Genomic DNA, 72,089 nt, shown 5'->3' on the forward strand with positions numbered 1-72,089 from the left:
ACAAGGTGACCCTATTTCCCCTATTCTCTTTATTATTCTTGCTGAATGTTTGGGAAGATTTTTTGACAAGTTGGTTCTTAAAGGGGACTTTGTGGGTCTTAACCCTTCCTCCTCGTCTCTTGTGTGTTCCCACCAAAAATTTGTTAATGATTCAATTTTTATGGGTGAAGCGTCAGTGAAGAATGCTAGGAGTTTAAAGAAGGCTTTGGTGGATTATGGTGCTTCTACTGGTCAAATTATCAACTGGAATAAAAGTCAAATTTTCTTTATGAATGTTAGTATGGACAAGAAATTGAAGATTAAAAAGATCATTGGTTGTGAGACATGTGTCCTGCCTGGTTCTTATCTGGGTCTTCCTATGGGTTTATCTCCTCCTAATAGCTTTTAGGACTCCTTGATAAACATAATTCATTCAAAACTTGCAAGTTGGAAAGGTTCCTTTCTCAGCCAAGCAAGTAAGGTTGTAGTTCTAAAATCTATTTTGCAAAGTGTCCCGCTTTATGCTATGAGCCTTTTTAAAATTCCTAGAAAATATGCTCTTGCTATTGAAAAGATCTAGAAAACCTTTTTATGGATGGGTATGGAGAGTAAAAAAAGACTCCCTCTCATTGCTTGGGAAAATGTTTGCATGCCTTATAAGAAGGGTGGTCTTGGTTTACGAAGGGTTACCTCTATGAATGATTACTTAATGGAAAAATTGTTATGGAGGTGGCTAAAAGAGGATAGGGAATGGAAGAATATATGAAATGATAAATACAATTTGGATAACTTTGATTTCTACCATCTCCTAAATAGTAATGTGGAGCAAGGAGGTTCTATGATTTGGAGAAATTCTTAGAAGCTTAAAGATATTATTAGTAAAGGGATCAAATGGAAGGTTGGTAATGGTAGGAGAGTTCTTTTTTGGGATGATGCTCGGATATCAAGGATCACCTCCTATGTGATGATCCAAGATGGAACAGGTTTATGGATCTCTGTAAGACCCAATTTGGTTCTCTTCTGGCAACTTACTGGATAGACAATGATTGGGTGGACCTCTTTGGACTGGACCCCACTTTGGTTGAACTAAGAAAGTGCTTGAATGTGTTTTTCCTAATCCAAAAGGAGGAAGAGCTGATATGGAGAAATGAACCTAGTGGTTTATTTTCTATCACTTCAGTCTATGCTGAATCTTTTGATAACCATGAAGAACCTTGTTGGGCCAAGGCATGGATGAAGGGATTGACTCCCAAAGTCAACATTTTCTTTTGGATCCTTTTGCAGAATATAGTGCTTACCCTAGATAATCTTAAAAAGAGAGGGATGATTATTATGAATAGATGTGTTCTCTACTAGAATGATGGGGAATCAGTTGATCATATCATTTTGCATTGCCTGTATTCTAGGAAGGTTTGGGATGATTTATTCAAACTTTTTAGTGTTGATTGGGTCTTCCCTCCCACTATTCAGCTATTCTTTTCTAGTTGGAAGGCACCTTCTAAGAATAACTTGATTGGTAAATTATGGAACTTCATTCTGCCATATGTTGGATGGAGCATCTAGAAGGAGCATAATGATAGAATCTTTAGAGATGTTGAATCCAATTCGACTCAAGTCTTCCACAAAATTAAGACTCTATTGATTGATAATATTAATAATTTGGCTTTAGAACAACAATTTTGTAATGAATGGGAAACTAGTGTTCTTTAAAACTGGAATTTGAAGAATGTGGCAAAGGGGGTTCAGGGACCTAATCCAAGAGATCTTGCTAGATGGGATTGCCCTCCTGACAATTGGTATAAGATTAACTTTGATGGGGCCTCGAAAGGTAACCTGGGCAAAGCAGGGTGTGGTATTGTGATTAGAAATTCCAATGGTGATAATATGGGAAGTTTGGCTATCCCCATTGGATTTCAAACTAATCATGTTGCTGAAGCCTCAACAGCTCTCCATGGTCTTCTTTATGCGAAAAAATAAACATGAAGAAAATCTAGTTAGAAGGGGACTCTTTGAATATTATTAATTGCCTGAATAAAAAAACCACACCTTCATGGTCAATTAGTAATATAATTTATGAGGCTATCCAAATTATTAATTCCTTTGATATGTGTGTGATTTCCCATAATTTCAGAGAGGCTAATGGGTTGGCTGACTGGGCAGCCAATGTAGCTTGTAGAAATGATCATTCCTTCATTTGGGAAACTCATGATCCTTTACCTTTGAAGGCTCAACTTCTCTTTAATCATGATAAATGGAGGTCATCACAGAAGACTTTTTAATTATTGCTATGTTAGTACAGGGTTATGATGTGGAGTTATGTGGCCGCAAATTTCATGCTTTAATTCCCAATGATTTTAATAAAGTCTCCCACGGATTCTAGGTCTTTTTTGCCTTTATGTTTGTGACTATTCCTGAGTTTTCCTTCACTTGGGAGTTGTAGAATAAGAAAATTGAGAGTTCAAGTGCTTGGATAATGGGAGGAAAGAGGAAGCATGTTGAACTCGTGAGTTGCAGAGAATGAAAGAAAAAGGAAGAGGTGTGGGAAATTTTGAGAAGGGGTAACTTCACTGGGTTTATGGAGAGGTTGAATGGCAGCAATCCTACCATCATGCAACAGTTTATAAAAACCTAGAAAGAGGGCTTAGTCATGGTGGGCAATAAATGTATGGAGGTATCTGTGGAGGTGATTGCTGAGGCTACGGGTTTGGATATGGAGGGCCTCAATTTCTATAGGGAGAGGAAATTGTTTGACCGAGACGTTGTAGAGTTTGTGGATTCTGAGACTAAGAAGAGCCATTTGGTTAAAATTGGTAAGTCTTACATTAATCTGGCCTCTATCTCTCGTCCTTGGCGGTTCATTATGTATGTTATTATGGAGTATTTAACTTTGGATGGGAGATTTACAAAATGTTATGGTTATCACTTCATGTTGGCCAACCATTTTAGGCACAACATCAAAATAGATTTCCCTTACTATCTGAATCTGTCCCTTAGCATTTTTGTTGAAGCTTTGCAAAAAGACCCTAATGGAAATCATGTCTATCATGAGGGTCTAATGGTGCTTATAATGAATGTTTTAAAGTCTAAAAGAATTGTGAGAAACATAGGTTGTATTAAGGATGCAGATTATGATATGGAAGGGAGCATGCAAGAGAAGGGTTACAATTCTGAAACCCAAGATGAAGCTGAAGGGGGTGATGTTAATATAAACAAGGGAACTAGGAATAGGTCTAAGAAGAAAATAAGAGTGGTGGGTCATTCTGACTTTGACAAGGAGAGCAATTTTGTGGAGGACTTGGTGGGGGACTATAAGAAGAAATTTGAGCTTAAAGGTAAGAGGGTTAAGGTGAGTTCAGGGGTGAGGGCTTCTTCCCCTTTGGATGATGAGACCCTAGCCCATCGACTGGAGAAGAAAAAATACCCTTCAAGGCACCTCGAGAAAGATTTAGGTGATAAAGGGGAGTCAAGTGACGAGTACACTCAGGAGCAAGGGACATAGGAAGATTTTGATGACAAATTTGATGTTTCTTCTAGACCTCTGAAAGGGATGTATGGTAATCTGGGGGCTATTCTAAAAGAAATTGGGATAATGAAAGGCCAATGCAGACTCTTGGAAGGGAGATGCAAGAACTAAGGATGGAAGTTGTGCATGCTAGTAAGATTGCTCATGGTGAGCGCACTCTTGGCCAACATATTGACAGACTCATGGAGGTGGTTGGAAGTGTTGAAGATGTTAAAAACTTAATGATAAAGATCCCACAGTTGGAGGCCAAGAATAGGGCTATGGAGAGAGACTTCAATGTGAGCCATGGCAAGGTCACCAAGATGGAAGCCAAGATAAGTAACCTTGAGAAACTGATAAAACATTTGGCTGACAATGTGGGTACTTTGGTTAAAAAACTAGAAATGGATAAAGGCCAGATCTCCCCTCAGGTGGCCGATTGCCAAGGTCCCAGTAAGTGCACCCAGGCTCACTCTAAGAAGATTGATGACATGGGAATGAAGGATGAGGTGAAGGCAGTGGCGAACAACATACAAATTCTAGCTGATCAGGCACTAGATTTGGTCAAGGCTACCTAGTTGGGTCTTTACTATCTTTTCTATTGCCTTTTTGTTGTCTCTCTACTGTCTTTTTGCTATTTCTTTCAGCAATTCTTTCTATGACCTCTTTTGTGTTACTTCTAGAGGTTTGTTTTGTGTATGCTTCTACTTCCTTTATCTTTTCCTAGCTTAACTTGTTGTACTACAATTTTGGGTCCTTAAAACCTGCCTTTACATAATCAAAACAGTTGCTTGAACCAAACAAAATTTAAACTAACTGTTACTACCACATATTTAGCCTCTTTTGTGGACTAAGAAATACAATTTTCTTTATTTCTTGTCCAAGATACTACTCTTTTAAGAAGGAATTCTCCACCACTAGTGGTCTTTCTATCATCAAAACATCTTTCCCAATCAACATCTGTGAATTCTTTCAAATCCAATTTGCTTCCTTTTTTGTACCATAAATCATAGTCTTTAGTACCTTTTAGATATCTCATGATTCTTTTGATTGCCATCATGTGATTTTCTTTGGGATTTGCTGAGAATCTTTCCACCATACCAACTACTAATGCAATATTAGGCCTTGTATGCACTACATACTGTAATTTTCTAATCATTGATCTATATGTGGTCTAATCTACATCTTTGGAATCATCATTTTTGGAAAGCTTATGTCTAGTAGACATAGGAGTTCCAACTGGTCTTGAATCTTTCATTCCAAACTTCTTTATTATCTCCTTGATATATGTAGATTGAGTAATGTGGATACCATCTTTCTTCTATTGGATCTGTAATCCAACAAAGAATTTTATCTCTCCAAACATAGACATCTTGAATTCTTTACTCATTTCTTCCAAAAATGCTTTGCACAAGTTATCATTTCCTATAAATAAAGTGTCATCAACAAATATTTTTGCCAACACAATCTTCTTGTCTAGTCCTTCTTTGATATACATATTGCTGTTTTCATTTACTCATTGAAAACCAATCTTTATCAAATAGTTATGAAGTCTTTCATACCAAGCTCTAGGAGCTTTCTTGAGACCAAGCAATGCTTTGTGTAACTTGCATACCATATCTCTTTTGCTGGGATCTACAAAACCTTCAAGTTGTTCTATGTAGACTTTCTCATCAAGAATTCCATTCAAGAGTGCAGATTTTACATCCATTTGATAAATTTTAAATCCTTTGCGAGTTGCATATGCTAGTAAAGTTCTAACACCTTCTAATCTTGCAATAGGAGAAAAAGTTTCACCATAATTAATACCTTCTTCTTGAGAATAACCTTTACATACTAACCTTTCTTTGTTTCTAGAAACTTCTTCATCTTCATTTAGCTTATTTTTGAATACCCACTTTGTGCCAATTACATTTTTATCCTTGGGTCTAGGAACAAGAGTCCAAGTCTTATTCTTCTCTATCCATTCTATTTCCTCATTCATAACTTCAATCCAACTTTCATTATCCAAAGCATCTTAAAAATTTTTAGGTTCAAATTCAACAAGCAAATATGTACCTTTCAATTTGTTTCTTGTCATTGTTCCATCTATCTTGTCTTCAATGATTTAACCATGTTCATGATTCCTTTTGACATATCTTGCTAACACACGTACTTTAGATTTGGAGTTTTCTTTCACTGACTTTTTCATGATCTTCTTTATTAAACTTGGGCCCCACTGTCTGTAACTCAGGTTCCTCAGACTCAAATTGGTCTAGCAATAGCTTGGTAACTTTTGACTATGACTTATGTCCTTTAGACTATGACTTGGGTTGCACTAGATGTAACTCAGTAGCTTTTGGAGATTTTGGGCACTTGGGGAGTGAAGCTTTTTGACTTATAGATAGATTAAACTAGAAAAATGAGATTAAACTAGAAAAATGAATATGAAAGTAGGGAGCTCAAATGAATGCATAATCCAGCAGCAATTCGATGCAAATTCTCCAAATTCATCCTCTCAAAATGAAGAGATGAGGGTCTCTTAAATAGATTGTCTTGGAATCCATCAACGGTTGAGATCGATTTCAATCAACGGTCAGGATTAAAAGTGAAGTTTAGTCATAAAGGGAGATTCCCAAATTAAAGGGAGTTAACAGATTTAATTTGAGTAAAATAAGGAGTTAACTGATTCAATTTGAGTAGAAAAAGGAGTTAACTGATTTAACTCATTTTTGATCAATAATGAAATGGAAATTTCCCTTTTTGAACTGAAGAGAGATTTTGTTGAGATATTTAATTTAATAAAATAAGATATGCTCTCATAATTACTTTTTCTATTTAATTAAATAATCTTTAATTAATTAGAGACACTTTTCTTATTTAATTAAATAAATTCATTTAATTAATTAGGAATGGCTTCCCATTTAATTAAATAACTTTGTTTAATTAATTAGAATTACGTACTCAATTTAATTAAATAATTTCATTTAATTAATTAGAAATACCTTTCCCATTTAATTAAATAATTACATTTAATTAATCAAGATAGGTGTATTTATTAAATTAAATAAATTTAATTCCATAGTACATTAGCCTTAGGATATAATTATAATTTAATTAAAGTATAAATACTTAATAATTAAATTATAATTAAATCAAGTAGGTTTAATACGACTAATATGAGTGTGTACTATAGGAATTAAATAAGAAATATGATGAATGCAGATTAGGGTTTTCTGCATCTTACAATTAAGTCAAGTAGCGAATAACAGAATGAGAATTGCCTATTAGAATAGGACTTAGAAATTATTAGAAATAGACCAGAATTGGTATAATGGCAATGAGCCAATTTTGGGGTATTACATTTTGCCCCTCTTTGAATGAATGTGCGAGTAGCACGTTCAATTCAAAGAAAATCAGAAAGCATGATGTGAAGATGAGATTGGTTCTGAAGTTGAGCTTAATCCCAAGGAATCTAAGTAGAGCACCTAGATACCTAACATTGGTAGCATTTAAAAGACTATCTCCAGAACAGAGTGTAATCTTTAAGGATCCAAACAGAACGTCTAGATACTTGAAATTGATAAGCATTTAAAAGGTTTCTTCAGAACAAAGTTTAACCTTTAAGGATCCAGATAGAACATCTAGATACTCGAGATTGAAAGCATTTAGAAGACTATCTCCAGAACGAAGCTTAACCTTCAAGGATCCAGATAGAACACCTAGATACCTAAGATCGAAACAAGATAACAAGGTCCAATCATTAGTCATAGAATCATCCCCAGAACGAGGTTTGATTCTTAGGAGTCGGGGTCTAGATTGTCCCAATACTTGTCTATCAAACTCTGAGAAGAGTTGTTATAAGGTTCATCAATTGATGAAAAGATAAGATAGATGACAAAGATGCTAGATAGAAGGGAACAAAATGCCCCGAGTGATGAGATGCCCCAAGTGACTAGGACATAAGATGGGAACTAGATGCCCCGAGCAATAAGTATTTAATGATGTAATCATCCTGCCCCCTCGGGAGTGAAATCAAAAGATGACACACCAGAAATAGGATTTGAAGTAGTATATCATGAGATATAGAAGAAATTTGAGATTTAGTAGAAGCTAGAAGAGATTAGAACGATCTAAAGAAGATTCAGGGTTGATTTGAAATGATTGCAAAGTCACAAAGACAAAGTTTGACCAAAAGTTGACCAGATTTAACCACCGTTGACTTGAGTTGACTATTTTCAAAAAGAATTTTGAAAATATGGAGAACGTAAAGTTGAAAGGATTTTAAGAATCACAAAGAATGAGAAAGATTTAGGCTGTACAAGTGTTTGATTGTGTCGGTCCCTAAAATTTTAAAATGCATTTTTGAGGCTCTTAGGTGTGTTAGATTTTGAATTTGATCCTAAAAATGGATCCAGAACGGTCCAATTAGCCAGGGGTGTGATTTTTGCGCAAATTCGAGCATTTGAAAAATTTGGTCAACACATATATAAGGGCCCGAAGGGTCATTTTCAATTCATTTATGCTTTTGTCCTGTAGTGATTGTGAGCTCTGATAGAGACATGGCAGTGAACGTGAGATATTATCGTTTTAAGCGCTCCAGACGACATAGCTGGCTAGTAGACTATGGACCACCGGTGAGTCATCGATTTCCCATCTTTGTACTTTTATTTTCACACATTTCAAGGTCATTTATTGCACATTTTTAGCATGTTTTAGGATTGTCAATTCTTTCTTCGTGCGAGACCGATCTCTTCTCGTGCGAAGATCTTCTTTCTTTGCGCGAAGAAATAAGATGCTCTATTTCTTCGCGAGCGGCCGGAGGATCTTCGCGCACAACAATTTTGGTTTCGCGTGAAGATGGGGATTCTTCGTGTGAGGCGATTTGTATTTCACGCAAGAATATCTTTTCTCGTGTGGGCAAATCTATTTTCACGTGAGAAGATCTTTTTTCACACGATGGAGAGATTCTTCGCGTGAAAAAAGGAATTATTTTGCGCGAAATTGAATATCTTCGCGCAGAATTTCATGAATCTCGCGCGAAATTCTGTGACAGTTTTGTGATTTCGCACTTAGAAATTGCACTTTATTTCATTTTGATGCTTTGTTTCAACTTGATACTGATCATTTGTTTGCCATTTTTTGTTATGCGTGTAGGAGGTCTTTGGAGACATTTCATTTAGATCTCATTATCCGCCATATGGAGAGTTATTACAGAGTTTGGATGATGTAGATCAGGCACACATTGCCCGATTGGGTTTATCTTCTCTTTGCCAAATTCCAACCGTGATGGTGAATCATGGCTTACTCACAGCTTTGGTGGAGTGTTTCCATTCGGAGACAAACACCTTTCACTTGCCGATGGGTGAGATGACCATCACACCAGAGGACATCTAGAGGATCTTGTAGATTCCTTTCCATGGCGCTCGAGTGGTTTATGATACAGTGCCTCGATTAGGGACAGAAGCACTTTCCATTGTATTCGGGAGAGAGCTACAGAGAGGTAGGGCTATCAGCTGGGATGAGTTGATGCATACTTATGGACCCACACACAAATTGGCATCAGTGCTGGGTATATTCTTAAGCTGCTTCCTATGTCCTGATAAGGGACAACATGGGTTGGAGTGTGGATGAGGTGTCATGCTTCATAGGATACTAGAGGCACCAGAGATCTTTGGATGGGGTCAGTGCATGTTGGCCCACCTTTTCCATGAGATGCATGAGGTCGTCTTTCATGAGAAGAAGACCATGGCAACAGGAGTTTATGTTCTACAGATCTAGGCCTGGGAGCATCTCCTTGTATGTAGGCTAATTTTTTAGGATGCTCGGGAGCCTATGGAGCCGTACATATGCAGATATCGAGGGCATATTACCTAAGCTCATCTGGGTAAGACTGACCACTGGCAAACACATCTTGATGACCTAGTGTCCATTGTATGGCGACCCTGGAGAGAGACAAAAGACTAGGATGATGCCCCTAGAGAGCTGCCATGGATGTTTAGTTCTCGACCGCTGGCAGGCAGGACGACATCAGTGATCGAGAGATTTGTGATCTCACGAGTGTGGCGGCAGTATGGCCGACTACAAGACATTTCACCTGAGTACTATGCCTATGCCAGGGTATAGAAGGATATTGAGTGGGGATGGCCTCCACAGATGGATCTAGGATGATCCATGATAGATATCCACAGTTTAGTTGCTATTCAGTGGGACTACTTGCCAGAGGTAGTAGATGTAGGGATGACGCCTACATATTAGGCATTTTTGATCAGCCATCCATTCCCACACTTCATAGATCCACTAGGGATGGCAGGGTAGGTACAGGGACAGGGAAAGGTGCCCTAACAGCAGCAAGCACAACCACAGATGCCACCACAGGTCCAACATCGAGTACAACAGATGCCTATTCCCCCACGTCAGATGGGATTAGACCCAGGTGCTGGGGGCAGTGGGGTAGGACATAGTCGACAGAGGAGGCAGAGGATAGAGGAGTAGGCCCCTCAGCAGTAGGTCTCACAGCAGCAGGTGCCTCAGACACAGGTACCTCCACCGCAGCAGGCACCTGAGATGGTAGATGAGGACATGCCAAATCAACCGATAGGTGGGGTGCAGGACATGGTGTGGTGGTATCGCAAGTGGGTTCGTCAGGCCTCTTGACAGTTGGGAGAGTTGCAGATTGCAGTGGCGGTTTGGGATGCGAAGCTGGTAGAGCGACAGCGAGAGATAGATCATTAGAGAGAGTGCGCGGAGGTTGTAGAGGGGAGGCTAGAGCTAGTGCAAGATGAGATCTGCTTCTAGTCTGCTCAGGTTGCATATTACTATGCTGCATACACCAGCACCATGCCAGATGAGACATTGCAGGTGCAACGATTTTCTCAGTACGCGTGAGAGTCTGGAGGCACACGACCTCTTGTCAGGCCAAATATGCCACCACCACCTCTACCACCTGCTGCCCTTGCTCCTCCTGCTCCTCCTAGAGGTGAGGGTTCGAGACAGAGTTAGACGCTCTGTGTCTAATTTTTGATCTTGGCTATGTACCGATTGGTGTGCCAGCACCACATATATCATTTTTGATCGATTGCGCTCGAGTAGAACCCATTTTTGTACTGACCCATTCTTTGATATATATATATATATATATATATATATATATATATATATATATATATATATATATATATATATATATATATATATATATAACATTTTGAGCCGAGTATTCCTGTGTACATGTCATTGTCTGTTTTATTTTGCTTTGATGTACATGAGATGTATGCTATACTTGGATAGAACGCATATGTATGAACTGACATCTTACGTAGTGTTGCGTGTTTTTGTTTGATAGTCACAGGTATTCCGTTGAGGAGTGTGAATCGACGAACCAAATGCTTGTATAACTGTGGAGGAATCTGATGCATGTGGAGTACGAACAGAATTACCATTGAATTGCTTGCTAATGCAAATAAAGTATGTAATGCAAGACTATGTTAAATGCAACCCTAGGTCTGGTTACCAAGCCTCGATGATTTATCATCATTGGATATAAAATAAAGCTCATATGTTATACAACTCCCACTGACATTGCAATCATGAAAATATGAATATAACATACATTATTGGGATGTCGGGATTAAATGTAAGCATTTGAGGCACAAGAAGCCAGAATGACCAGAACATTTGTCCTTTTTAATGTAGCAACTTAACATAAGCATCAGAGCATAAACGCTAGGATGACCTGAATGTTGCTTGCATGACAGGCACACCAAACACACGGGAGATTCCTCTTATGCTAAGTATTCAGTATTCATTCTGTCCGCAATGACCCTTGCGTTCGTAACCTCAAACAAAAGTGTGCTAGATATACTCACAGTAACCCATACATTCACTTAATAGGACGAGTATCAGTATGTACTATAACATGAAGAGTTCACTGCAACAAACAAGGAGAAGAACCAATGTCATTGACATATCTGTATAAAAGGAGTCGAGGTACACACGACCATCCAATATGAGATGGAGGCTCTTATAGTGGACACCCCTCTTATAGGTATAGATCAACTTATTGGAACTAAATCACAAACAGAAAGCAAAGAAAAAGATCATGCCCCCAATCATTTCTTCTCTAGTCAAAGATGACATCATCGAGTTGCTCAAGGAGATATGATAAAGAAAAACAAAGCAAACAAAGAAAATGCTCAGCATATCCAAACAAGTATATCATTTTTTTGAGTTCAATGATTTCGGGATTGATGTCAAGTGCTAATGTCCAAAACATGTAAGAAAGAAATCTCTTCAGTAGGGTGACAATAATAGGTAGACACATTCAGAATGACTGGTGACTGAGGTCAAATAGTAATCTTCATGATGAAGAACTTAAGAAGGACTAAGCGACAGCAGACAAACACAGCTAGGATGACTAGTGACTGATGCAAAAGAGATCTTCCATAAAGGAATCTTGAGAAATGACCCGAGCAACGGTAGGCAGACACAGCTGAAACAACTGGTGACCATTGCGAAAGAGATTCTATGAGGAGAATCTCAAAAAGAGTGACACTAGCAATAGTAGGCAGATGCAGTCAGGACAATTGGTGACTGTCGTGATGGAGATTCTATGAGAAGAATCTCAAAAAGAGTGACACTGGCAATAGTAGGCAGACGCAGTTTGAATGACTAGTGACTATTGCATAGGAGATTCTATGAGGAGAATCTCGAAAAGAGTGACACTGGCGATAGTAGGCAGACACGATGAGGACCACTGGTGACTGTCGCGAAAGAGATTTTATGAGAATCTCAAAAATAGTGACACTAAGGGGGAATGCCCCCGAGCTATGACAAGACTCAATCCATGGATACATGAGCAGGAAGCAGGAAAGAAAAAGCATGAAAGTGACTGTATAGAATAGCCAGAAGATGTGCTGCAAGATGGAGCATTGGGAACAAGAGGCACCTGTTTACCAGGTTTTCACCTTCTTGGCAAGATTCTCTTTTTTTTTTTTTTTTGCAGGACTTTTTCTGATTTTTAGATTTTTTTCAGAACATTTAGATATGTAGAGAGAGCTTGCTAAGATTAAATCAACTGTAAAACCGCTTCAGGTGGAGAGTGTTCATAGGCAGGGTAGTGTAACGCTTCCACCAAGAACTCGTGTCGGAGATCATGTTTTGGCCTTTGTAGAAGGGAGGCTAGAGTGACCATGGCGTCAGCCACTTTATTATCTGCGCATGGAACTTGTTGGAAGGTGATGTGTGCAAAATATTTCATCAAGTCATCAACCATGCGTTTGTAAGGAATTAGTTTTTCATCCTTTGTTTGATACACATCATTTACTTGGTTGATGACAAGCTGAGAGTCACCGAAGATATCCAACTGATCTACTCTCCATTCAACTGCAATTTTTATATCATTGATCAAAGCTTCATATTTAGCAATGTTATTTGTACAAGGAAACATAATCTTGTATGCTTTGGGTAATGAGTACCTCTGTGGTGTGGTGAAAAGTAATCCAGCACCTGATCCTTGTTGTGTGAAGGACCCATCAAAGAACATAACCCATGTATGGTGAGTGAGTGTTAGAATTGACTCATCTGGAAAATCAATGTTTATTGGTAGAAGACTCTGTATGGGTGCCTTGACTAGCTGGTCTACAATTGCCTATCCCTTTATAGCTTTGCGTTCAACATATTGGATGTCAAACTCACTTAGTATCATGACCCATTTAGCCAATCTTCCTGTGAGAGCTGCCTTACTGAGCAAGTACTTTAATGGATCTATTTTAGCCACAAGCCATGTAGTGTGGGCAAGCATGCAGTGTCCCAACTTTTGGGAAGCAAAGAAAACTGCCAAGCAAGCTTTCTCAATAATGCTGTAGTTTTTCTCATAAGAGACCAATGTTCGGCTCAAGTAATAAATAGCTCTTTCTTTGTTGTCATTATCTTCCTGAGCCAACAAGATTCCCAAAGATGTTTCAGTGGCTGAAATGTATAAAAGAAAAGGCTTCCCATGCATAGGAGGCATCAGGATTGGTGGATTGACAAGATATTGTTTAATCTATGTTAAGCTTTGCTCACAATCCTGTCTCCAATTGAATTTCACACCCTTATGTAAGGTCTTTGTGAAGGGTTGTGATTTATCCACCAATTGTGAAAAAAACCTGCGAATAGATTGAAGCCTTCCCTATAGTCCTCTCATCTAACTGATGTTTTGAGGTGGTGGCATGTCCATTATTGCTTGTACTTTTTTTGGATCTACTTCAATTCCCTTTGTGGAAATAATATATCCTAACAATTTTCCTTATGTGACACCAAATGCGCATTTCTTAAGATTGAGCCGAAGACTAAATTTTTCCATATGATATAGGATGGGTCCCAAATCGTGCAAATGAGTATTGCGTTTAGTGCTTTTGACCAAGGTATCATCAACATAGTCCTCCATGGTTCTATGAATCATGTCATGGAAAATTGTAGTAACAACCCGCTGATATGTAGCTCCAGCATTCTTTAAACCAAATGGCATCACATTCCAACAAAAGGTTCCCCATGCACATGTGAAAGCTATTTTCTCTTGATCTTCTAGCATAATTTTTATCTAATTGTATCCAAAAAAACCATCCATAAGTGAGTACATCTCATAGCCATCCATCATGTCCACGATCATATCAATATTAGGGAGCGAAAAGTCGTCTTTAGGACATGCCAAGTTAAGATCACGAAAGTTTGTACAAACTCTGATAGACTTATCATGCTTGGACACATGGACAATATTGGATATCCATTTAGCATAATCAATTGCACGAATGAAACCAACCTTCAGAAGTTTCTCAATTTCGGCTTTGACTAGCAATGCAACATGAGGATGCATTTTCCGAAGCTTCTGTTTAACTGGTTTGATACCTGGTGGTATGGACAAGTGATGCATGATAAGATCAGGATCCAATCCTGGCATGTCAGAATATGTCCAAGCAAAATTTATTTTCTTCTCCTTGAAAAAGGCAATGAATTGTTCCTTTTCTTCAGTTGACAATGACTACGCTAGATGTATTACATGAGGATGTTCTTCTGTGCCCAGGTTAACTGGCTATGTCGGCTCTATTAAAACTGATGGTATCTCCTGAAAATGACTAGGAAGGACATCAAATATCTCATCCACGGGCACCTCAGAGAGGTTTTCACCCTTGGATACGTCTTTTGTTTTTACTTTTTTGGGATCCGACACTGCCACAATGTGGTTTTCACCATCGAACCTCTTGCATTTTTTCTTTTTAATTATGTGACTGAGATATTTGATGTCGGCCTCAGTCATGTTGATGCTCTGATCATTGATGGAAGACGTTACAGGTTCGATAGCATTTAGGTAACAAGCAAGAACATAGTCATTCTAGAACGTGTGGACTTTGTTAGATGCATTGGGGTTCCGGTCTATAAGCTCGGGATATACGAGTGACAGAGTAGTGACTGGTTCAATTGTGTTCATAGTATAGTCATTAAATGCATGGACCAGCAATTCAAGACCTACGACAACCTCACCCACAAGTGTATTCAAATGCCTTGGAATACTAATGTCAAGAATTGACGACTCTAGGACACTAGTTGGATCAGACCCCCATGACCTAACCTTAGACATTTCACTCACTTCGATTTGATTTTCATAGACATGCACTTGGTCAATGTCTTTATTAGTAGTCGCTTCTGAAAGATTTTCAAATTCATATTCATGAGAATCGGTGCTACATGGTGAGAGACTATAGAACTCCCCAATAGTGATAGGGACATACTCTCCTTCAGCCTTTGGATTCTTACACAAATAGTCAATATGGCAAGACTGACTAGATTCTCCCTTTTCTGGATGATATTTGAGTTGCTCAGCATTATCCTCAGAAGAATAACTAGTATCATCCATAGTGCTAACACATGGCACAAAGTCATCTGGCTCAACAAAGAATTTAGCAAGATCATAAGGAATAGGATGAGGGTAAGAATCCTCATCATCAAATTCTTCCTCTCGAGTACCTGACTTAGATTGTGACTCATTTTTAGATGAACTCTCATTTATGGGTATGAATTTATTGGATCCCAAATGGAAAGGGACCTTCTTAAACCCTAGGCCAGTTGTGTCACTGTTTCTTCGAGATGTGGCTTTGATAGGATCTATTAAACCATTGTTATTGCACCCAATAGGGCCAATTCCCTTGTAACCAAAACACTTCATAAGCTTAAGACCAGGCCCATACTTCTTAGGAGCGATTTCTCGAGCTTGTTTTGTTAGGTCTACTGGAGCCTCTTCTTTGTAAAACCATGCAGCAATGGCTCTATTTTTTCTTTCATCTTCTAAGGGAACTGTAGCTTTGACAAAAGAGCCATTAAACTTGGTCTGAGGTGTCAGTACAAACGACTTCTTTGCTTCTGAGGGTCTCCCAAAACGTTGAGGGGAGTCTGGAATAGATGTTAATGACAACATTGGTTCCATGTGGTACTCGCCCATACTAGTTTCTTTCAATTTAAATGACTCCTCAATTTGTTTCAGCTTATTGTTGTGACAATCAGTAGACTCATGGTTAGCAGGGACAAAAGAATCAACAGCTTTGAGCATATTGCAAGTGTAGCTAGTAGTGGCAGGAATAGCAACTTCGGAGCCATGAAATGGGAATTTAATGCATTGGTGGTATGTGGATGGCACAGCGTGCATCTCATGTATCCATGGCCGTCCCAATAGAATGTTGTAGGCTAAGGGAATGTCAAGCACCTGACAGGTGACATCCCTTTCGACAGGACTGATGCGAATTGGTAAAGTCACAAGACCTAGTGACTTTCGTTCTACTTCATTGTACGATTTAATAGTGATCTTTCATCGAGGATCAACAGAGTCCTCAGAATAATCCAATTGTCTAAGCAGAGCAGCATAAACAATATTTAGGCCAGCGCCATTGTCAATGAGTACCCGACGAACACGTGTCTGGTGGATCATAACCTCAATGTGTAGAGGCTGATTGTGTGGGTGATTTAGTGAGTTGTAATCCTCCTCAGAGAAGGTCATAAGATGAGGTGAGGTCAGGTGACCTACCATGGATTGAAATCACTCAAGATTAAGATCTTGAGGAACATTTTCCTCAGTGAGGGCTTTGTCCAGAATTTGCCTGTGGGCAGGCGAGATTTTAAGTAGCTCAAATATGGAAATGTGAGCATTGGTTTGTTTCAACTAATCTAGAACACTATAACTGGTTGCAGTCAAGTTCGTTGTGTGTTTTGCACCTTTATCGGATGGACTAGCAAGGGTTTTGTCCTTGTGTTATTCAAGATTTGAAATAGGAGGTGTAGGGCCTTTGAGCACCAACTTTGCATGAGAGCGAGTAACAACATTAGCACAATGTTGCGAAGACACATTATCCATGTTATTGGAAGTAGGGCCTCTTAAGACAAATGGTGTGTTGGGTTTGTCGTTATCTTGCTTCCCCTTTATGGTAATAATGTCACAGTATTCAAAATCTACAGGTTCAACCATGTGAATGACATTGTCATCATTGGAATATGTATAGTTGACCTTATTGTAGGGTTCTGGTTTCGAAGTCTCTCCTTTTTCATAAGCTGGGAAAGGCTCTTTGAATGCCTTGTGGTCCGAGTTTTTGTTATGTCCATCTACCACAAGTTCACTAGCATCAATCATGTCCTGGACTTTATGATGCAAGTTTATACAGTTGCTGGTTTTGTGTCCCTTGTTTTGGTGATACTCACAAAATGAGGTCTCATTCCACCATGGTGGACGTGGTTGTGGATCATAGGGATGAGGGTTATCCATTGGTGATATAAGCTTGTCTTGTAGCAATGTTTTGTAAACCACATCCAAAGGTTCTCCTAAAGGCGTATAATCTCACTTGGGTCGTGTTGCCCATGAGTTTCTTGGTTTTTTTCCAGACATCTTATTGTCAGGAGGAGGCTTCTCAACATTTTTGGCCACTTTGAGGAAATCTATGAGATTAAATGCTGCTTTGGCGGGTTTGGATGTGACATGATCAACAACCCCATCATGTACAATTTCTCGGTTCTTATTGACATGTTTGGTTTTATCCCTGTTGGAAGTCGAACCTTGTTTTGTGTTTCTTTGAAGAGTGAGCTCACCTTTCTTGACCATAAATTCTTCGATACAGATAGCCTATGTAATCATGTCTTCAAAGGTACGTGGACCTTGTAGTTGGACTCTATACCTGAAATCAGGTAAGAGGTTATTAGTGAAAATGTTGAGCTTCTCCATTTCTGGGATTTTACTGGAATACTTAGTGTAAAGTTGTCTCCACCATTGGAGGAAAGTGAGAAAAGGCTCACCAACCTTCTGTTTAAGGTTGCATAGGTCTCAAATATTTACAGGATGTTGAATGTTATGAGAATGTTGCTGAACAAATGAATTAGCAATTTTGTCAAACATCTTGATACCAGGAGGTAAATGTGAGAATCGCTCCAAAGCTTGACCACCTAGGCTTCTAGGGAATAAATGCATGAGGTACGTTTGATTGTGTATAAACTCCATAGAAAAAGCACCAAATTCTTGCAAGTGATCTTGGGGATCAGTAGTACCAAAGTACTTTTTATATTTGGGTAGTTCTACACCTCGTGGGAAAGGCGGCATGTTTATACTTTTGTCAAATGGGAATGAACAAAGAGCGTCCAATGTGTATGTCTTTGTGGGTTTCTCTTTCTCATGCATCATTTGAGCCAACTGGTCTTGAATAATTTTTAGTTGTTTTTGGAGTTTAGTGGTCTCAATTTCTTCTTCATGTGTGATAATGGTCTCCACATTGAAATGTGTGGGCAGTTTAGCTCCCTCTTGGGCGAGTTTGAGAAAGTACTTTTCTTTCTCTTCGTTGAGTAGGATTCCCATGACCTTCTGAAAGTTTTTTTTTCTTCAACATTTTTCTATGTGTTCAAGAAGGATTTCCACCTCTTCCTATTCCTCATCAGTGTCATATTCTTTCTCTTTCTCCTTATCATCCCTAGGTTGTTCTTGATATCGACTATGACTACCCTATTTAGGTTTACGATTAGTCATTATAGGAACGTGTTCAACTTTTGTATGTTGTGTTTCAAAAGGGTCTGTGGAGAAAGGATCATACATTGTATTTGGGAATGTAGGACCTCTACCTATTTCAGTATCCTCTTGGTAAAAAGGATTCCTAATTTTTTGCAAATTGGAAAATGTTCGTTGAACTTGAGATGACCTTGTAGGTGAGGAAGATCGTGAAGATGTGTCACTAGCCAAAGTGGATACAGATTGCGTAGCGAAAGGTAAGCTACCTCCACTGTGATTATGACCCCTAGCATGACCACGTCTAAGGTTCTCGGGGTAAAACACGTTGCCACTTCTGGTTGTGACAGTCATAGGCAAGGACAAGAAGCTAGAACTTGGACAAGGGCTACACTAAGACTGAGTCTTAAAAAAGGACAAGATAATAGGAAGAATGTTGTTCACTAAGGCACAAATGGTCTGATTTAAAGGCTAGAACAGCCAGAGATTATGACCACTATGACACAAAGTATGACAAACATTAAGATGAGGACCAAAATTACTTATGAGACGAGACTAGTTAAGGTATAAGACACAAGTCTTCAGCTAAGCGAACTGTCACTATTTCAGGACTATTTGCAGACAAAGAGTGATAAACAAACATAGAAAAGGACAGCGTGTAGGTCCCAGATAGCTAGAACAAACCCAAATTGGCAATGCTGATACAAAGTCTCGCGTGAAAAACCTTTACGGGTCACACGAAGAAGTTTACAGATCACACGAAGATGTTTCTGTCTAGCGCGAAGGTAAGTAATAGTGGTTTAATTTTGCATGAAAGTGTTCAAGGATCACACGAAGATACACAATAGGAATTAAATTTCACGAGAGGACAAGATGGTTTCGTGCGAGTTCTGGATGATTTTGCGCGAGACCCAAATGATTTCGCGCGAAAGGGTAGAACAGTTTCACAAAAGCGACTGATTTTAACAAAATTTTTGATCATTCCAATAACCAGGCAGATAAACAGGCACATAGAATAGAAAGCAAGTGATTTCAAGCATGTCTGAAAACAATGAGCAAGGGCAAAAACAACCTTGCGCATGAACAATCAAGTGACTTAGTTTGTGCTAATCCCTAAGAGAGCTATTTGTGTACATTTTCAAAGAGTTTTTCAATCATGCATACATCTCTATTATGAAGAAGCAGATTTGTTGCATGCAAAAAATATACAATGGAGAAACTTGAGATTACAAGGTTACGATCCTTTGAAGAGGATTATAAACCATGATTTGCACCATAAATAAACTCAAAAAATGAAGTTTTCTAAAAATTAGGTCACAACTTGTAAGAAATGAATGAAAAAAATTCCTTAACATACCTCCAATGTCTTCTATAATATCTATAATTATGGATCATCATGGATGGCTTCATCAAAATATTCAAACCTTAATGAAACCCTATTTCTTTTGGTGGTCATTACCAGTGAAGAAAAAGTCGTGATATGTAAATTATAGAAGAACCCTCAAACTTAGATATACAGAAAAAAGAAATAAATGAGATTATGATAGGATATGACATATGCAATGAATAGAAAGAAAATTAATGCTCCATAGTTTATAGGGAATATGTGGTGAAATTCAGCAAGATGCTTCAAGGAATTTTGTTTAAATACTCCAAGAAACCCCAAATCGGTAATTAACATTGTTGTTAAATTTTTTATTTTTAGTTTTATAAGGAATAAAAAACATAGAAATGTACAATTTTTTTTCATAGTTTTAAGTCCCATATTAAGGAATGGGAAAAATGAAGTAGAAGGGTTTTGATACCCAACCATATTTTAAATATATGTGTGAGAAATATAGATTTATGTGAACCAAGTTAAAATAAGTTTCCTATAATTCTTCATAGTTTGTTAAATGATGAAACCCTTGAATGATTTTTTTTTAAAAGCCAATTTAGATGTGAAAATCAATGCAATGTAATCTATGGATAAAGAGGTAGATTTGATGTATGCTACAAAGATACAATGGAGAAACTTGAGATTGCAAGGTTAGAATCCTTCAAAGAGGATTATAGACCATGTTTGACACCATGAATAAACTCAAAAAATGAAGTTTTCTGAAAAATGGGTTTCAAATTGTAAGAAATAAATAAATAAAATCCTTAACATGCCTGCAATGTCTTCTTCTATAATATCTACAATAGATCTTCATGGATGGCTTTATTGAAATCTTCAAACCTTAATGAAACCTTATTTCTTTTGGTGGTCATTACTAGTGAAGAAAAAGTTGTGATATGTCAATTACAAAAGAACCCTCAAATTTAGATATACCAAAGAAGGAAATAAATGAGAATATGATAGGATATTCCATATGCAATGAAGAGAAGGAAAATTAATGCTCCATAGTTTTTACAAAATATGTGGTGAAATTCAACAAGATGCTTCAAGGAATTTCATTTAAATACTCCAAGAAATCCCAAACAAAGTAGCGGGTTACAAGAGAATAAGAATAGGGGAAAAGATGCAAGACTACATTTTTAAAGCTTCAACAATATAGACATGATCAAGTGTTTCAAAGAAATACGTGACACATGACTAAAATAGGCCTCCATGATTTCATGAATCTAGAATGATCAAGGTTTTGAGTTAATAAGTTGTTAAATTTCAAGATATAGTGGGGAAAAAAGGAAAAGCAATCCAAATATCATAAATGTTAGGTTAATGAGACATAATTAACAATTACATGCATATATAACCAATATTAGAAAATAACAAATCACATAGAAGAGAGAAAAAGACAAAAACATTTAACATGGTTCACCCAATCCCTGAACTACATCCACCAAACGAAAAGTCCAATATTCTTATTATCTAGTGATCTTACAACCTTTTTACAATATTTCATGCCTTACAACTCAATACTGCCGTAAGAAGCTAGATCTCATCATACATTACGTAATCCCTAATCCTAAGCCATTTTATACAAGCTTTTTACTACTTACATAATTAGGGCTAGAGTAAGCCGATCAATAGAAAAATATAACTTTTGACACCTTTTACGATAGTAAATCTTCAAGGGTGTTTCCCCTCGATCCTACCCTGAATCACGACAGGGAGTGCACCTTGGGCCGTTGACCTCGAGACCCCACAAGGAGCATTGCCCCTTGAGGCCACCTGGGTATTGCTCTAGGAACTTGTAAGGGGCATTGCCCCTTGACCCTTAGATCATTGAGACGCTACCCCTAAACCCCCATAGTAAAATTTGGGGGGATACCACACCAAATAAAGTGGGGAAAAATTAACCTCCTAATTAGGCTCTACATCTCAACAATAAACCTTCATGATTTAGTAGTGACATTTTTTTAGAAAAAATACATCTAAAAACATAAGTACCAATAATGGAGCTTTAGAGCTCCAAAAATTAGGGTGCTACAGGTTTCTCTACCAAACTCTAACAACTTCCTCATTATCGACAACCAAAGGAGAATCCCATAGATGCTAAAAAGTAAAAGTACAAGTTTTCTTTGGTTGCAAGCACTTGATCTGCTACAAAAGTCCTTGATGGAGAACTTTAACAAAAAATTAGATGGGTGAGGCATCATTGATAGGAATAACATAAATAATTCAACCTTTTAAATAGATGGGTGTTGACACGAGTTACAGTAAAAAAAAAAAGTAGATCTTTTTAAGCTTACAAATCATGGACTATCCCTTTTATTTAAGAACAAAATAAATGATCTAGATTTTTTTAATCATCTTGCATGCCTTATTAGAGATTGTTGACCATTGATTTTCAAATGAAGTTTTGAAACTTAATGAAAGGAACACCTTTGACAGAAATATCAAAATATATTATTAAATGAAACTTTAATATATTTTTCACTGTTTTCAGTTAAATTTTTTAAATTCTTTTCACTTATAATATTTTATAAATAAATGTAGATTTAGTATAAATATTTCACTCTTTCCACTTATAACTAAAAAAATAATAAGGGAGAAGGTTCTAATCATGCTTCAATTTGATATTCTCTATTCACATTCAATCTAATTTCTCAAAGAATTAATTAAAAAAATTCCATTGGTAGTATGCCAATAACTTTTTATCTTTAAAATCTCTGTTTGTTCTTCTACAAGATAATATTTAAGAAGACTTGGAACAATTTCAGTAATTTCTTATCTAGTTGTTCCTATGAAAGATTTTAAGTCTATCATTTTATCTGGCTTAGAAAATATGGGATTAATCTTGCTTTAAAATTATAATACAATGGATCAAATTATAACAAATATTTAAATTCTAACATTTAGAGCATCATATACATTTGAGAAAATCCATTCTAATATTATTGCTTGCATGCAAATTTGTGGTTGAGTAAACGTACAAAGTTGTGTCACCTTTTAGGCTGACTTATCAGAGCGACCGAATTTTAGTATTTCTATCTAAAAAATATTTTTTTTCAAAGATATGATCTAGATAAATTCATTCTAGCTAAGTTATATATGGTGTCAAACATTTCCAATTACAAATGTCTATTACATGCATGTTTTATACTAGTTTCTATCCAATTACTAAAGAAATAAAATTATTTTAGGAAAGTAGCGTTTCAATAACTCTTACTATTTTTTATGATATTTTTTTAATAACATATAAACATGATTTTTATAGAGCTCAGAGTCAAGAATATTCTCATATAGAGTTTATATTAAGGGATGACAGTATCTACAATATTTCATCCCTTACAGTATCCACAATATAGATTTGATTTAAAAAATGTGGTGGGAGATGAAAACTATCGATTTTAGGTGAGTTGAAATTTGAATCATTATAAAAGAGAAAATCTAGGTTTAAAGCTAATTTTTATTTTTGATTGTTCTATCTATATATTTTATCTATAAAATAGTCCAAGATCAAAGTGAAATAAGTTAAGTTCCATATAATTTTGTGGTGGGAACTAGACCCCTAATTTTTAGCGTTTATCAACAGCTAACAAGTTGTCTATAAAAAGTAAGAAAAATTATCAATTCTTATTCTAAATAATTATTAAAAATTATAATACTAAGCTTCATCCATTTCTACACATTTCATTAGTTTATTTATTTTTCAAATTTGAAATAATAATACCAATTTTATGTCATTGAAGTTGAACAATTATACTTTTGTTAGCCTTTTCCTTTACAAAAGGGTGACATAGATTTGAACTTTTACTTGGCTACAAAAAATTGTAATCTCAATTTATGTGTTCTTTGATAAAGTGCAAAAGAAAGACAATAAAAATAGTTTTACCATCTAAGGTATGATAGGTAGGTGCTTTTAGGTATGACATGTAAAAGATTTTGATAAATACACAAATAAGTTGTCAATGTAAGCTTATGGTGTTAATTATATATCAATTTTTTTTAAAGAAAAGGTTAAAAGCCACTAATATATTACAATATATAAGAAATTGGCTCAAAGACTTATCAGGAAAATAACCAAAAATAAAACCTTGAATCCTTTCAATAATACATTAGCTTATCAAGGGAAGCACTAAGTCTTCTCTTAGAAGAACAAATCCACAACTATTCCACTAAAAAATGAACCTTTTATACTACTCTAAGCAATATATTTCTCAAAAATTAAAAAATGTCAATGATCTAGGCATAAAGGGCCTCTAATTCAGCTATGCCATCTTTCAAACTCAACATATTGGACTTATTAAATCGCATAAGGAATAATCCATTATTTTCCACATCCACCAATATAATAATAACATATACAATTGGCAATCTACTATTGGGTCAAAATAGAAAATACTAACACCATCACACCCTAGGTTTGAGAGATAATCAACTAGTTTGTTAATTTCCCTAGACACATGAGATATTTTACATTTAATAAAAAAGTCTTTAAGCTATCAAATGTGTTCCATGATGTATGCAATCCTCCAATTTTGCAAAATTTTAGCAATACAAGCATTAATTATTAATAAAGAACCACCCTCAATACGCACTTTTGCATATCCGCCTTGTTTCCCAATATTATTTTTGCTAGTAGTGCTTACACTTGAGCTACACTATTTGTGCATAGTGATATTTGGCAAGTTTTGACATCCTACAAATGCCCCTCATGATCCTTTATGCAAACATCGATCCCAGATTGACTCGAGTTGCCACATGATGCACCATCAAAATTAATTTTGGAAAAAAACTATTTAGAGGAATCCATTTTATGGATACTTTGTCTATTTTTCTTGCTATTAAGATTAGGTTGTGTTATCATTAGAATATCTAATCCTTGCATTGATTTGAATATAGTTCCATCCCAGGAAGAGAAGTAATAATTACTTCATTTTTCATATATTGACCATCAGGAATGAAGTCTTGTTGACTATATGGATTTGACATCAAAAATTGGATGAGGTTAGGATCATGCCCTGTACAAATTTGAAGAAATGGTTACCCATTAGTCCTTGGATCTTAATCAAAGAGGTTTGATTGTAAGGCTCATGCTCCTGTATCAGTCAGCTAAAAAAATTTTGTGGAGGAACTTCATCAAAAAAATAGTTTGCATTGACAGTATCCACAATATTTACCTCAAGTCAATTTTGCACTTGACTAGAAGTAGAAGATTTGTGTCTAAATATGTGTTTATTATGCTCCCACCAAATCACCTATACACCAATTGCATGAACACATTCTAGATACTATAAAATAGAGATTTTTTATTCTATATCAGTTAATGAAGATGTGAATGTTGTGAATTTTCTATAGTTTTAGTTCATCCAAAACATATGTTATTATTTAAAAGATTTTCTTGACCCTCACTTTTATATGCTTCCTCTTATTATTATATTATACAAATCTTCATTTAGTATTTTTCAAATAAAAAACCTATTGACATATCCTTGCACCTAATTTAGCTGCAAGTATGAGTAATATGTCTAGTTAACCAATATACTTTCCCTCCTAGGTCAAGTAAACTTGTCTCATGCCTAAAACCAACAAAAATAATGCATGAAGAAGACTTCCTTTCTTGCTTGAATGCCTTGAGGTCTAGAATTCCTAAGTGCTTGATGATGGTGAGATGAGAAAATGAAGACTCAAAGCCTCCTTTTATAGTGGAAAAATAATTCAGATCGACTTGAAGGTGAAGACTTCACTTCAAGCTAACAAAGAGTTAACTTTAAAATTAATGGGAAGAAAAGAGTTAACTAATTAAACCCCCAAGACATTTCAAGCCCTAGGCCCTGCAATCCCTGGTGTCAAGGTCGACTTGGATAATTTGATATAGGAATGTAGGTTATCTACACAATTTGCAATGGATCTACTATAATCCCATCATGGTGCCATGGATGTAAGTGTGCATCAATATAGTAGATGATGAATGCTTCAATGTAGATCTCCTTTCTTGATAATGAACAATAAGCTACATCTTGAAGAGGAAATGCCCACAAATGATCCTTCAATAATTGATAGAAATTTTCCTTTCTCATATGCTTGAACTCCTTACAATTCAAAGTATATGTAATGTATTTTTTGTTGACATGCTTATTTGGATGCTTAAGTGGTGATCAAGTCAAAGTAAGACTAGTCAACTCTTTTGTTTAGCGACAATTAAGAGATATTAAGATAATTTCCTGAGTTATGATTAATGATTAGAGATTAATTTCCTAATTTCATTTCTAAGGATGGACTAATGGATAATTAATGTATTAAAAATTCTTGGTTACATCATTTTAATGTTAAATATGATTATTTTATAAAGTTATTTTATGATGATATTACATATCTCATTTAAGATGATGATGCAATGAGTTATGTTACATGATGGTTATGTATTTGCGGATATTGATGCATGTGTTAGTACATTCATGTTAGGATTTTCATGATGTCAATTCAATTATTAATTTTCATGTTTGTCAAGATGAGGGTGTGGTTGAGGTAGAGAGGTTTAGCCTTCCGGAAGGGAACAAATAGATACCTAAGAAACCCACACACCATGTAGATATTTAAATGAGTAATTTGGGAAGATGTTTAAAATGAGTAACTAGAAATATCAATGTGGTTGAATTCCAAATTTATATAATGTTTCATCAAAATAGACTAAGATGTTAATCTAACTTAGTTACATTTTAATCCTATTACATTTTATTTTTACTTTACCACTCTTGATGAAAAAATGGCATGAAAATAAGAAATTGAAAGAGGATTTGAATTAGAAAACATGAAGAAGTTGCATATTTATTGATGCTATATATATAGTGTTTCTATATATTATAATGGGATGTTTATGTATTTTAGAAAAAACACCAAGAACCACAACAATTTTATTTATATGAAAATTGGGCAGTTATGCAAAAATTAGGGGTCTTAACTCTTTAAAAAATAAAAGAAATTGGAAAAAGGAGGGAGGAAAACAATAGAAAGAGGAAGAGCAACACAACTATGTGGAAGAGGGAATTGAACCAACAAATTGGCTAGACATGGGCAAACAAAGAAAGAAATTGTGTGAGCAACCACAACCTTCTAGGTTCTTTTCTTTTGAAGGGATATTAATAAATTATTACTAGCTTAGTCTTGAGCTTGGGTGCTCCTTCCAAAAGATTAAATAATGTATGCTATTTATGCATAACTTTATGAATCCTATGTCTTTTATGCGGAAAAATGGATATAAGTCTCTAGCTGTTTGTAAAAGCCTTGTGAAGTTATATTTGAGCTTTCAAAAAATAATATACATTTCCTTAATATACACATATGTTGGAGACTCTCTATTAAAGGTTAACCCAAGCTAGAGTTAGAGTTAGATTGAGAAACATCGACATTGGTTATTAAGTCATTCTTTACTAGAGCGAGCTTAATTGGAACCCAAACCGATGTATTAAGGGGGTCTTAAGAGATAGTGATTTAACATTTTTAGTTCTCAAACATTGGAAAATTCCTTCTATCTTTTTCATTCAAATGACACATTTCCATGTTCCTCTTATAGCACCACTAGGGCTCCCAACTAATGATAAATGTAGATGATTATTTGAGCAAAATGATTCAAGTTTCCTTACTTCCCCATGTTCTATTTTTATATTCAGTTAGAGTTAGTAAATCTAAACAATTGTAGTTTTAAAGAAGCAACCCAAAATATAAGTGCATCTTCTCCATTGTTGAATTGTTTAGATAAGATCTCTCAAGCCCTCTAAACATATTCAAATATCACTCTACTACTACTCTCTTCACTCTTCAATATTTTTTCTTGCAATCTTCACTCTTTTTTGAGTCCTTAATCAAATTGTAGACAAAATACAAATTTTGTGTCTAAACTCAGATAGGAGCTGTCGAAATCTCATGGTGTCTCCCATGCCCTCACTGCTTGCCCATATTATATTAGGACAAGTTGCCCTTATCCAAGCATCAACCCTTTAGGTTTGTAGATAGGTTTCCCAAGTAGTGCTATGAGAACTACAGAGGTGCAATGAACAAAAGATGAGTTTGCATTCCTGTGGGGGCTTTTGGCATGTTGTGAAAAGCAGTTAGAGAGAACTCCTATGCTCCCATGCCCCTGTGTCATGCCCTGGTGACTAATAATCTAGTGGAAATCATACTCGATTAGTGGGTAGCAGTCTAAGATAAATCCCATTCCTTGGAGTTTGATGGATGTTTGATTGGATATACTATGAACAAACAAGATAAATCCCTATAGTGAATAGACAAGGAGCTCGTGCCATGTGCAAGCAAGGCATGGAGTTGCAAAAGAGTCTCTATGATGAGCCCCTACCATGATTAGATGCTATTTTATTATGGAAGTGCCAGTATGTCAGACCAAGTGTTTGACAATATACCTTCGCAGGCAGATTATCCACGGTACCCTGATATCAAGACCAGATGGAATATGAACTGTTTGATAGATTGTTTGGTATCATATCTACTTTGGTTTATTCAATTATGGTTTAGTATTAATATTTGTTTATTCATATACTTCTTAGTATTGATTTGAATCATGGACCCCCCCCCCACCCAATCAAGCAATATTATGGTAGATAGTTGACCACTTGACATTATTTGAGAAGGATAATACAATGCTAAAAGTCACAACTCTTTCTCTCTCAAAAGTCTCCCAAGGTCTCTTAGTACAACTGTAGAAGTTCAAATTAGTGAACCAAACTCTCCAGAACACTATTCACTCCCTATTTGAATCATTAAATGACTTGAACTAGGAGGTCATGGCTAATTCTTCCAAGACCTCTCTGAAACTTTTACCACACAAACAAAAGGCATAACAAAAGATATCAGATCCATTATTAAAGACTTCAGGGATATTGGAAACCTTAAGAACAAGTAGACCAAGCTCATTAATAAACAAACATCTCTCTTGACTAAAACAAATCAGAAAATTAAATCTTGGGCCTCCACTTGCAAAAACTCTAGCACTACACCTTTGCCCGAGGTTAAAAAAATTGTCCAGGAGAAGTTGGCAGAAGATTGGGCTAGGCACTTCAAGGAACTCAACCTTTAGGTTAGAGGTCTTCCTTCATCCTCCATTGATCCTCTCCCCACAGGCAACTCATTTCTCAGTGAGCAACTAGGTATTTCTGATATTACATTAGATAGAGCATGGTTTAGACATAATGGCACCCTTTTTCTTAGCTTTCTCTCATTGGCCGATCAACTACAAGCTTAGGGAAAAAAAGAAGCTCTTCCTTCTTCCCACAAAGATATTTCTTGATGAGGACCTCACAAAATCATAGGTAGCGAAACTAAAGCACTCTAGGAGTCTTGTGGTAGAAGCAAGGAGTAATGAAAAATGGGCAGTAATAAGGAATCTAAAAGCATTTATTCATGACTCACTTCCCAAGGGTTGGGATTCGAGACATACCCAAGCCAAATGATGTTCTGAGCACCAATAGTTGGGAATGTCTAAGCCCTCCATTGGCTCTCTACTTGTCAACTATTAGAATGGCGATGGCTCCCTATGGTCTTTGTCAAGCTTACTTCATGATGCAGTTGCTTATTCTAATTTGCTTGTTGTTATCAAGACTTATGAGACTCTTGCTTGGCCCCTTCCAAGTTACACAATGTATTAGTGGCTTTTAGTTTGTAGAGACGAGGTCCACACTTCAGGTGGTGTACATGGTTCTAGTGGGGTTGCTTGTTTGATTAGAGATAATCTATTTAGTACTACCACATTGGTTCTTTTTGACACTCATGCTAGATTTATGTGGATCTAGGTTGGAGGCACTAACCATCATTAAAGAGATATTTTCATTGTCATATGTTACTTTCCATTGAATTCCTGACCTTATGCCATTCATAGAGTTGAGGATGGGAACCCTTTTATAGACCTATTTGAGAGCATCTCCAATTTTGGGGCTTTGGGTGACATTAGCATCTTAGGAGATTTTAGTACATGGACTAAAGATCTCTAGACCCCCTAGTATGACCATGGGTCCAACTTGATTTGTACTACTAAGAGGGATCCTAGTAGTATGGGGCTTCAACATTTGTCCAAGGATCATAGTGGACCTCTAACTTGCTATGGTCACCACCTTCTCTAGCTCTGTGAGTCCTCTAACCCTATGATTTTGAATGACCTCTCTTGCTTTTTGGGTTCTAATATTTTTACGTGTTGGCCTCATAGTGGGGGTGTGAGTGTGGTTGATTATATCCTCATTGTTGCTTCTTTCCTCCCCTCCATCCAAAACTTTACTATCTCCCATCTTCGCTTGGCTGATCATGCCCTCCTTAGCCTTTCAGTTCATGTTTCTTCCTACCCCCTACCACCCATTTCTAGTCACCTTTCCCATATCAGCCACCATACCCATTTCTATTTTGAGGATAGTTATCAAGACCTCTTCATTTTTTGTTTGAGAAGATTCCTCTACCCTGCTAGCTTCACAGATCATAGTCAGGTGTTTACCATGTTTCACTCACTAGCTACTACGATTTTGGAGTAAGCTCTTCTCTCTATCCCCCACTACTCCATTCCCAACACTCTTCAATTTTTTTGATGGAATACTTATCCCATGAACCAGTGGTTTGATGATGCTTGTAAAAATTTCCACCACTCCTTGCTTTTAACTTTTGATACTCATTCCCTCACTTTCACCAAGTTATGAATCTCTTACAAACACTTTCTGTAAGGAAACTTGGCAACAAAGAATATAACCATTTCCACATAACCCATAATAAATTTGAAATAAACACAGAATTAAAATCCACATGCAAGAGAATAGACAACATACCCACAAAATTGTGACACAAGATATACCCTGGGAAATCCTCATTGAGGGAAAAAAACCAGCCTCTAAAAGCATCCATCACCATGTATTATTCAGCAAAAAATACCATTTCCATACAACCATGGAAGCGTTCATGGCCATAGCCACAACCAAGCAAACTATGTGAACAAGCATGAATCCACACATCCCATGCCATGCTTTCAACCTTCACAAATGCTCCCTTGGCTAACCTGTCAAGCCTTGTCCCGCTCGACTCTTGCCTTTTGTTTTCTCCTTGTCACTCTTATTCTCGCTCTACAACAACTACCCTTGTGGCTGCTTATATAGTAGCAAGTACCACAAAACCAGCAAGTGGTATTACATAAACCATGTGCTAAAACCATGTGCTACCTAACCCACTGACCCCACATTTAATATTGGGCATTTAATTCTTTTTCCCAATATTAAATAATTACATGAAATATTTTCATAATGTTACAATACAACTCATCAAGAATATTCCATGGGAATCTTTACATGTTGCACGTCCATCTAGGCACAACATTACATAATAAAATAAAATAACAATATTATGCAATGTGTGCAACACCCATTATCTCAACAATCTCCCACTTGTTGTATGCATTGCATAGGGTCAATCCGTAGCCACATAAATGAACAAGGGAACAATCACTCCCAACACATCCACCATCATGGATCAAAATAAACCAAGTGCTCCATCCTGGTACCTGCAACAAAATCAAAGTATCCAGCATCTCGAATATGAATGATCTCACCTCCTATTATGCCACTCCCATTGGACATACATAGAAGCCATCCAAAGAGAAAGCCACCCAACCTGTCACATTAGAAGATCATAAAATCCTATACCAACTGAAATTCCAAGCACAAAAACCTGATCCAAAGGTAATCACATGTATCCGTAGTTGTCAAAATATCCATAGCTGAAATAGCACCCACATCAAGTGCCAAACCCATCCAACTATCCATACCTCAAAGGTATAACAAGTGAATCTCATATCACCGACATATCCAATCTATAACCTGCAATCACAAGCCTCAAGAGCAATACCTTCCACATATATACCAAGAAGCTCCCACTGCAAAAGATAATGTCATATCGATAACCAATCCACTCACAACATCTCAAAGAAGTGAATCCATGTAGTATCAAGGACATCCACAATACATATTTTGATATTTTGCAAGAACAACTCTCATAACAAGTCTCCAATGCTCTCCCAAGTTCACCACAACCAACAGAGGAAAGAGAAAGAAATAACCATGTCATCTCTCACATGACATACATGAGCACAAACCAGTGATCACAATCTCCAACCAATCTCAAATCCAATGTAAGCAAAACTGAACATTCAGGAAGATAACCAAGACCAGAGAAACCATGCAAATCATAACATGTATCATGTCCTTCTACACATACCTCTAGATGTAAACTGTGCAAGTATGATCTCCTCCATAAAACCCCAACAAGAAGCCTCAAAAACACCCAAACCATACCATATAGCTAATCATGGATGTAAGCCTCTCACAAAAAGATCAAACTCAATAAACCCATTCCTAAACGAAGGAATATGCCCAATATAAAACCATCTCCCAAACTCAACCAGCATAACAACATATGCACATGGAGATAACCAATGCTAAACCATCTCTCAAATGAACCCTCCAGAACTAACTCATGTACCATAGCTCAAGATCCATATCCATGAAAGACAAGCATAAATATAATGCAACTGAGAGAAACAATGGGCTATACCTCTCAAGTAGCAAACTGCTGAGTAGACCAAGAGTGGGGAATGAGAATGCTCATCAAGATACCCAAGTCTCCAACCAAGACTCATCTAAGAACAATATTCTCTTAAGTCCATATTAGGTGACTGCCCCTCGGACTTCCTGCTGAAACCAGCAACTGTCCCAACAAATACTTCTCTAATCTAAGAGAAATCAGCGTCACCACCGTCTCTAAGTATCCATGAGCACCTGTAACCAATCAATCCATGCCAACTCCAAATGCAACATAGCAATATCATGAAGTATCCAACTTATGATCAGTGTACTCAATACCAAGAAACTAAACCAAGATCAATGTCAAAGTTCCAACCATGGCCTCAGGAACATAAACATGACAACATGATCTTACCATCTCAACTAAAGAGATAACATGCTCCATATGAACATATTATAACATGTCACAACTCTAAATGCGTATCAAGAGTATACCATGACATAATAATGAAACCATCCTCACACCAAGGATAACATGCTAAATAAAAGCATAAACCACACCTTTACCAAGAACCCTGTGAGTCCTCAAGATGCAACCATCTCCATACACCATGAAGAAAACTATCTCTACATACCAGGAAGAACCATCTCCACATACCATGAAGATAACCAAGAACTCCATGAGTCCTCAAGATCTAACCATCTTCAAACACCATGAAGATAACCGAGTGTGCCATACAAATGTCAAAGACGCTTCTGCAGCAACAGGATCTAAGACAAACCTCCAACATCTGCAAACACTCAATAAATATATCAATGCCAACAACTTCCACTCAACCGTGGTACCGAGTCACCTATGGCATCATAAAATACATCTCCTATATGAAGATCCAAATCAAAGCAGGAACTAATCCTGCACTGTCACCCCATCACTGTCACAAGCTCCCACTAAACCATGTATCCAAGCTATCCATGACATCATGATGAAAAATAACCATCCTCTAACCATGAGAATCAACCAAGGCATCAAACCATCAAAGAACTCAAAGTGCACATCATGAGCTCCTTAAAAGAAACTAAATAACCATGATCCTCTACCAAGAAGATATATCACCATAACCAAATCAGAAAATCCAAGCTAATGAACATCAAGGATGTACCTGTATAACCAATCATGTCATGCCAAAATCCATGACACCATGATCACATCCATGAACTGAGCATCTGGCTCTCTATATGTCCAACCTGTCAGCATAAAATAGTCAACCACAATCCTCCATCATGACTATACCTGGTAACAACATCTCATCCCTTCTACATGAAGATAAAATCATGTGACTTAGGGCATAGACAACCCAAATCCAAGCCACCAATCTGAATATGCATCAATAATGAAAGATCAATGGGCAAAGACAACCCATAACCAATGTATAAATGTAACCTATAAGTATAGACCGCTTACAACACTGCACAACTTGTAGACCCAACAAGTCATCATGCATATCCAAACCAAACACTGATAACCATATCATCATGAGACCAATCTAAAATATGAACTAAGTATACAATGATATCAAAACTTAATCTCCAATGCCATTAACTCACAATGTTACCATAGTCAAAATATATCTATAAGCTATTCAGATAAATATATCATCAAATAAATCATGCCAAACCTGCACCAAATCTGAACCAATGTGTAGAGCTCTCTAAGAGCTTTCGGTTGACTACTTGAAGTCCAAAATCCGACTCCATATGCCCAAGTTATGCCCTAATCCATGCTCAAAATAAATAACATCTAACTTTAGGGCTCTTAAAACTTGACAAATTTTCAAAATCATAGAACCAAACCTACACCATGTTGTAGTGCTCTGAATTAGCTTTCCAACGCCTATAAGAACTTTGAAATCCGATATTATGAGAGAAAGTTATGGCCATTTTAGTAAAATAGTCTTTTTACCATTTTTAGTACAATTTTTTCATTTTTAATTTTTTTTTAGTGACGAAAATTCCGACGGGATTAAATTTGACGGCCATCATGGGCGGAAACTAAAAAACTCTTTCATTTCCTCTGAACATGGCCAAACTAGGGCATATTATATATCAAAATTTATGGAAATGTCGACCTGGATCCAGTGGTGAGGTCTTTTTTTTACCCAGGAGGTCATTTCTGCATGCTACCCCCCAAAACCCTCATTTAAATGAAACATCCAAAAAAATCTTTTTGTCCAACAATTTGACATGCCCAAATATTTTAACATCCCATCATAACAGCAAATCCAAAACCCTTAGATCTGCAATAAATCATTCATATATCTTGCCCTTTCTTTTATCCTCTCATGCATTCCCATGGATTCAATCTAGGGTTACAATAATAAAACCATAGCTCTGATACCACTTGCAAGGAAACTTGGCAACAAAGAATATAACCGTTTCCACATAACCCATAATAAATCTGAAATAAACATGGAATTAAAATCCACATGCAAGAGAATAGACAACATACCCACAAAATTGTGACACAAGATATACCCTGGGAAACCCTCATTGAGGGAAAAAACCCAGCCTCCAAAAGCATCCATCACCATGTATTATTCAGCAAAAAATACCATTTCCATACAACCATGGAAGCCTTCATGGCCATAGCCACAACCGAGCAAACTATGTGAACAAGCATGAATCCACACATCCCATGCCATGCTTTCAACCTTCACAAATGCTCCCTTGGCTAACTTGTCAAGCCTTGTCCCGCTTGACTCTCGCCTTTAGTTTTCTCTTTGTCACTCTTATTCTCGCTCTACAACAACTACCCTTGTGGCTGCTTATATAGTAGCAAGTTCAACAAAAACCACCAAGTGGTATTACATAAACCATGTGCTAAAACCATGTGCTACCTAACCCACTGACCCCACATTTAATATTGGAAATTTAATTCTTTTTCCCAATATTAAATAATTACATTAAATATTTTCACAATGTTACAATACAACTCATCAAGAATATTCCATGGGAATCTTTACATGTTGCACGTCCATCTAGGCACAACATTACATAATAAAATAAAATAACAATATTATGCAATGTGTGCAACACCCATTATCTCTACACTTTCTTTGCCATAAGAAATGATTATTTATTGCTTCATAGGGCAGTTCCCTCTATGAAAAAAATATTCAGTATTCCAAGTTATTTTGGTTGATCATGTTCCCCTAGCATAGCCAACCCCTGTCCATCCCCAACCCTCGCCTTGTTGCCTCCCATCTCTCCACTTTGTATGACATCCTAGGTCAGGTCACCCCACTTCCCAGCCCACTCCCCCATTGTCACTTATTCTCCACCTCTAGCACTTATGAGGCCATTAGACTTATGAGAAATAGTAGGGTGGCTGATGAGGAGAGTTTTTAGGTTGAGCTCTTCAAGCTTCGTACCATGATCCTAGGCCCTTACCTCTCTACACTTTTTAATAAAGTGGTTTATTTTGGTTTTTTGGAGTCATAGTCAAGGCACATCACTCACTTGATCCATAATTCTAGGCTAGCCTCTAATGCCAATAGCCATAGGACCATCATGATTGGGTATGCATTTGCCAAACTGTATGCTACAACATTGAATACTATTTTATCTAGTGAGCTTGACAAGAGGAATTGCAAGGCTAAGGGTCAAGAAGGATTCAGGGCAGATTACCAAACCATGGATCATATCTTTACATAACTTAGGACCATAGATGGCCTCTCTGACCCTATCTAGAGCACCATTGGGGTGAAGTAGGGCTACTCTCTCTCAACAACCTTGTTTGGGATCTACGTTGATGAGTTCAAGGCTTTTCTCAGCGACTCCTCACTTTCTATTGATGGTTGTCATCTACACTAGGTATTGATCTCCATCCTTCTCTTTTTTGATGATGTGGTTCTTCTTGCCTCTTCTCTTGAGGGTCTTTAGAGGCTTTTGGATAGACTTGAAACTTTTTGTGACATGATACAGTTGGTTGTGAACCTTGAGAAGACTCATGTTATGGTCTTCAAAGGTCTGAAGACCTCACATCTCCATTTTCACTTCTATGGTCAGGAAGTTGAGATTACATCATCTTACACATACCTTTGGGTTAAGTTTTTTGGATCTTGTTTCAGCTTGAGATCAACCATTTAGCTTCAGATCAGTAAAGGGTTGGGTTCCCTAGCCATGCTCAAGAGATAGTGTTTCAGACACCATTTTAAGGACATGTCATGAAAGCTATCCCTTTTGGATTCCTTAGGAAGACCCACAACACTCTATGATTTTTTTGTTTGGGGTCCTTTCCTTTTAAACTTGGATTGGGCCATGATTGAGCATACCCAAACTTTTCTCCTCTGTCAGATTATTAGATGTCATAGATCTACCCCCCATAGTATTATTTTGGTTGATTTTAAAGCCCATTCATTCATGCTTGCAGCCATTTTTGACCTAATCTAGTTTCTCCACCACCTTTGTGCCTTTGCAAACTTGGCTAAAATCCAACACAAATTCCCTTACTTAGCCTACTACTCCTCAGTTGCTATTGCAGACTTCGATCCAACCAGTAGAGCTTGCTGTTGGTATGCTTAGGCTAATGTCCTGCTAAGTTTAGTTTAGACCAACATTGACTACCTTCCTCCCTACTAGTTCTCATCAGATACTCCTACTCATCTACTCCCCTCTCAGTAGGAGTTGAATGAGCATGTTAGAATTGACATTTACAGGTAGTATATCATATGGACGTAGGTGGATCCTGTAGGGGAGACTACGTCTAAGGATGGGTTTCTATGCATAGCACTTCATAGATATTTAGGATGGGATTATTGTATGCCCTAAGTACTTACACAGATACTGGATACATGCCCCACGTATCTCCCTTGGCTCCTTTAGGGTGGGCTTGCACAGGCTCTGAATCCAAGTCAATCACCATATTGCTAGAGAGAATTGGGTGTGTAGACTTTGTACCCTACCAGAATCAGAATTGAAGATGCATTTCCTTTTTAGATGCCCCATATACTAGAAGATCAGAGGGATATTTTATTGTCTATTTAGAGATTGTAGATCCCTCTCAGATTTTTTCAAGTGCATAGATCAGTGTTGCATTGTGCTCTATCTCTGTGAGTCCTTACAACTTTGTGACCATAATTTACAACTATCATTTCCTGGGAGTTAGACCTAGGCACATCTTATTATGATCTTCTTCTTTCCCTTAGCTTTGACTCAAGGTGTGAAGCAACCATATAGTTTTGCTAACATGGGCCATTCTAGATTTGTGAGACCCTGCAGGGGATCTCTTCACCAACAACACTTCTCTCATAGCACTTAGCTTCATCATAGGGTCTGTGGTAGCCACATTGATTTGTTGGTATTGAAATTTTTCCCTAGGAGGAAGGATACCTAATATTTTCCGTGATGTCTCCTACTTTCTTCTTCATTTGTTGTACTTGTTTTTTCTTGGACATTGTTTGGTTCTCCATTTGTCTACTTTCTTCTGGGTGTAAGCTTCAAGTCCCATAGACCCACATTGTGGTCTTTTGTTGGACATTAATATAATTATCTTATCTTATCTTATCTAAATAAAATAGAGTTTTAATAATAGATACAAGAGGCCATGTTGAGTACCAATTCAATTAATTAAAACCTTGTGTTGTCAAAAAATTATTACACATTTTGAACAACATGTTTTAACTAGAGACATTAAGCATTGATTTAAATCACCTTGAGCTATAAGAAATTGGAAATATTTTATTGGGTATCCATAATATACTTTCATATATCTTATTATTCTATATTCTTTGAACTTGCAGATTACACATGTTCTCTTTGTTACAAGTTTGATGACCTCTACATAGTATAATTGTGCTAGGCAACTGATTTTCCAGTTAAGGATTTCCACGTTGGTAGTGGTTTAAAATTTTCTTGTCACATTGTTGCTTCATCTGAGTCCTGATATTGTCATCTTTTAATTTCTTTTCATCTTCAATTTTACCTCTATTCATGCATTTCTTTCCTAGATGATCAAGGTCTTTGCATACATAGCATCTTTTGGTAGGATTTCTCTTTCTAAGGTGAGTATTCATGCAATTAGCTCCTATATGCCCAAATTCTCCACATAAATAACATCTATACCAAGGGTTGTGGTCCCAACCAAAGATTTCTTTAGTTAGTTGTTCAATAGGATTTTGATTCTTGGTTTTGCACTCTAGATTTATGGACTTGTTTGTTGCATATAAAACATTTTCCTTCAAACTTGGTTTTCTTTGTTCATTCACTTTCCCTATGTCCATGTTTGTTACAATTGTAACATTTACCATTAATTTTTGAATTTCCATTACTCCAACATTTGTTTGAAGTATGGCCTATTTTTTTACAATGATTGCATGTAGGTCTTTTATTATTTTGAGCTCCTTGCTGTGATGACTCTCCTTGTTCAATGTAGCCCAATCCTACTTTCCATTTATGTCTTTTTTGAGATATCTCAGCTAATTGATCCATGCTTTCTCTTGATCTCATCATTCTTTCATTGGTTTCTGTTTATATTCTAAGATCATTCCTAATTCCTTCATTTTATATCCTTAAATTGACGACTTCTTGATTTGTATCATTCAACTGATTTTCCATATCTACCTGATGTAGTAAAAGTTGGTGGATTTCATTGTCCTTTTCTTCTATCCTGATGTTGAGTAGTCTTTTTTCTTCTTCTGCCATATTTTTGTCATTTTCAACTGGGTTCTTTTGTTCCATGACTTTACATATACTGATTGAATGACTCTCTTGTTCTCTTTTGAAATTTCTAACCTATTCTTGTAGAATAAGGTACCTTCCAATTAGATCTTCTATAGCAACATCTGCTTCATCTAAACTTATTTCTTTGCAGAGCTTCAATTCTTTCTTCTATGTAGAGATTATCATTCATCTTTTCTGCTAATTCTTTTCTTCCTTTTAGAGATTGAGAAAGTTGCCCCTTCAGTTTTTTGATTTGTTCCATGGCACTATGTAGATCCAACTTTTAATTCTTAATGGCTTTCTCTAGCTTGTATATTTCCATATTCTTTGATCTTTTCTCCCAAGTTGCTAAACTTTTTGATATGAGAACCTTGCTCTGATACCATTTGTTGTAAATGTAATGCAAGCTAGGCAATTGAGAGGGGGGGGATTAGGAATGACTTAAAATTCTTCAACTAAACCACTTTTTAAAGTTATTTAATCTACTTGCATGCATGAAACATAAAATAGTAAAGTAACAACACCATAACACAATATTTGGTAAACTAGAAACCCTTCCAAGTAGAAGGTAAAACTAGGGTGGGGATGATAGCCATAATGCTTCACTACAACAGTAATAAAGTTGGCCTATTAAGGCTTACAAATGATCACTTGTAATGATCTTACTCAGTTAAGAGCAATAAGGACTATTAGGTCCACCCTGTGTAAGGATTTATACAATATAGTTAAGTATGTACTTTGTTAAGAGTTTCTACAAATGACTATTAGGTCCACTCAGTTAAAGGATTTGGGATTGATGCACCTATTAGGATGAATTAGTGGATTGATCTCTGAAATACAACTCTAATTGCTGATGAAAATTCTTTGAAGTAAACTGATCACCTGACTATGGTATATGAGTCACTTCATTTCCTTAGAATTCTTATAGCCTTCAAACAATATACTCTTCCATATTCACTAATGTTGTTCAATTATAATTATTACATCTTATATATTTGGATAAGAAAAATACTTCATACTTGTATCTATCCAAATAATTTCATCAAAGGTCAACCACAACATAACTAATTCCAAAAATAATTACCAAGTCAGCTTAGTGCTATAACTTAGGTCCAATGGCTTACTCGAGCGATGTTGAAGATACTTGAGCAACAATATCACCTTGGCTAACTCTGGCACTTGATTGATACTAGATGCTTGGTTCATGTTGATCAGTTGATAGACACTACTAACTCACTTCCCACTATTTTGTCAACTTGATTATCACCTTTGAACAAAATTTCTTTGCTGACTCAGTTCACACTAGAGCATGGTAGATGCTATTAACTCGGTTGACACTACAACTTGGTGTGAACTATTAACTTGGTTGACACAACAACTTAGTTGACACTACTTACTTCTTGCACAGTTAACAATGTTTGCATGGTTCCTTTGTGAGCTTGATTAACACTGCTTACTTAGTTACTATTGTCTATCCATTATGACTAAGTTTTTTGATGCTAACTGACAATATATCCTACAATAAGATTAAGAATCTCCCCCTTTGGCATTAGGGAAAAAAATACTTATCATACACAAGATCTAAAAAATTCTTCCATCAAACTCCCACTTTGAGTATGCTCTTTGCAAGAGCTTGGTTTGCACTAAAAACTCTGCAACTTGGTTTGAATTGAAAAATCTATTTTTGATTTTTAAAAATTGTTTTTGTTTTTCCAATTTTTACATATCTTTCTTTCTGTACATATTTTCTCCTTTCTATACATATATCTCTTTACATGTATAAATATGTACATTCTACTTTCTCTATATATCTTCCCCTTTGTACATCTTCTTTCCACCTTGTTTTTGTTAGAAATGGAAAAAATATTTACAAGGTTGTGCCAAAATGAGAAAGAAAATCATTGTGCACCTTTAAAATTAGAGATAAAGTCTTCTCCTAGTTATCTTGTAGCACCTTCCAGATGTGTAGATCAATCTGAAGCTCTATTGATAACTCATACATATGATCTGCAACTGACAGATTTGTGTCTTTGACCAATGTTCTTGCATGATCCATTCTCTTTTGCATAATGTCCATGTGGGCAAGTATCATACCTTGTATATCAATCAATGTTGCCATTCATTTGGCCTCTTCCCTTAGTAGTTCAGCCTGAAGATTTGTCAAGAATCTAGTTTTTGCAAAATGAATGGAACTGGAACTAGGATTGAGTGCCAAGTTATTTGCACTATCTTTCAAGTCCATGCCAAATTTGACCATTTTCTCTTTTATTTCCTTGGTAAAGTTAGTGGAATCACTTAACTTTATAAATAAAGATACAACATTATTTATAGCAATTTCTAATGCATAAATTAAAGTGGATAGTTCTACTTGATCTATTGCTATCTTCTGTGCTACATTTTCTAGCACTTTATTCTCAAACTTTCTTTAAGATTTCATAGGGATTTTTTCCTTCCCATCAATGTGCTCATGGAATTTATGCACAATATCAATTAATTGATCAATCATATAGATACTTTATCATTTACTTGTATAGATAGAGCATAAATAAATATTTCTTTAATGTCTTCCAAGACTTTTCCCCTATCTCTTTCAACTCTTAACATTTGTTGGTTTGTTCTTTTCTTCCATAACTCTCCCAAAATATCCATTTCCTCAGTTGATAGATTTGATTGGTCCCAATTCGGTATTACAATCTCCTCATCAAAATGTTTACTTTTCCCTTGCACTTGGCTACTGAATAATGAATAATAGATTTTCCTTTGTCAACTAACTCCTTCTGCTGTTGTAGCTTGGTTGAGACTATGGGAGCTTGTTTCTTAGTTACCTCTAGGATAGAGGTCAGTGAAGATGTGACAGTCTTCACTTTATTTCTTGGTTGAACTATGTTCAACTGAATTGATTGTAGCTCAAATGTTGCCTTAGGTGGAGTGGAGGGGAGTGATCTCACGACTTCTGTTGCAATCTTCTTAGCATTAGAATCCTCAATCGTTGGAATATCTGGAAGAGCTCCTTCTTCCTTGATGTCAAAAATGTTCTTCCATGTCTTTATTATGGACTACACAACATCTTCTATATTATTTAACAAAACTTGAAAAGTTTTAAATCTTGGAGTTTGTTTGGTTCCATTATTGGATATTTCCTTCTCTATTTCTTTATCAAAGAGATCAGGCATTAGACTCCTTAGGGTCTTCTCTCTAATATCCTTTTCTATTTTTGTTACATTATCCCAATGTTGTGAAACAACCTTCAGCAGATTTTTAAGAGCATTCCCTTTAAGCTCAGAAGGATCATATTTCCACTTTTCCATTTTCACAACTAATGCTTCCTCAATTTGTTTTTGCTCCTCTTTTCTTCTAGATTCATACTTGAAGTATTTAAATCCTGCCATACCCATTTCTTCCTTTATATTTTCTAGTTGTTTCTTAAAGGTAGTGGGTTCCTTCTTTAAAGATATAATTTGGGTATTGTCTTCATTTTCATCATCTTCATCCTCATCCTATAGCTTTAATTTCTTCCTTGGTTTTCTTGGCTTGGAGGCAATAATCACAGGAGTAGACCTTGTAGATCTGCTAGGTGGAGGCTTGGAAGGAGTCTTTGTCTTCTTCTTGGGAGGTTCCTTTGCCTTTTCTTCTTCTTCTTCACTTTCTTCATCTACATCATTACCCTTGCCTTTAGTGAGCTTAAGAGGACAATTTGATTTGGAAAGTTTCTTTCCAATGCTTTCTAACCTCTTCTTCCCTCTTTTCAAAATTTGAGGAATCTAAATCTCAAGTGAGATTCTTGTCTTAGCTTCATCATATGTTCCAAAATAAGTAGCCCTAGGGTCCACAGGCTCATTGATGAGTGCATTGATAATGTCTTTTCTATCATCAATATTCACCTCATTTGCCAAAAGTTTTACCTATGTAATCTTGGGTCTAACTACTTGTATGTGAACTCCATCACAATCAACTAGGAAGCACATATCCTGCTCATAATCCTCTACAAGTTGCTTAGGGATCCTAAGCCTACTTTGCATCCTTTCTTTTAAATTGTTAAAGTATGCATCCATGATGCTTTGAAAGTTTTCACTCATCTCATTTATGAATTCATTTATCTAATATAGAATTGGGATGTGCTTCTCCCAAACAAAATTTCCTTTTGAAGGAAAGAACTTATGAACATAAAAAGAAAAAACATACTAAGAGTGAACCGAACTTACATGTGTTGTTCTTTGAGGCCCAAATGCTCTCCATGTTCTTTCTTGGTTGGGTGCATTGAAGCTTAGCTAGGTCAAAATATAGATTCTTCTTGACAACCTTGTATGCCAGGTCTATTTCCTCACATGTCACATTGTTTGCACAACTTGAATTGTAGATTTTGTGCACAATGACATGGATGCAAAACTTGATTTCCACATCTATCACATTATTCAACTTCATACCTATACCATCCCATTCATCTAGGGTTAGCTTTCTCACTTATGTTGACCTAGAGTTTTAGCAGGCTTAGATTTATTTTTCATTAGGTACCTTGTTATCCTATGAATCATCTTCTTTGTGATGGGATAGGTCTATTCAAACTAGAATGACATACCATGAACTCTGCTTAGTATAAACCTGATCCTTTTGACTCAAAATTTCCTTGATGTATGGATGATGTGGGTCAAACCCTTGACCTCTAGATGTTTGTGCTTTGGCTTTAGCAGATCATTATCACACAATGCACCATATGCATGATCTAGCTCAAGATTCCCTAATTCAGGAATAGAGCAATGCTAAAATGACCTGATGTCATGAATGAGGATTACCTTTAGAGGGATCAATGAGTGAGCTCTTTGAGGATCCTTCTCCTTGAAAATTGCTTGATAAAGATGGAATTTGGGAGGAATTCAACATAAACTTTTTACCAACATTTTTGAGCCCTTCTTAACCTTTGAACTGGATGATGCTACCATGATGCTCAGTTGATGAGGGTCTTGAAGTTGTTGTCTTTGCTTACAAATTTCCTTCAAAAAACTTGCACCTAATCACTTTGGGAGCTTAAGAAAATGTCCATTCTTTAGAAAACTATAAATTTGTGGTGAAAATAAAACTATGATTTCTCTTTTTTTTTATCAAATTTTTAATTTAGCTCTTCATTAAATGCTCCATACCTAGGTAGGTAAAAGAAGACCGGTTTGGTCTTCAATCTTTTAATGCTTAGCTATCACTAACTAACCATGCTTGGTTAAGTCAGTGTCTTGGTCGAGTCTACCCATGCTCGAATAGCTCTAGCGAGTGAATCAGTTTGGTTTAGAAGCTTTGTTAGGCCAAAGGAGTGACTTGGTTAGAAATAATAGCTTGCTCTAGTCTAAGTCTTTACTTCCATCCAAGTGCATCTGATATGTTGTTTTGGACTATCTTGCTTGGATGACTGGAGCTAATGTGGAAATACGAGTTTGATTAAAGCATCAATGGTCTCCTTGCTTGTATAAGAAGAGATAATTGAATTACCCAATCCATTGTCTTGGATGTTAATACTCTCACTACTTTCACTTGAATTTTTTGGAGATTTTCTCACCCATTATTGCTTCATTTGAGTCCTAATATTGTCATCTTTTAATTTCATTTCATCTTCAATTTTACCTCTATTCATGCAGTTCTTTGCTAGATGACAAAGTTCTTTGCATACATTGCATCTTTTGGTAGGATTTCCCTTTCTAAGGTGAGTCTTCATGCAATTAGATCCTATATGTCCAAATTCTCCACATAAATAACATTTGTACCAAGTGTTGTAGTCTCAGCCAAATATTGATTTAGCAAGTTTTTAGTAAGATTCCAATTCTTGGTTCTTTATTATGAATATTTATGGCCTTGTGTTGGTGTAAATTTTTGGGACTAAAAATTGCATGGTCAATTTTGAGAACCATTGAAAAAATCAAGCCCTTAAATGCTTTTAAATGAGATTGTACCTAGTTGTCAGTCTGAGGCCTAAGAGGTGTTTAATGTTTATAAAACCTTTCATTTAGTGCATCTATGCATTCTATGAAGTTAAAATTACATTTTGAACCATTCTGCAAAGTCCCATTTTGAGGTAGTGTCAAAATTTGCAATTCTGCCTAAGTTTCAAATAGCGATCAGAGGCCCAGTTTGCATCTAAATATTTTTTACCTAGGAATGTTTCATGACTAGTCACTTTGGGGATGTTTAGTATGTATAAAAAAGAACCTATGTTTCAATTTTCAAGTAATTTCAAACCCGTTTGACTAGGTTTTGCACCCCCCAAAGTGGGTCATTTACTATTTTGTGCATTTGACTAGTTGTTCACGATTATGGGAAGCCCTGTTTGACATATCATAACTTTTGACCAGTTCACCCAAATGAGAAAATTCCTATTGCATCATATTCCTGGGGTCAGAGACTAGCTACGCTCTAGATTTGAAGTCATGACGAATTCGTTTGATCAGTTTTCAAATGCGATTCTGATTGCAATTTATAGCGTTTCACTAGTAATCGGAGATGCAGATTGTTCAGGTGCCCTATTCATGATGCTATATCTTTTGATCCAGGATTGGTAGGACCAAATGGTTTGTTCCCTTGCATTTTACTATGAAAATACTGTGCCAATTTATTAACCCTGACGAATCCGTCTGCATACTTTACCAGGGTCATTCCATTTGCCAAAAACATCTTTCTGCTATTGTCCCCTATCCCGCAATTCCAAGTAGCCAACTTTGTGTCTTTTCCAAGCATGCCTCGTGATTTGTCATGATCCTAAATCATATAATCATATTCTCCTTATGACAGAGTACCAATGCCCCTATTTCCAGATCCTTAAACATCCTTTTGCCCAGTTTTCAGAGATCAAACCAAACGCATTTTGTGGTTTTCTGACATGTTATTCTGCAGGCAGTTTGAAGTGGGAAACTTCGAAGGTCGATATCTTTTGACTCTGATATCATCATGCAACGACATTTGGTAGGCCTATTAAGCATGTCGGAGAGAACAGAAGTTCTAAGTTTTAGAGCCCGACTAGGTGTTTATGACAATTTTTAAAGCCAGGCAACAAGCCTCCTGATAGAGATTTCACAATGGTGCAAAAATTATTAAAATGTGTTTTCAGTGATCAATCAGTGATCAATTTGATTTCATTCAGTTTGAAGATCTCAGTGGATAAGTTTTCCATATCAGTCGATCGAAAATGAATATTTTTTTAGCCAGACCCACTTTGGGGCCCGATTGATTCCATCAGATTAGTCCGAGTGTTATGGCAATTAGGAGATGCATTTTTTTTATAATCAGAGGGGCATTGTTTGAATGGGAAGCATTTTGTTTAAAACAAAAGAAGGGAGCTCTGTCAACAATAGTCAACACAAAAGACTCCACGACATATAACAAGCGGTGTTACAAGTTAAAGAATGAAACCTGCATGCAAAGAAGATGCATCATAACCCCAAGCCAAGCCATGGTGTATCCATTCCACACACCAATTAAAAAAAGGTGGAAGCCATGCAGCTTAAGGAAGCATGGTGAAGGAATGAAGACAGAGTTTGTGCATCTAAAAGAAGACTCTTCGATCACGCCAAAAAGAGAGCTGGCAAGACAGAATGCATAAGTCCACGCATTAATAAAAAGAAGATCTCTACACGCAAAAGCAAGCCGCCAGTTAAAAGCCACAGTTGAGATCCACGCCAAGACAAGACAAGGAAGGAGACTGCCAATATAAAAGGTGGAGTCGCAGGTTCATTGCAAACGTTGAGGAACTCACACCAATGCAAAAAGGAAGGAGATCATCTGTCAACAACAGATTACAGCCGCAATCAAAGACCAAGATATAGATCACAAAGTGCAGGGGAGAAGCAAGTTATGTTAAGCTACAGTCAATGCAATAAAAAGGGAATCCGTCAGTTTAAAAGAAGCAGTTCATGCTTGAAATCAGAGCGCCCCTGCTATTTGAATATGGATATTGCAGTTCATCTGGAGTCTACCACATTTGTTCAAGCCAAGATAGTTGATTCTAAAAAAATTTTTAGTAGACATTATGAATCTAATTGAATCACTAAGAATAGGATTTCCACCTTCAATCTCTTGGACAAAACAGTTGTCAAATAGACAAAGACGATGATATAAACCATAGCTCTGTAGCATTGCTTTCAAGCAATTAAAGGGAGCCGAGCACATGGTTGGAAGTTAGTGGTGAAGAACCTAAGCTAGTGAACAAAGAGGCACTAGTGAATACGAGATCAAAAAATTAAAGGGGCAAGGCGCTGCTGAAGATACAAGTTAACGCTAGGAAACTCCACGCATATAAAAGATAGAATCCACGTGCTCAAATCTACAGGGGTGAGCAATTTAGATTCCTTTAAATGATACAGTCTTTACATAAGACATTGGGCGCTTTTGTCCCACATACATCCCATGATAAGATTTTGTATTGTTTAAAACCACGCTAACACAAACCCTTTGTAAACAAAGAGACACGTCTCTTATGAGATTGCCGCCTATGTGTGCGTGGGCCCATGCGTTAGTGGATGCTACTTGGAGGTGTGATGTTAGCGGGGTCACCTAACGCACAATTTTGAACCAGATTATACACGTGCTGATGTGGCGACAAAATGAGAGATCGTGACATGTGGACAATCTGACGATCGTCGCTATGTCGCCATGGAGAAGATGCAAGGAGGTTACCATGGCGAGATAGCGATGCTGACACGGCAGGCCCGACTAGAAATGATGTGGTGACAGTGAAGGAGATTGCGACATGTGTCACGATCCTGTGGCCATCGCTACCTCGCCAAGAGAAGATGCTCACGGGATAACCATAGCGAGGTAGCGATGCTAAGGTGGCAACGAGGGTGGTTATGGTGATGACATGTGGCAGGAAAGGATAGGGTCATAAACCAATCACAGAGTGCCATGTGGCATGGGCCAGCAGAGCTTTGACCTCAAAATTGAAGAGTTGGATAAAATAAAATAATTTTAAAATTATTTTCAAAATATGCACATTTTCAAATTTTTTTTTAAAAAAGGAGATCCATTCTAATGTTCAAAAATTAGATATTTTAAATTTTGAAATTTAAAAAAATTAAAATGTGCAGACATGAGTTTCTAAGCGGAGGAGTCATTTTCAAAATGATTTTCAGGAGGTTTTCGAGAGGCCAGATAGGCGATGTTATATATCGCCAAAATCGGGAGAAGACGAACTTTCCAATTTTGGAGTTGGTTTTTGCACAGGTATCAATCAATTTGAGTTACACAAGGTTTTCTATTAGGTACCTGAATTGCAACCATATTCAAACCAGGAAGTTCAGTTTTGATTTTTGTCAAGATAATGACCTGAATATCAGTAGAAGGCAATGGAAATGCAGTTAGAGTCAAATTTGTTCAGATTTACTCAGTAAAAACTCATTTTCACTGGCTTTTTCATGGGGCAATCAGATATTTTGGCAAGTAAAGGGATTTCATCATTAGGCAAGGATATTTTGCAAGTTTGTTACAGATTAATGATGAAACAAAATCAGATCAGATGGGATGAAAGAAAAAAAGAGGTTACTCAGTTGCACAGGATTGAATTTCAAGTTGAAACTTGTCGTCTTTAGAATAGATCTAGGATTTCTTTCTTGTCTATATCTTTCTTTCTCTGATACTTTGTAAGGGTTCCAGTATTTGGATAAAAACCAGTCACTACTGAGATACCAGATTTTGGATCCAGTTTTGATATGTTCCCATACTGTGATACCACATTTTTTCTTCAGCAATTTCTCTTATGTGAACAGTAGTAGGAAGATAAATATAGATAGTTCAGATCTGTTAGGTTGTTTCATGTCTTTCATTTCATGCATATGATTGTATATTTTCAAGGAAATAATGCAAAGAGCAACAGATAATTAAGTTTCAGTTGAATCTTGTCTCCATTCTCATTGAATTTCAATGTTTTACGATCTCTGAACAAAGAGTTTAGGTCGTAGTTGCAGTCCCCTAAGACTGTATGTTGTTTCATTGTTGCTGATAGTTCAAGGAATTGTGTAAATGCTTCATAGAAATCAACAGGGTTGCAAATTTATTGAGGAGGATATCAGGTAAGAATGAGATTTTAAAATGAACATAGATGTCTATTTACTAGTTAAATAGATAGATCTATATCTAAAGATACACACATGTCTCAGATATTTAGATGTATGTTTTGAATTCATGGAATTGCCCAATGGATTAAGCACTGATTAGTTATAGGATCATTGGTTATACTGTTGCATTTTTGAGGTTTTGTTGAATCAACATCAATAATCAACGCCTTTACATTTTATGTTGAAGAGCATAAACAGAATGCCCTCACTTAGCTTATGAATTTCATTGTTTTGCATCTAGCTACTGCAGATATATGTTATTTCATAAGTTATCAAAAGAAATAAGGGTTTCTATCTGCTTTGTATTAGATTCAGTGTATGCTTTGATAACTGGTACCATATAAGGAATATATAGGTTCACCCACCTAGGTTTTGCAGAGCCTGAAGTGCAGTAGGAGTATAGCCTTATAGTTGGCCTGGTGTCTGAATGGATGTGTTGATAATGGGAGTTAGCTGCCCCTAGATGCATCAGTTTCTCATTAGGGTAATTGGAAATGGGTAACATTTTCAAACACCAACATAAATAAGTATTTACTATTTACTATTTACACTTTACTTAAGTTTACTTAGGTTAATGCATTATTTTATTATTTTACATTATTTAGTTAGGTCAGACAATTAGGAATTCATGTACTCTCATGAGTTTTCATGTTGAAAACACTGGAGTAAGCAACTCTAATTCAACACATGGTGTCTAGAAAACTGGAGTTTGCATCATTCACTGAGTTGTCATGTAGACAAAATAGTTATTCAAACTCCCATTTTAGCACATGTTGTCTACAACATTAATTGTTGTGCTACACCTTTGTAGGCTTATCCTCACATCATCACACTTACTCCCGTGCTTAATGGAGGATAAGTCATATTTATTGGACATGTGCTTGGTTGTATGAGTTATCATGATGCTGACTTCTATGCATTCTAGAAGCTTTCTAGAGGCCTTTATATATAAGCACTCCTAGTGTATGTGGTGAATAAATATTGAATGAATATATCATCATTCTGTTCATACTCTCTTTGGTCTATTTTTGTGCTTGTGTTTGAGTTCCTTGATCTTGGGTGAATTTTTCCTAAGAAAAATTCTTACATGGTATCAGAGCTTGGGGAGATTCTCTTCACATAGCCATTCAAGACCATTGTTTCTTCAATACCTCAACCTAAATCCAGAGAATCTATAGAAATTGGGAGCATCTAGAGCCAAATCAAACCTCGCCATTGCATCCAAAATGTTGATTTGGTGAAAATCGGCTATAAATTTGCCTATGCTAGCCCAAAGTCAATCGTGAGGAAAAAGTTTTTTTGCAAACCAACACCTGAAGTGTTCAATTTGCAATTTGGGTATGGTCATTTAATTGATCTATTTATTTATTTCTTAAATCTGTAATTTTATTCTTTGCTATTTTTCTGCAATTTTTTGTAAAAATTCTTAGAAATTTTTCCAACTAGTTGGCTTTGCAGAGATTTTTTTTTGAAGAACTTGACAGTTACACCTTGGCCTTGCAAGGAATATTCATATTTGTTTTAGGGGAATATTTTATTAATTAAGTGGGAAAATCTAATTATTTGGTGGGCATCATATTCCAAATCTCGACAACGTTCGTCAAACTAGTAACCAAATCTGACTTCATTATTTCTAGCCATCTCTATATTCACCGGCGACCAGCCCAACCAATCTACTACTTCATTATTTCTAATACATAGGCTGAGGTTTTTAAACACTTTGAAAAGTTCTATTCTCACCAATGTCAGATAATTAACAAACATTTGGTGCCTACAAATTTGGAGAAAGTCCCTGCCGACAGCTGTTCCCAGTGATGGCACATTAATCTAGCATGTCCTCCACTCACTATGACATTGTAACATGTAGGACAGATGACTACAATCCACCAATTGCCACACAGCTAAAACTTGCCACAATGTACCATAGTCGACACATGGACATCTTGCAATGTCATTGACAACATAGTTAGCCACCTATTGTACCTGCCAAATCCATAGTATAATCAGCAACACGTGTCAAGATTGTACAATCTAGCTCAGCAAGCGTCCATATAGTTTCTACAATTTTGTATGGTGCTGATATCATCCTGATGTAATCATAGGGACCTTGGTATGCTAACGTCATTAGTTCATGAGCCTAAATTTGATGACTATCTAACCATCATGTAGGAGCAAAATAAAACTGCTGCAATGGCCGTATAACCATCAAATTTAACCCCATCTTTTTTTGATTTAACCCTTCTACAGATTGATTTTTGATTTTGTAGTCTAACTTTGGGAATGTGATTTTTTTGAAATTGGGAAGATTTTCCTAAAATTTCTAGTGGTGTAGATCTTTTCTAGTTTTGGTGCATGGATTTTTTAGAAAGTTGCATCTTTTGGCAACTGTACCTATCCAATTCTGCATTTTGTAACTTCAAATGCTCCATAAGGGCTCATCTAGACATGAAAAATAGTTCTATTTTTTTCGAAGTGCATTATTTTTCATCTAATTTCTAGATCTACAATCAGATTATAGGGTTGTGTGGACAAAAGAGTCACTTTTAGAATTAGGTCCTTTTCTACATTGTAATACTTTGATATATCTTCAAAATTATTGTATATCTGAGATACATTGTAATGTTCCAGTTTTGAACTCCATAAAGAGGTTGTAAACAAGCAAAATCAAAAGTCTGCTAAGGCCAAAATTGGCAAGTGGCCATTGTAATCGCACTACATATAAAGTGCCAAAAGCATCTTTTTTTGGGGGGGGGTTTCTTGATTTAGCTGGGGGGGGGGGGGGGTGTTCTTGGTCTTGTGTTTTTTCCTTCAGTTTTCTTTTATTTTATGCATCATGGGAAATTTTAAGTTTCTAGAATTAACCTCACATAACTATGCTACATGGTCCATTAAAATGTGGTGTCATTTAATGCATAAAGGAGTTTCTCAATATGTAGATTGTACTCTTCCTAAACCAATAGGTGATCATGTATCTAGTGTTGAAATCTTAGGTTGGGTATAAGCAATTAGGAAAGCCCTAGGTGATATTTGTTTGGGGGTTGAATACAAGAGCGTCTATCAGATTTAGAAGTCTTGTAAATTCAAGGAAGCTTGGGATACCCTACAAAACCTATATGGTAAAGTGTCCGAGGAAGATGTTTTAAAAATTGAAGACAAGCTTGTCTCCGTAGATCCTAAGGTATTTGATTCGATACAAGATTTTATTATAAAGGTGAATGAATTAAGAATGAAACTAGATGATTGTGGGAGTCCTATTAAAGATGAAATGTTAATCTATCTCATTCAAAATAAGCTATCATTTGAGTACTCCACATTTGTTTCTCTTATAACACCTCAAAGACTACATTAGGGTCTTCCTATTAGAAAGTCTCTTTTGATGATTATACTAATCTGTTGGATAAATGAGAAAAGAAGTTGAAATCAATGGGGATTCTCAACTCACCAAAGTCGAAGGGATTGGTAACAAATAATGAGGGTTCTCAAAATTCAGCTGGTCAATCTTCAAATAAAGAAAAGGGCAAGAATAAGAAATGGAAGAATAACAAATCATAAGATGTAGAAAAGACAACACCACAATACAATAAACAAGGTAAGTCTTCATCGAATTCAAATAAGAAGGGGGACAATAATAAGGAGAAGAAAAAGTGTGCTTATTGCAAGAAATTGGGTCATGAAGAACATGAGTGTTATCATAAGAAGATTGGTGAGTTGATGAATATCATGAAGAAACATAATGTTCCACTACCTCATGCTTACAAGGAGAAAGGATCCTCTTCTTCATATTCAAAGGGGAAAGGGAAAGAACTCATGGAAAATTCAAGCTCTTCAAAGGAATGGATTCTTGACTCAGGTGCCTCATATCATATGGGTTCTTCAAAAGGAGATTTTTCTTCATTGAAGTAGTCAAAGGTACCACACATCTTTGTGGGAGATGATACAAAAATGGAAGTTGAAGGAAAAGGAAATTAGGAGATGGAAAATGGAGAGTTCAAAGATGTTCTCTATGTTCCCAACCTAAGTTCTAATCCCCTGTCAATTTACCAAATCACTCACCTTGGAGATGGTCATAAAGTTGAGTTCCTTCTTGACCCAGTCAAGGTGCATAGTTTAAAAGATGATTTAAAAATTACAACGGGGAAAGTTAATGATGAAAAAAGGTTGTATTCCCTCTCCCACTTTGTGCCCAAGTCTCCTTCACAAGCCTTGTTGACTCAATCCAATTCTCAAATAAAATTATGGCATCAGTGGTTTGGTCATCTTGCCTTCCGCTATGTTTAAATCCCTTTCTCAAACAAAATGGTCAAAGGTCTACCTAAAATCAAGTTTTCCATAGGTGAATGTTCAATAGGTTCAGTGGGTATGCATCTAGAGGAGAAGTTACATAAAGGGAAGTCTTCAACAACATTAGTTGGTTCACATGGTACTAGCAGGTACTTTTGCAATGACATCAGTCAACGAGGGTCATTAAATACTTACTTTCATTGATTACTTTTCAAGGTATACTTGGGTCTACTTTCTTCATAAAAAGAATGAAGTTTTGGATAAGTTTCTAGCCTTCAAGAGTCATGTTGAACATAAATCAATGAAAGCCATCAAAGTTCTAAGGATGGACAATGAAAACAAACATGCGAACAAAATACTTAAAAGACTTTTGCAAACTTGAGATGATTGATCTTTAGAATCCACTAGTATTCAGTTTGCACTAGACATATATTGCACCATTGTGGATCCAAACTCTTAAGTCCATGGCAAGTTGCATGATACAAACCAAGTCTCTAGATCCATCACTTGAAGTCAAAGTAATTAGCAGTGCCAATCACATACTCAATAGGTCTCATCATCCTGCCTTAGATAGCAAGACTCCTTTTGAGGCATGATGTGGTAGAAAACTAGTTGTGACACATTTCAGATATTTTGGTTGTCTAGCATGGGAAAACATTTCTTCCATGGGATGCAAGGCACCACCACCTTGGCCTTGTACTTTCATCAGATATGAAGACAGTGTTAAGGCATACAGACTTATGGATCCTGAGACACATGAGATCTTTGTGGAGAATGATGTACATTTTGAGGAAAGTTAACCAAGCTTATCCTCTAATCCTCTCTGTACATCATATATTGTGGAAACTGATGGTGACACCAGTGATAGTGCTTCAACAGATTCAGACACATTGGGTTGTATCAATAGTTGCAGCAAGAGGTCACAACATCAGTATAGTCCAAATGCATATATTGCCATAGTGATAGGTCCAACAAAGTAGGGTACACCTAGTCTTCCAACTCCAACATCAACATATGAATACATATCAGATATTTTAGGTTTGTTTGTGGAGTCATACATAGTGGATCTGGGGGACATCATTGATGATATACATCTTCCCATTGATGGAGAAGATCCTTCTTTAGTTATTGCGAGGGCTCACTCTAACCCTCATGTCCATTCTCTACATTATTGATCTTCACAGGTTGATGTGATTGTGGACACTTATGTACAATAGTTGCAGGAGGTCTCTTTATTAGTTGAGGAGATAGTAGATTCTTTGAGACAAGTTCTACATTCATCCTTCATAGGCATAGTTGAGCAAGTTTTAGAGACATTAGTGATCATCATGATTCTTTTTACATGTAGTGGAATTATCTCACTTGTACCTATGGTATTGTTTCTTCCAAAGGGGAGGAAAACTATTCAACATTCTTGGATCAACTTCTACATCAAAGCAACTATCATTGATTGACACTCTTCATTTGTAGGGGGGACTACCTTGTCTATCTTCTTCTTCTCTCTTATGGTGGGGGGGCGACCTTTTCCTCTTTTGGGATAGTGTTGTTCTCACATTTCTCTATTGTATATACTTGATGTATGTCATAAGGGGGGGTCTTGATTACTCCATCCATCCATGCATCTAGTTTTTTCATCTCTCTTTTTGGGGGAGGGTTTTTCCCATGAGGTTTTCCCTCTTTCTCTGCTTTATGAGAGATTGCATTTCATTATGTACATGGGTACCTAACATGGACTAGTAGCTAGGACCCATTATGCATTTCATCCTAGTTCTTGTGAACTTAAGTGCATTCCCTTAAGTTGCACTCAAGGGGGCTGTTGGTGTAAATAAGTATTTACTATTTACACTTTACTTAAGTTTACTTAGGTTAATTCATTATTTCATTATATTGCATTATTTTATTATTTATTTAGGGGAGACACTTAGGAGTTTGTGTACTCTCATGAGTTTTTGTGTTGACAACATTGGACTATGCAGCTCTAATTCATCACATGGTGTCTACAACACTAGAGTTTGCATCATTCACTAAGTTGTCATGTAGGCAACATAGTTATTCACACTCCTATTTTAGCACATATTGTCTACAACATTAATTTTCATGCTACACCTTTGTAGGCTTATCCTCACATAATCGCACTTACTCTCGTGCTTGATGGAGGATAACCTATATCTGGTGGACATGTGCCTAGTTGTACGACTTATCATGATGCTAACTTCTATGCATTCTATAAGCTTTCTAGAGGCCTTTATATATAGGCACTCCTAGTGTACTTGGTGAATCAATATTGAATGAATATATCATCGTTTTGATCATACTCTCTTTGGTCTACTATTGTGCTTGTGTTTGAGTTCCTTGATCTTGGGTGAATTTTTCCTAAGAAAAATTCTTACACCTTGTTTGTTGCATGCAAAACATTTTCCTTCAAACTTTATTTTCTCTATGTATTCACTTGCCCTATGTCCATGTTTGTTACAACTGTAACATTTGCCATTAAATTTTGACTTTTCTTTACTCCAACATTTGTTTGAAGTATGCCCAATTTTTCCTCAACTATTGCATGTAGGCCTTTTATTATTTTGAGCTCCTTGATGTGAGGACTCTCCTTGTCTAGTGTAGCCCAATCCCGCTTTCCCTTTATGTCTTTTCTGAGATATCTCAACTAATAAATCCATGGTTGCTTGTGATCTCATCATTATTTCATTGGTTTCTCTTTCTTTTCTAAGATCATTCCCAAGTCTTTCATTTTCTGTTCTTAAATTGATGAATTCTTGATTCCCATCATTCAATTGATTTTCCATATCTACTTGATATAGTGAAACCTAGTGGATTTCATTGTCTTTTTCTTCTATCCTAGTGTTGAGTAGTATTCTGTCTTCTTAAGCCATATTTTTGTAATTTTTAGCTTGGTTCTTTTGTTCCATTACTTCACAGTTCCTGACTAAATTAATTTCTTGTTCTCTTTTAAATTTTATGAACTCTTTTTGTAGAATAAGGTTCCTTCCAAGTAGATCTTTTATAGCTGCATCTGCTTCATCTAAACTTCTATCTTTACATAAATCCTCAATTCTTTCTTCTATGTAGTGATTTTCATTCATATTTTCTTCTTTTTAGTGATTGAGAGAGTTTCTCTTTTAATTTTTTTATTTGTTCCATGGCCACATGTAGGTCCAACTTTTTATTCTAAATGGATTTATCTATCTTGTATACTTCCACTATCTCTAATCTTTGCTCTCAAGATGCTAAAATTTTTGATATGAGAACCTTGCTTTGATATCGATTGTTGGAAATGTAATGCAAGCTAGGTAATTGGTGTGGGGGGGGGGGGGGGGGTGGGGGGTGGCGAATTAGGAATCATTTAGACTTCTTCAACTAAACCACTTTGTTAATTTGTCTAATCTACTTGCATGCATGAAACATAAAATAATAAAGTAACAAAACCATAACACAAGATTTTGTAACCTAGGAACCATCCAAGTAGAAGGTAAAATTCAGGTGGGGATGATAGCCACAATGCTTCACTACCACAGTAATAAAGTTTGCCTATTAGGGATTACAAATGATCACTTCTGATAATCTTACTAAGTTAAGAGAAATAAGGACTATTATGCCCACCTTATATAAGGATTTATACAATCAAGTCAAGTATGTATTTTGTTAGGATTTTGTGTAAAGGACTATTAGGTCCACCTAGTTAAAGGATTTGGGACTAATGCACCTGTTAGGATGAATCATTGGTTTGATCTCTAAAATGCAACTATGATTTCTAATAAAGGTTTGTTGAAGTAAACTAATCACCTGACTATGATAGACGAGCCTCTTCTTTTTCTTAGAATGTTTGTAGCCTTCAAGGAATCTGTTAGAATGTTCTCAATCATTGTTTTGTCATTGATGTCAAACTTGCTACTTGTAGGAATGACAATTGCTATAGTGATCTTAATACTTTCAAATGGTTGATTGACAAGGAGGAGGCAATCAATAAGATGTAACTAGAACAACTAGAGAAAGGTTGAAGTTATGATGTTGAAATGAAGTAGAAGCATCAGCTAAGTCATTAATGAACTAGTGTATTGATGACATACTCTAAGACATAGAGAATGGACACACTGAAACATATACAAGATGTAAGGTTTTAGCCAAGACATCTGTAAAGCCTAACTAAAGTTCATTAGAGAGAGGGAGCCGAGCAAGCTAGTAGGTGCTGAACAGATTCCTAGTTGAAGCCGAGAAAGTTCAACTTCAAGTGCCGAGAAAACTTCAGATGCTGAGTAAACTTCAGATGTCAAGTGAACTTCGGATGTCGAGTGAACTTTAGATGCCGAGTGAACTTTACATGCCGAGTGAACTTCAGATGTCGAGTAACATCAAGTGCCAAGTAGAAACAGATGTCGAGCATCAAAAAACCAATAGTGTCAAGTAACACAGAGATGCTGGGCATCAGTAAACCAATAATGCCGAGTTGCTGCATTATTTTGAAAATTGAAGATTCGCCAGATCTAAGCCGACAAGGTTGTTATCTAGAAATCTGTGAATTAAATGGAAGATACGAATGATGAGTTGGTGGCACATAACACCATGTAGAACATTTTTTGAGATTACAACTGGAGTCTAGACGAAGTTTCTAGATAGGAGCAAGATATAGGGTAGATACATTATATGCTATCTAATCCATTTGAAACCCTAAAATTAGAGAAGGAGAATTGAGCGAAAAAGGCAAACCAGATTTCTATTTAAGGAGTCATAAGGTTATGAAGTAAAGAGAGGAGAAGGTGGTCGAGCATAAAAGCATGAAGTGTTGAAGAAGGTACTAAGGAGAAGAAAGCATAGAAAATCTGTTTGGATAGACGACCACAAGGATGATTGCATTGGTATGATGAGTGAGAAGACTCAAGGAGATGAAGCTTGAGATGACAAGCTGAAAGAACTGAAGTGATTAAAAGCCAAGCAAAATGACTCAACTGAAGAGTGATGTAAAATCTGCAAAGTATGTTGTAAGTTGTATTAGATCAACAATCCATTATTGTTACTCTCTAGCAATTGTAACAGATAGTTTAAATCCTATGGACTTAGGTTGGTTTAATAGCCATGTTGTAAATCCTTTAATAGGGTGACATTCCAAGTGAATTTTCTAAAGTCCTTTGATCAGGCCCATTCCTAACAGTTTGGTGAAATCCTCTAACAAGGTCACATTTAACAGTCTGTTGTAAGCCTTTAACAGGGCAGGATTTTCATTTTGCATCACTTTAGAAGAGTGAGAATCAAGTAGCATGTTACTGGCGGTTTTTCCCAAATTGGATTTCCATGTAATTCATTGTGTCATGTGTTGATCTTGCATGTTTTATCTCTGCCTGTTGATTTACTGTAACTTGCTAATATTGTTGATCTAAGTTTGACTGGATGAAAAGTGTATGGATTCATTAAAAGTAGTGAAAAAGTATTATTAGGACATTTGTACCTTAAATAACTGATTCACCCCCCCCTCTCAGTTATTCTAAATAATTCTAACAATTGGTATCAGAGCCAAACTATTGTTTCGGTTTAAAGGGACTATAAGTAGGAAAGATCAAAATGTCTAAGAGAGAAGTCCCCAAGCTCAACAAAGACAACTTTGTTGCATGGTAAAGTTTGATGAAGCTACATCTTGGATCCATAGGATATTATGTCAGGGATTCAATTGTTACTAAACATGTTGATCCAATTGGTACTCTTACTACAATAGATATGAAAAATAAACAAGAACACAAGCAGACAATGCTGGAAATTGCCTCTGCACTCAATTATGTTGAATTTGATGATATCAAAGGATGTGAAACTACATTAAAAATGTGGAAAACCCTATCAAATATCTATGGAGGAGATCATAATGTCCAAAGAGAAAAAAGAGAAAGCCTCAGAGGAAAGTTTGATGATATGAAAATGGAGGAAAATGAGAATGCTGCTTAGTATGGTGCAAGAATAAAAGAAGTGGTAAGTGCAATAAGATGTTCGAGTGGTCAATTGGATGAAGATACTATTAATAGTAAGTTCTTAAGATCCTTGCTCTCTATCTATGCTATTAGAGTATTTTCAATACAAGAACTAAGATGTGTACTAGGAAACAATCTAAGTTTTGGAGGTATAGTGGGTAGACTCACTGCATTTGAGTTATCTAAATTTGACAACTACAGACCTGAGAATGTTGAATCTGCTTTCAAGGCCAAGCTATCACTGAAAGATGCTGAACAAGTGAAATCAAAGAAAGGAAGAAAAATGAAATATGTATCCAGTGACAGTAGCACTAATGAGGAAGATGTGGAACAATTGGAAGCTTTGCTAGCTAGAAGATTTCATAGAGGCAAAGGAAAATTCAAAGGTAAGATGCCTATAATTTTTTTCAATTGTAATGAAGTAGGACATATTGCTGCAAGGTGTACATAGAAAAAGGATTACAAGGATGGCAACAAATACCAATATGGAAGAGAAGATAATAAGAGAGATTACAAAGACAAAGGCAAGAAGTGTTATATTGTTGAAGAAAATTCTGATGATAATGATGATGAAGTTGTTTATGTAGCCATGAAGGACCAATTTGATGAAGAAGATCCTACAACACTGGTAACATGTATGAACAAGAATGACAGATGGATCATAGATAGTGGATGCTCACATCACATGACAGGAGACAAAAGTAAGTTTGTTAAATTTACTCAGTATGATGGAAATAGTGTTAGATTTGGTAATGATGCTCCATGTCAAATAAAAGAAAAAGGTTCCATTAAGCTTAAAGAATAAATTTCATCTGATAATGCATACTATGTTGAAGGATTAAACTACAATTTGCTAAGTGTCTCACTGTTAGGCAATATAGGATGCAAAGTAGAATTTGGAAATAAAACTGCAAAAATCTATGATACTGATGGTAAACTGATAAGGAAAAGGAGATCAAACAAGGAGTAATCTATTTTACCTTGATATGGATGATCTCTCTTGTTTTGTTGCAAAATTTGTTGATGAATGGTTATGGCACAAAAGGCTATGTCATGTCAACTTTGACAATCTGGTCAATATTATTAAAATGAAGAAAGTCAGAGGTTTAACAAAATTGAGAAAGCCTGATAATACCATGTGCAAAAAATGTCAGCTAGGAAAGATGACAAAGTCAAGTTTGAAAAGTAAAAACTATACATCTAAAGAAGTACTTTAGTTAGTTCATACTGACTTATGTGGTCCAATGGAAGTACAAAGCTATAGAGGAGATAAGTACATAATGTTGTTTGTTGATGACTATTCCAAGATGATGACTGTTATGTTCTTAAGACAAAAATCTGATGCCTTTAAAATGTTTAAGTGGTATGTGGCTAGAGTTGAAAAGGAAATAGGAAAGAGCTTGAAATGCCTAAGATCAGACAGAGGTGGTGAATTTACATCAAAAGAATTCAAGATATTTTGTAATGACAAAGGAATCAAAAGAAAAACGTCAACTCCTAGAACTCCCCCATAGAATGAAATTGTTGAAAGAAGAAATAGATCTTTGATTGACTATGCCAGAACATTAATGATGGAAAAGACTGTTGCTCTAAAATACTAGAGAGAAGCTGTAAGTGTAGCTGTTCATACACTGAACCGAGTACAAGTCAAGAAAGGTACAAATACAACACCTTTTGAATTATGGCATGGTCACTCACCCAATGTAAAACATTTCAAAGTGTTTGGTTGCAAGTGCTTTATCCTTAAAGATGCTAGAAATGGAAAATTTGATGCAAAGAGTGATGAAGGCATATTTCTTGGTTACTCCACCAGAAGTAAGGCATACAAGTGTTTGAATACTAACACTAAAAAAGTTGTGGAAAGTGCAAATGTAAACTTTGATGAGCATGAAGAAGTCCAAGCTGAAGAACCAAAGAGAATAGATGAATACAGAACCTTTGTGTATTCTTATGAAGGAATGACTGTTGACGAGGATGCTGTCAATCAAATTGAAACTCAGAAACAAATTTTAGTTTCAGCTGAGTCACAACTAGTGAATGTTGAGTTGCATTCAGAAGCCGAGTTGTAGAATGAAGGAAATGCGCAAATCTAATTTTGAAGTCAGTACACATGAAGGAGATGAAGAACAACTTGACAACTCAGTACATAGTGACCCTGAATCAGAAAGATCAAACATCGAAACAAGGACAGAACCAAGATTATCCAAATATGTAAAAAGACATCACCCTGCTAAACAGATAATTGGTGACAAAGATGCAAGACCAATGACAAGGAACAGACTGAGACATGAATCATGTCTGATTAGAAAATCTAAAACTAAGACATTATATGGTGCATTACAAGATGATGACTGGTATAAAGCTATGGAAGAAGAGATTGATCAAATAAAGAAGAACAAAACCTGTAGTTTGGTTTCTAGACCAGTTTACAAAAATGTGATTGGCACCAAGTGGGTATTTAGGAACAAGCTAGATGAGAATGGTGAGATTAATAGAAACAAAGCTAGAGTAGTATGCAAGGGTTATGCTCAAGAAGAAGGACTAGACTATGGGGAAACATTCGCCCCTGTTGCTAGAATGGAAGGAGTAAGAACTTTACTTGCATATGCTGCATATAAAGATTTCAAATTTTATTAGATGGATGTAAAGTTTACTTTTCTAAATGGTATACTAGAAGAAGAAGTCTACATTGAACAATCAGAGGGATTTTTTGATGAGAACAACAGGGATATGGTTTTTAATTTACATAAAGCACTCTATGGTCTGAAACAAGCACCCAATGCATGGTATGAGAGACTTCACAAGAATCTAGTGCAAATAGGATTTGAAAGAACTGATGATAACAACAACATGTACATCAAATCAGAAGAAGGTAAGGATATTATTGTATCTAAAATCTTTGTGGATGACATAGTGTTTGGAGGAAAGGAAGTACTTTGCAAAGGCTTTGCTGACTAAATGAAACATGAGTTTGAAATGTCTATGTTTGGAGAGATCAAATTTTTTGTTGGATTGCAAGTACATCAACTGAAACATGGTATATTTGTGACACAATCAAAGTATATCAAAGAAATACTCAAAACATTTGGATTGGAGGAGTCCAAACCAGTCAGCACACCAATGGTGACAGGAAATAAGCTATCCAAAAATGATGAATTAGCTGAAGTCAATCAAATAATGTACAGATCCATGATTGGAAAACTACAATATATTGTACATAGCAGACTAGACATAGCATTAATAGTTGGAATAGTGGCTAGATTCTTTGCTAATCCCAAAGAGAATCATCTCATAGCATTAACAAGAATAATGAGATATCTTAAAGGAACTGATAACTTTGGTCTATACTACAAAAAGAATGGAAAGTTTGAACTCAATGCATATACAGATGCAGATTGGGGAGGCAACATTGACGATAGGAAAAGCACAAGTGGAGGTGTATTATTTTTAGGTAAAAGGCTAGTTACTTGGACTAGCAAGAAACAAACATGCACATCCCAGTCCACTGCAGAATCAGAATATGTAGCAGCTGCAGTCAATTGCACAAACATTGTGTGGCTCACACATCTATTGAAAGGAATGAAAGAAGAGGTAACAAAACCTATGATACTGTATTGTGATAATAAAAGTGCTATAAACATAACCAAGAATCCAGTAATGCATGAAAAAACTAAGCACATTGCAATCAAGTATCACTATGTCAGAGAATTGGTAGAAGACAAACAAGTGAAGTTGGAATACATTCACACAAAGGAACAAACTATAGATATCTTCACTAAACCATTACCCAAGGATACTTATGAATATCTTAGAGGCAAGTTGGGGGTAATACCCATAACTCAAGCAATTTAAAGCAACAAGGATGCTGCCCTACATCAACAGGAATAAATCATTGAAATATCAGAAGAATGATGCAGAGGATGACAACAGGAGCAAAAACTCCAAATCAGTCACAAGCATGGTGATAGAGGGAGAAGACATCAAGAAGCCAAAGCTTATATTTTGCATGATAAAGATGCTACATCTTTGGCATTCATGTCAAAGAGGGAGAAATATGCAAAAATCTGATCAATACAATGCAAGAGGGAGATATATATGAAAGAGGGAGATATATGAGATCAGTAGTAAAGATGGAGCAACCAAGAAAAGTAGCAGGCAACGTATACAATCTTGGTGGTAACTAAGTTGATCAATTTATCAGTTTGGTTTTGCCATCAATGCCAAAGAGAGAGATTGTTGTAAATGATTGAAAAGATCATGAGAAAAATTGTTGGAATGATCATATGGAACTGGTAAAAAATGTTCTCAATCATTGTTTTGTCATTGATGTCAAACTTGCTACTTGCAAGAATGACAATTGCTTTAGTGATCCAAATACTATCAATTAGTTGATTGACAAGGAGGAGGAAATCAATAAGATGTAACTAGAACACCTAGAGAAAGGTTGAAGTTATGATGTTGAAATGAAGTAGAAGGATAAGCTAAGTCATTGATGAAATAGTGTATTGATGACATACTCTAAGACATAGAGAATGGGCACACTGAAACATATCAAAGATGTAAGGTTTTAGCTAAGACATCTATAAAGCCTAACTAAATTTCATTAGAGAGAGGGAGCCAAGCAAGCTAGTAGGTGCCGAACAGATTCCTAGTTGAAGCCAAGAAAGTTCAACTTCAAGTGCCGAGTAAACTTCAAATGTCAAGTAAACTTCGGATGCCGAGTGAACTTTAGATGCCGAGTGAACTTCAGATGCTGAGTAACATCAAGTGCCAAGCAGAAATAGATGCTGAGCATTAGAAAACCAATAGTGCCAAGTAACACAGAGATGTCGAGCATCAGTAAACCAATAATGTTGAGTTGCTGCATTATTTTGAAAATTGAAGATTTGCTAGATCTAAGCTGACAAGGTTGTTATCTAGAAATCTATGAATTAAATGGAAGATAAGAATGATGAGTTGGTGGCACAGAACACCATGTAGAACATTTTTGGAGATTACAACTGGAGTCTAGATGAAGTTTCTAGATAAGAGCAAGATATAGGGTAGATACATTGTATCCTACCTAATCCATTTGAAACCCTAAAATTGGAGAAAGAGAATTGAGCAAAAAAGGCAAACCAAATTTCTATTTAAAGAGTCATAAGGTCATGAAGCAAAGAGAGGAGAAGGTGGTCGAGCATAAAAGCATGAAGTGCTGAAACAGGTGCTAAGGAGAAGAAAGCACAGAAAATCTGTTTGGATAGACGACCACAAGGATGATTGCATTGGTATGATGAGTAAGAAGACTCAAGGAGGCAAAGCTTGAGATGACAAGCTAAAAGAACTGAAGTGTTTAAAAGCCAAGCAAAAGGACTGAACTGAAGAGTGATCTGAAATCTACAAAGTATGTTGTAAGTTGTATCAGATCAACAATCCATTATTGTTACTCTCTAGCAATTGTAACAGATAGTTTAAATCCTATGGACTTAGGTTGGTTTAATAGCCATGTTGTAAATCTTTTAACAAGGTGACATTCTAAGTGAATGTTCTAAAGTCCTTTGATCAGGTCCATTCCTAACTGTTCGGTGAAATCCTCTAACAAGGTCACATTTAACAGTGTGTTGTAAGCCTTTAATAGGGTAGGCTTTTAATAGGGCATCACTTTAGAAGAGTGAGAATCAAGTAGCATGTTACTGGTGGTTTTTCCCAAATTGGGTTTCCACATAAATCACTGTGTCATGTGTTGATCTTGCATGTTTTATCTCTACCTGTTGATTTACTGTAACTTGCTAATATGGTTGATCTAAGTTTGGATGGATGAAAAGTGTATGGATTCATTAAAAGTAGTGAAAAAGTATTATTAGGACATGTGTACCTTGAATAACTGATTCACTCCCCCCCCCCCTCTCAGTTATTCTAAAGAATTCTAACAATTGGTATCAGAGCCAAATTGATGTTTTAGTTTAAAGGGACTATAAGCAGGAAAGATCAAAATGTCTAAGAGAGAAGTCCCCAAGGTCAAAAAAGACAACTTTATTGCATGGAAAAGTTTGATGAAGCTACATCTTGGATCCATAGGAGATTATGCCCAAAATTTAATTATTACTGAACATGTTGATCCAACTGGTACTCTTACTGTAGAAGATATGAAAAATAAACATGAACACAATCAAACAATGCTAGAAATTGCCTCTGCACTCAACTATGCTGAATTTGATGATATCAAAGGATGTGACACTGCATTCAAAATGTGGAAAGCCCTATTAGACATCTATGGAGGAGATAAAAATGTCCAAAGAGAAAAAAGAGAAAGCCTCAGAAGAAAGTTTGATGATATGAAAATGGAAGAAAATGAGAATGTTGCTCAATATGGCGCAAGAATAAAGGAAGTGGTAAGTGCAATAAGATGTTCGAGTGGTCAATTGGATGAAGATACTATTAATAGTAAGTTCTTAAGATCCTTGCTCTCTATCTATGCTATTAGAGTATCTGCAATACAAGAACTAAGATGTGTACCAGGAAACAATCTAAGTTTTGAAGGTATAGTGGGTAGACTCACTGCATTTGAGTTATCTAACATTGACAACTATAGACCTGAGAATGTTTAATCTACTTTCAAGGCCAAGCTATCACTGAAAGATGTTGAATAGTTGAAATCAAAGAAAGGAAGAAAAATGAAATATGTATCCAGTGATAGTAGCATTGATGAGGAAGATGTGGAACAATTGGCAGCTTTGCTAGCTAGAAGATTTCATAGAGGCAAAGGAAAATTCAAAGGTAAGATGCCTATCATTTGTTTCAATTGTAATGAAGTAGGACATATTGCTGCAAGGTGTACATAGAAAAAGGATTACAAGGATGGCAACAAATACCAATATGGAAGAGAAGATAATAAGAGAGATTACAAAGACAAAGGCAAGAAGTGTTATATTGTTGAAGAAAATTCTGATGATAATGATGATGAAGTTGTTTATGTAGCCATGAAGGACCAATATGATGAAGAAGAGCCTACAACACTAGTAACATGTATGAACAAGAATGACAGATGGATCATAGAAAGTGGATGCTCACATCACATGACAGGAGACAAAGGTAAGTTTGTTAACTTTACTCAGTATGATGAAAATAGTGTTAGTTTTGGTAATGATGCTCCATGTCAAATAAAAGGAAAAGGTTCCATTAATCTTACAAAAAAAAATTCATGTGATAATGCATACTATGTTGAAGGATTAAACTACAATTTGCTAAGTGTCTCACAGTTTGGCAATATAGGATGCAAAGTAGAATTTGGAAACAAAACTGAAAAAATCTATGATACTGATGGTAAATTGATAGGAAAAGGAGACTAAGTGTTTTGAAACTAACTAACAATATATCTTATCAATGACATTTTTTGTTAGTATTCTGACAACTTCACATTTTGTCAAAAAAATTGATACCTATTTAATGACAACTCTTCTAGTTAGTATTCAGTATTGTTTTCATCAGTCCATACGATAGAGTGACATCAAAAAAGGTCCCAAATGTAATAGTGCGTCAATTAGGAAAGATGGTAATCTCAAGTTTTACTAGTAAGATTTATTCTTCACAGAACATTCTTGAACTGGTAGATACTAATTTGTGTGAACTAGTAGAATCTAAGAGCTACTATGGTGATAAATACTTCATATATTTGTTGATGATTATTCAAGGATGATGCTAGTCATGTTTTTGAAAGTTAAATTTGTTAGAAATAGGGAATACTAAGGGGGGGGGGTGGGGTTTAATCACTATTTTAAAAACTTTTTCCCACAATAGGATATTGTTACTTACTTTAAACTATGCATGAGAAAGTTAATCAATAATGCTAAAAAGTAAAGATAACTATACACAATAAGAACTCATAACACCATATTTTATCAACTAGGGAAACCCTAGCCAAGAGAAAAACTTGGTCAAGATGGCACCCTCAAAATGATCCACTAAACAAAAGTATCTAGTTAAGGATATTGACCTTGCTATGATTCTATTAATTACATATAGTTTTTCGGTCCTTTTTAGAGGACTAGGACTTGTTAAAAGCCCCAACCATGTTAGGAGTTTCTTCAACCCTATTAGTGTAGAAGTTGATAAAATTTGACACATCTCGCCAAGCTCACTTGCATGCAAATAACATGTCGAAGGGAAACCAAAGAAGGAAGAGGTGGAGCTTGGAAAAATCCTAAATGGACTTGAGAGAGAAAATATTGCAAACAAGAAAAATGTATTTACAATGAAATTTCTATGTGAATGATATGAATTTACAATGATATATAGACTGAATATAAAGACCTCAAGGAAGCTTGTAAAACAAGCTGGAAGGTGGTAGAAGATAATGTTGACAACTAAGCACACTTCCACAAAAAGGCGTAACATGCTAGAAGGTAACAAACTCCCCTGTTGTCAACAACTCATCATTACAACAATTAAATAAATGCATTAACCTAAGTAAACTTAAGTAAATAGAATAAATAATAAATAATTATTTATTTACTCTAACACCCCCCCTTAAGTGCAACTTAGGGGAATGCCTTAAGCTCACAAAAACTAAGATAAAATGTAGAATGTGTCCCAATAACTAGGCCATGTTAGGTACTCATGTACAATGCAAAGAAATGAAACTTCTAAAAATGGGAAAAGGGAGAAAACCACATGGGACAAACCCTCCCCCAAAAAGAGTTAACCTAGCGAAGGACTGAAGAAGCCTCCAACTAGAGGAATGTCCCATAAAATAGGAACAAAGAGTGGTCATGAAGAGCATCATTAAAGCACAAAGAAGCCACAAATTCTATCATAAGAAAGAAACTATTGATCTAAAGAACCTCCATGGAAGAAGAAGGCACAAATTGAGCATGTCTATATGGTAGATGATCTATCTCACCAAAATGCATAGGTAGCTATCCACTGCAATCACCTTGTATATAGGATAAAACATTGAATACATAGTGCACACTATCAAACAATTGAAGCACAAAAGCATTAGAACCAAGAACAATGAGAAAGGGGAAGAGGTACAAACATATATAAAGACACGGTCACACTGATGTTACATGGGGCAAAAAAGGAAGAAGGCACAAAAATGGCAAACAACTATCCCTCCATGGTGCTTTATAAAATAGTACAAGCACAACTATCTCAAAACGTCATTTATGAACCTAAAATGCAAGAGTAGCACTTTATCTTAGTGCATTTATATAAATATGCTTACAAATGATAGCTACAATGATTAGAAAAGAAAAGAAAGCTGATACAAAAGATAGTAAAAACCAAAACAAAAGATCCCATGCTATTAAAATGATCCTTGGACGTAGAACACCCAAGATATCCACCACAGAGCAAAAATGCCATAAACATGATAGAAAGAGCATGAGCTAGAATTTGAAGGAAATGATAGTATTTCTAAAAAGATGACAACACTAGCTTGCCAAAAATATAATGTTTTCAAAAAATGATCATGGGATGCAAAATATATGCATGCCAAAGTAAAAACTAGAACTTTAGACTTCAACTACAAAAATGAGAAACTAAAGTACATCAAAACTTGAAAATACTTACACCAATGTCTCCATCTCAAAAGTAGCTTTTGGGAACTTCTTTCGGATTGGAAAAATACCTTTGTATGCTCAAGTTATGGCTAAAAAACCAACTATAGGTCAAAAAGGACCTTGGAGAGGTGCTAGAGGGCTGATGATGTAGTACTGATGTCATGCTGATGTTAACATTTTAGTGCAAAAAATTTGACAACCTGGGGGCTATCATTGAAAAGAAAAAAGCCAGGTGGCAAAAATCTGATGTGGCAGGTGATGTGGCAAGGTCCATGTGGCAAAGTGCCACCGTAGCACCCATGCCATGCGTGACCCCTATAGTGTGCTGATTGTACAAAATTATCCATGTAGGCTGGTGACTATGCAGGAGCTGATGGAGCTAGGAGAATTGGCACAAAATAAGAGGAGTGGTGGGAATAGAGGCATTGCGGCAGAGAAAATAGGGGGCAATGCTAGAAGGGTGGGGCGCGGGCAGAGGTAGGGACCGAGCAATGCAAAGGTGGCATTATTGGCATTGGTGAGGTGCTGGTAGTGTGTGAGTAGGCTCGTAGTGGCTGCTAGGCAATTCCATGGTGGTACACCCTTTTATAATTATTATTATTATTATTTTTTGATTGTACGTTCATATAGTCCATACAGCAGGGCTACACCTAAATTTTTTTGCCTCCCAGAGCGCTTGTCACTAAAATTGATAGATTTTATATGAATCCTGACTATAAATGGCCTTCCAAATCCAATGGAAGTATCTGTTTGGGCCCAAAGTACTTTGAAAAAATCCTCTTCCCCTTGATTGAAGAAAAAATGCACAAACAAACTAGGGTTTGTATCTCCAAATCACAGCTTCAAAAAACTTTCAATGAAGAAGCAGCAGGGAGGCTTTGATACCATGTAGGAGTTGATAAAATTTGACTCCATAGCTCACCAAGATCAACTGCATGCAAATAACCTATCAAAGGAAACCAAAGAAGGAAGAGGTGGAGCTTGGAAAAATCCTAAACAGACTTAAGAGAGAAAATATTGCTAACAAGGAAAATGTATTTACAATGAAATTGCTATGTGACTGATATGAATTTACAATGAGAGAGAGACCAAATATAAAGGCATCAAGGAAGCTTGTAGACCTTTTACTTTTAGCAAAACTCTGTCCTATAAGCCTTGATGCTTTCACACACTTAGTTAATTATATAATTGGCATCTACTAACTCAGCGTTAACATCTAGGATTTCATCCCATCATAGTTAAGTAATTTTTTTTTTTCAAAATAATTCCTTAAGCCATAATACTTAATTTTTTGTTGTGCTCTATTCTAATTTTTTGTTGTGCTCTATTCTATCTTATTAATTACCTGTACTGGTAAATCGTTTGTAACTATTGTTGTACTATCCATATAAACTTGCACACTGATATATGTATTCATGACATTTTCAACTATCTTTCCTCAACTATGCATGTGTCAACTCTGACTCTGTCATCTATAGTCACATAATCTATCTCCATTCTGATGCAAACTGTCTAACACTTGGACAATTTTATGTCTTTGATCTCACAATGAAGTACCAAAATATATGTTGCCATAAATGACAACAACAAATCAGCTAAATACTCAATTGACTTAACCATATTTCCAAAACCCCCCCCTTTTGGCATTGATGGCAACATATGGGAAAATTGGCTAAGTCCCAAAATATTGATCAAAATTGTGGCTTTAACAAAATTTCAAAAACTTCAAAATTTATTCAAAAATTGGATCATTATCATTACATACTACTATCTTTTCTTTTCTCTCCTATTAAAATGATTTCCTATATATATAGTTAAGCTCTACCTTATATATATATATATATATATATATATATATATATATATATATATATATATATATATATATATATATATATATATATATATATATATATATATATATATATATATATATATATATATTCCTTATTTTCTTTATACATGTATCATCTATAAAATTTATACATTTTTACTTTACATTATTCTCCCCCTTTGACATCAATGACAAAGGTGACCAAAATTTTATGTACAAGAAAAAATTGTGTTACCTTCCTTTGTTCTAACTTGAGATTCTTGATATGCAATCTGAAAATTCAAGTTCTAGCCTCTCAAGCTGCTTCTTCTAGTTATCTTTCACTGCATCTAACATGCTGAGAAGTACACATGATGCATATGATGCCACTTCTACAGTGCTCAACTATGTCAAGGAAAATCTGTCATAGGATGTCTTTACTATAAGACACTCCTCTAATTGCCTCTACAAATACTGATCTTAGGAGATAACTATTCTCTAAGGATAGAGAATCTATTTATTACCTTCTCCTTTTCAAATTCAATGCCTCTAATAGCATTATGAGTTGCCTCTATTCTGCTTCAATGATTTGAATGCTCTCATCTAGCTACTACAATCTGATAGTGAGTGTTTGAAGCTCACTCATTCTAACTTTGATCTTATCATAAAATACCTTCAAGTAATTGTATGACATAGCATAATGTCCATATGATTTCTTTCCTTCATCTATAGCCTTCCTCAGCTCCTTTATGCAAACAGTCAAAGTCATTAAATCAATTTTGAAATTTGTGCATGCTGTATCAAATAGTGATGCATCATGCTTAGTTTGAGCTTGCACTGAAGCAATATCAAACAAAGTAGTGAACTTCGTATCAAATGTTCTCACCATTTCCTTAGCCTTCTCCTAAATGTTTGGCTCTGCAACATTATTTTGCACTTCCCTTTTCATCCTCTCTAGAACTTCTACTAAGGTTATCTCTAAAGATGATAGACTCGTTCTTCTCTAATAATTTTCTTAGTGAAGTCATCAGACCCTTCTATTCATCAACATCATCGGATACTACAAAAAATGTAGTAACTACTACAATAGGTGTAACTATTTGTATAGAAGTAATCACTGGTGCAACATAAGGTATGTCATTCTCATGCTGAAAGTCTACCTTACCAAATTCTATTTCCACATGTTCTAGACTAGGCAAAAATGTTGATTCTTGTATCACAATCTTCCATTTTTGCTATAGTTTAGTTTCCTTTCTCTCTTCCTCTTTTCTCTCTTTCTCCTTCTCTCCTTC

This window comes from Cupressus sempervirens, chromosome 3, assembly GCF_028749045.1.
Source record: "Cupressus sempervirens isolate cs-2001-9-10 chromosome 3, ASM2874904v1, whole genome shotgun sequence".
Lineage (NCBI taxonomy): Eukaryota > Viridiplantae > Streptophyta > Pinopsida > Cupressales > Cupressaceae > Cupressus > Cupressus sempervirens.